Genomic DNA, 72,089 nt, shown 5'->3' with positions numbered 1-72,089 from the left:
GAATCCTATGGACAGAGGAGCCTGGCAGGCTATAGTCCATGGGGTGGCAAAGAGTCGGACACAACTGAAGCAGCTTAGCATGCAGGCACGGACACTCGCAATGTGAATCCAGAGCTGAGGCTCTTCCAACAGCATCATCAAAGCTGTACTGGTTGCCTTCTGATGATACACCAGCTCTGTACTTAAATCGCTTTTCATGTAATCTCATTGCATCTTCACGGCAGCCTTTAGAGGTGGAAACTACTGCTACCCCTGTTTTTGCAGATGAGGGAGCTGAGGTTCTAATGTGCTCACCATCACATAGCTCTCAAGCTGGACAGTGCCATTTGAATCCAAGTGTCTGTGATGAGGCTGCCAGGTCTGGTCTCCGAGTTGGTGGCAGAGGCTGCCCGGGAGAGACCCAGGACCATCTGCTCCAATCCTTTTGAGGATGAACTGATTTCAAATTTGTTCCCTGTGGGTCAGCTGTATCTCTTCATGGAGACTGCACAAAAAGATGAACCACAAAGGGAGGCTCGGGTCAGTTTTAGCCCAGTATTAGGAAGAACATTCCTATTGTTTCAGCAGTGGAGCGGGCTGCCTGGGAGAGTCTGAGCTCTCCACGGCTGAGAGGCCAGCGGACCAGGGGCAGTGGTACCTGGAGAGGTTAAAGCAAAGGCTGCCGTTCTCCAAGAGCCTCCCCCTCCTTGGGCCTCAGTTTCCCCATCTGCACAGAGGTTGGGGCAGGACTAGGTGATGGCTGAGGTGTCTTCCAGCTCTAACATTCTCAAAGCCTGGAATTCCCGGAGGCAGGACTCCAGGCCCCAGGGTCTGGCTGAGAGAACAGAGCCGTGGCTGTTTGGCCGACTCCATAGAACAGTGCAGCTCATTGAGCTAGCGGGTCCCTGAAAGAAACAGCCACAGGGCGCACGCAGGGAAGATAAATCCATCTGCGGGTCTGGTGAGAGTTGCTGAAAAAAATGCAGTGCTTGAGGGCCATCCAAGGAGAGCCAGTCTTCAGTTAGCAGGCTGTGACAGAGCTCTCACGCAACAGCAGTTGCACACGGGGGACTGCGCTCTGCCCCGGCCAGAGGAAAGAGGGTGGGCGTGGAGATGACGGTCCCCACCGACAGACACCACAAGGACCAAGAAGCCCTACCTGCACAGGGCTCCTTACAGTGGGGTCCACTTCCTCTGGAGGCGCCCTGGGTTGTGTTTGTAATTAGCAAAGGGAATCCTTTTGGAAATTTACCTTGAATTAAACGGCTGTTGTTCATGTAACCCAAAAGTGTTTATTTCAGCAATATAGAGAGACCACCCTCACAAGGTGGTGAGGCCAGAATTAGACTGAGAAGGCCCCTGGGGTCTCCTTCCCTGCATATCTTTGGGTTGGACTAGAGACTCAGAGGTGGGCAAGACACTATCGTGAAGCTTCTGAGGGGCTTTCTGGGATATTTCCTCCACCCTTTGCTCTAATGATGACTCCTCTTGATGAGGTGACTATTTTCAACATGCTTGGACATCTGCAGTCCTACTGACCTTCATTACAATTCACTGAAGTAGAGTCAGATAATACCATGCTGCCTAAGAGAGATCGCAGGGTGAGCTCCCTTCAGGAGCCTGAGCCTAAGCCCCTTGGCCCCAAAGCCTATGCCTCTTATTTCTGGCTTGCTGCCATCCCTCCACCCTCATTTTTGGGGCCACAGAGGGCTGATTTTTCCAGGCTGATATTCCTCCTGCTTAGCGACAATGCAGAGCCCTTGGAGCTGGATTAACATTTTGACAGGTGCCAGGTTTGAAAAAGATAGGTATTCAAAATAAAAGCAACTCAAATGGTAAACTAAGTATAAAGAAGTCCAACAGAGTTTTGCCTTCTATCCTGATGACTACCTGTGTGCTTTTTTTAAAAAATCAAATATCAGAAATTACGTGATTGATCTTTTGTTTAGTAACTCTGCCCGACTGGTGTCCCAAGTAGTTCCTAGCCCATTTTGGACTGCTCAGCCCTGAGGACATCCCACCATTACAGGTCCCTGGGCCCCTCGGTCACACACTGCTCTGCCCTGAGAAGAAATCTCTAGAACTATGAACTTGGGCGAGGAAGGAAGATGCCTGTGCAGAGCAGGAGGTGATGCTGAAGGGAGACCAGGGGTACTTGAAGGGGATGCTGCATGTGTGGGCCGGCAGGGGGTGGCAGTCAGGTAAGCAGGAGGAACAAAGCCTGTCTAGGAACAGCCTTGTGCCCTCCCTGGCAGAGGGGGCAGGGAAATGAGGCCTCAGAAACGGAGGTTCTGCCGAGCTGTCAGTCATGTTCTTCCCGGGCTCAGGAAATGCCACCATGACCACCATCCCTACCCTCAGGGAGAAGATGGAGCCCAAATCTGGACGGGCCGAGGTAACAGCATGAGAAGAATGGAGTTTTAAGAGTGTCCAGCAAGGGGGCCAGGAAATGGGGTGGAGATTCCCTGACCCCCAACTCCCTAGTGGAGTGGACCCCATCCTCCAGGACTTCCTAGAGGTAGACCTCCTTCCTAGCCCTAGGAATGAATGAACCTCCTTCATTCAGTCTCATGTTCCTTCTAGACTCCAGTCTGGGGATAAGAAAGCTGAGATTAAGTTCTGGGATATCTATCAAGAATCCAGGGACTTCCCTGATGGTCCAGTGGCTAAGATTCCAAGCTCCCAGGGCACAGGTTCAATCCTAGTTTGGGGAACTAGATTCCCCCATGCCACAACTAAGAATTCGCCTGCCACCACTAAAAATCCTGCATACTGCAACTAAGATTCAGTGCAGTCAAATAAATAAATAAAAATAAATATTTGAAAAGAACCCAGCTGGCATATTTTCCCATCTTTTTTCATTGCTGCAGAGGTTGAAGGGGGGCATTGGGAAGGATTACAGGCAGAAGAAGATGGGGAGCAGTATTAACAAGTGGGTGGAGGAGTTCTGAGCCCTTTAATAGGAAATTAATAGGAATTTGCAAAACTGTTTTCTAAGTCATACAGAAATAAACAGCTAATAAGTCTTTGAGTCTCTGTCTTAAAAGAAGTAAAAGGTGTTTGTTTGGGGGAGCAGCAGGCACACAGTCCCTGCACACTGGCTCTTCCTGACACAGTCCTTCCTGCCTGCCCCATATCCTGATGTCCTGAGCCCCCCATCCTCGTAGGGACCCCAAGGCATGATGGGTGCTGGCTGAGGCTGGAAGGGACTGGAGACCACGCTATGCTGGTGAAGCAGCCCAAGGTTCCTAAGGATGGAGACGGAGGACCATGTAGAATACAGAGCAGTGGACAAAGAGGCCTTTGCACCAGACCTTGGGGAGAGCTCTGAAGAGCCAGTGCCCTTGGCCCAGCTTCCTTGCTGCCCTCAGACCCCCAAGGACCAGCTCAGGTAGACTTCAGACTCCAGCGCTTCTCTCCAAAGAGTGTTTCTTGTATAGATTTGAACCCCAAACATAGCAGTGTTGTGCCCAGTTCCTCTGAAATGTCACTGGAGATGGGCTTATCCCCTCAATGTCCTTCTGTTTGAAAAATAAAGCCTTTGGGGACTTTCCTGGTGGTCCAATGGTTAAGGTTCCATCCCTGGTTGGGGAACTAGGGTCCCACATGCCGTGGAGGGTGGAGAAGGTTTTTTTTTTTTTTTCCTTTAAGATTGCTTAAAAAACAGAGTAAAGACCTTGGACTCAGGGAGTCCTGCTTTCAGTGTTAGTTTCCACCACTTAACTAGTTAAGTGATTCCGAGCAATGGACAATCTCCCCAAGCCTGTTTCCTTATCTGTAAATGAGAATAATGATATTATTCACTTTGACAATTGGTTGGTTTCCCAAGGCCTGGCACACAGAAAGCACTAAATAGACATCAGTATCATGGTTATTATTCCTAACACCTACCCCATCCTCCATTCTTTCTTGTTCCATGACCCATACCAAGCTTGACCCTCCAATCTGATGACCCCACCCCAGTACATGAGTTCATCAGATAAGAGCATCTCAGTCTGAGCCTGATCTTGAGTCTTCATGGAGGTAATGGGCATGGGGTTCCCAACCTGGATTTATGCAAAGAGCGGTCATATGGGAGGACTTCAGACACTGCCCTTAGATGATAAATGGACTTTCAATGGCCACATTTGTGACACTTACAAAGCACATAACTTATGCGTGTAGAGTCCTGAAATTTCAGGAAATTCACTGATCTTGGGTTTTGAGGGAGTTAAAGGGACTTATGAAAAGCTGGCTAAACTTACGAAATCTCTTTCCAGCAAAATATAAAATTCTACATGTTTTGCATATAACTTCAGTAAGTGTACCTGTGGACCTTAATTTTACTTCTATTCATCTCACAGTCCAAAGACTGAAGCCCAAAGGGGTTAAATGACTTGTCCGAGGACACACAGCTGGCAGACAGCATAGTTGTAACTTGAACCCAGACCTTCAGAGTCCTCTCTCTTCCTCCACTTGAAGGAATGCCTCCATCCAGTTCTTTGGCTGAGTTCTCTCCCTGATACACCAAGGCTTTGGAGGTCCACGGTGGGCTCCCTGGGGACCGGGAGGAGGTTGTTCCAGGGTTAAATCAGGTAGGGCCAGGCTTCGGTAAAAGGGATTGAGACAGGCAAAGCCAGAGCCCAGGCTAGGAGCCAAGAGGCGCCCACACATGGTGGTGAAGGGTTAACAGAGCCCAAGTGTGGCTTTTTGTGTGTGCTCGAGGGCAAGTTGGCGTGTGCGAAGGCGCACGTCTCCCCTCGCGTGTGTGGGAGCTACGGCCCGGGACAGCAGGCCAGCCTGGGAGAGAGGTGCCACCGTGTCCTGAGATGAATGGGCCTCTGTCTTCAAGGCTGTGTGAGCCTCTGTGTGTGCAGGTCCCATTAACTCGTCCTCAGCCACATGTGGAAGGAGGAGAGGCCTGGAGAAGCCCAAACCACTCAGAGTCCTGATTTTAGAATGAAGCAGAAGACAGTGAAGAAAGAAAATTATACTGATTCTAACTCACATATTACTAGAGCTAGAGCTGCCAGGCACACACACGCATGCACACACACACACTCACATGCTCTGGTGCCCTGTCATAACCTCCTCTTCTCAACCCCACTGTCACCCTCCTGTTGCCCAGCTGAGTCCTTTATCTGCTCATAACACTTTCAAACAGATTCTAGAGAGTTGACCCTATTTGCTTTTGTGGTGGTTTAAGTTTTGTATGGTGTGTGTCTGTCTTCTCCTTGTGAGTCTAGGCTTCACTTTCCCCTGTCTCACCTGCAGCTCCCATGATGCACGCCCAGACCTCCAACCCAGCCCACAGGCCTCACTTGCACCATTGTGCCTGTGATGGACAGGTTTGGCCCAAGCCCTGTCCTGAGCCCCATGTTCCCGCCCTCCCCCGCTTCCAGTCCTCCCTGGGCCCTTGTTGCCGTTGGCTGTGGTTTGTGTAATAGAGTGACTCCTGTCTGGGAGCAACCCAGAGCTCAGGACACAGGGAGACACTTGTCCAAACTTGGTATTTTTTCACCAAAAGAGCCAGACCACAGTGATGGGCTCAGTGGCCTGGCTGGGAGCCTTCCTCATCCCTCCAACCACTAACCTGGCCTCCATTCCCCTTGCTGGCCCTGGTTACCTTTGGTTCAGGACTTCTAGTTAGCCAGTGGGACAACTCCTCAGTAGGAATCTGGCTTCTTATGTGAGGGGAGAAGGGAGATCTGGGTTCCGTGTGGAAATAGCTGAGGCTGAAAGAGATGCCCTGGGGACCAAGGAATAGGACCACAGAGACCAATGACCAGCCATATTCATCCCTCACTCCCCAGTGCCTGGCCCAGAGTAGGTCCTAAAAGAATCAGTGAGTGAATGTTGGATGGATGAAGGGATAAATAAGCAGATGTATAGATGGGTGAATGGGTACAAAGATAAATAAACAAGTGAAGACTCTTAGATCCAAGTAGACATTCTGATAAAACTAACCCGAGATTTTGGTCCAAATGTGCGAAAGAAGAAATCTGGGTCTAGAAGGTGCAGCCAACTTATTCCTGAGTCTCAAGGAAATCTTTCTTCCCAGACCCTTTATAGCATGTCCTTGAGACGCTCCTGGAGGGCTGGGTTGGGTGAAACTGGCCTTTTCTCCAACTTCATGTTTTTCTTCAGGCCCCTTCTTACAGAGGCTTCTCTGCCCACCAGGAAAAGTGCTCTGCAGCTGGGTGAAGTGGCTCAGAGTCTGGGAGGAGGTCGATGGAGAGACGAGGCTCAGGCTGATAGGGATGCCATGAAACAGGGCCCCAGAGATAAAATGTTTCTAGGCTGGGGCTAGAGAAGTGTTATGTGCTGGGACCAGGAGTTGGACAATATTTTCCAGAACCCAACACAGAGGTCTGATGTAGGTCACTTGTAATTTCTGAATGAATGAATAAAACATTTCTACGTCCTCTTTACTCTGGATAATATCCCCTTTCCCAAAATGTATATAGAATTCTCAAGAGTGCTAGACCACTGAGGACATCTCTGCCCCCATTTGAACTCTTCTCACCACCCCCTCCATTACCCATGGTCCCACTCCCTCATCTTCCTCCTCCAGTCCCACCACTAGCTACTATGGTATTGATTCAGAAGCTGGGGGTGACAGGAGGGAGCAACACAAAGCCGCCATGTGTACCTGTCTGCATGTGTGCACGTATGAGTGGCTGTGATGAGCTCAAGCTTCAGCAAAGGGCTTCCTCAGTCCACTCAGGACGGGGCTTAGGGTTGTAGGGGACGGGCGCAGTTGGTCCTCTGGTACTTGACTGATGAGATGGCCAGCTCCACACCACCAAAAGCCGGCGCTATGGGGCTCAGAGACACCTTTCAAGGGTTCTGCCTCTGGCCAGATCCAGTAGATCTCTGGTGCTGAGATCTCCATGGAAGGAAGTACTCCGAGCTCCTCAGGGGCTCTTGTCGCTGGAACAGACTCCTGAAGTTTAATCACTATTCCCTGCTGCAATTTGCCTTGAGAGAGCCGAATGGAGCCTTCCCTTAAAAGTTTATCCATGGTCAAATCTGTCCTCTGAATTAGACCTAGAAAGTCTGAGTTTTGAGGCCTGAGAGGGCTTGCCTCTGGCCTGTGCTAAGCCCATTTTCTGAGCAGACACAGGACTGTTGGTTCAGGGCTGGCGAGAAAAGGCCTAGTGCGCCAAGGGAAAACAATTAGGAGTAATTACCATCAAGAGCAGCCCCCAGTGAGGGGTGAGGGTGGGAAAGGCTGTCTGTTTAAGAGGAAGCTGAAAGTGGCAGACAGATTTTGGGGAAAAAACCAGGGAGAGAGAGAGTGGGAGGAAGGGTTAAGTGTGTGTTGTCTTTCTTCTCTGGGAAGACAGGAGGACCCCTCCCCCTCGGCCTCTACAGGGGCTCTGTGTCCGGAGGCGGGAGGGGAGAGCAGGAGGGCACCGGGATCCACATTCCTGAGATTCTCAAACCAGTCGGGAGAGGAAACTCCATACTGAGGGGACAGAGCCTGAGACACACTCAAGAGCGAAAAGATAAAATGGAGTGCCCTGCGCTGTGCTCAGTCGTGTCCAACTCTTTGTGACATGTATTCTTGCCTCGACAATCCCCAAGGACAGAGGAGCCTGGCGAGCTACAGTCCATGGGGGTTCTCGAGGCAAGAATACTGGAGTGGGATACCATGCCCTCCTCCAGGGGATCTTCCCAACCCAGGGATCAAACCCAGGTCTCCTGAATTGCAGGTAGATTCTATACCATCTGAGCCACTAGGGAAGCCCAAGAATGCTGGAGCGGGTAGACTGTCCTCTCCAGTGGATCTTCCTGATGCAGGAATCGAACCAGGGTCTCCAGCATTGCAGGTGGATTCTTTACCAGCTGAGCTACCAGGGAAGAACAGAGCACTCAGAATGCCTCCAGACGTGCCCCCATACATACCCCCTCGATCCCTGAGCCCCGGTAGGTGTGCATGGGGTCTGCTTGGTATCTCCCTACTCACTACCCTCTAATAATATGGGTGATCTAGGCTTGGGGATGAGAGTCGGGGTCAGAAAGAAGGGCAGGTGGGGAAAGAGCTGTCAAGGAGGGTTGAGGAAATTCCTTAGTACTTCTTTCTAAAGAAGAAGAAATGAACCCCAGAGGAGAGGTGCCATTCCCCTTGATCCTCCTAAGGTGAGGAGACAAGTAACGGCCTCAACCTTGCTCCTGAAGGAAGCGAGGACAGATTGGCCTGGGCGGACCTCATCACTGGAGGTTCTCCTTGGCTTCACGCTGGTGGGGCCTGTGAACCCTCCTGAGATGGAGCAGTGACAGGTCACAGGCTTCTGGAACTCAGGCTCTTGGCTTGGAGTCCCTGTTTCTGTCAGTGACAATCTGTGAGACTTTGGGCAAGCTACTCTACACTCCTTGTCTTCTCATCTGAGAAATGAGGATAACAGAACCTGCATCATACATTTGTAAGGATTAAATGAGGTAATATATATATAAAGATTTGGTATATAAGGCTGGGGCCAGGCCTCAGTAAATGCTCACTCTTATTATTATTATTGGAAGAAGACAGCTCTAAGTACTAAGTGGATGATGAATTGGAAGCCAGAGGCCCTGGGGAGGGTGCACTGTTGACCACAAAAGAGGAAGTGAGTGAGGACTTGAATAGGGTGGAGGCTCTCAATACATAAGAGAAGCCCTGCTCAGAGATGCTCAATAACTGTAATTCATTCACTCTTCAACAGTTCTCTCCTGCAGCTGTTCTAGGCACCTGGGATGCAGCATAAACAGAATAGACATTTTGGTGAGAGGATGAAAAAGCAAATGAGTAAACAACAGAGCCAGATATGAAATGCTACAGAGAAAAGATGAAGGGAGCTAGGGAGTGTGGGAACTGGGGTGTGGGGATGATGGGGGAAGTAGGGGAGTGATTCAAGGAGAAGGATGTCTGGGGACAAGCCCTCCAGCTGTAGGAAGCTACAAGAAGAACCACCATGAGAGAGAAGCAAGGTGGGTTTGTTAGACTAACACCAAGGAGGCCATGCAGCCTGGGGGGAAGCTGTAGGAGAGGTGGTGAGCTGAACATGCAGGCCTCATGAGCTGCGGTAGGCATAGATAAATTGGCTGGTGATGGGCTGATGGAAAATGGGGCACAGGTGTACAAGGAAGCAAAACTTTTTTCTGGGGTTCAGAAGAGCATCTGGTAGAAATATCAACAGGATCCTACTACCTAGCACAGGGCATTCAATATCTTGTCATAAATTACAATGGAACAGAGTCTGAAAAATAAAAAATAAAAAGAGCATCTGGAACACAAGTTCATTAAGGAATGTGACTCCCGTCCCCACTTCCCTTTATGACTTTTTGCAGTGCCCAAGACCAATCCCAGCACCTGCTGGCAGAGGCTGACTGCCATCAGGTCAGGTCCCCACTGTGACGGAGCCTTCTCCCTGTGTAGACCCAGGTAATCATCAGCTATCTTTAGCCACACTGGGGAATCAGAAAACAAGAGTGGCTTGAAGGTTTTCCTTTCCACTGCAATCATTTTCATATAGCTGAAAAATTTTAACCATGTTGGAAAAATGTTAGAACTCAAGAATGCCCTGAAGATGACAAGGGACTCTTTTAACTCAACACAGATACAACTATTTCATGGTGGGAGGTGGCAGAGAGGGAGGGAACTTATGTATACCTATGGCTGATTTATGTTGATGTATGGCAGAAACCCATACTACATTGTAAAGCAATTATCCTTCAGTTAAAAATAAATACAACAAAACTAAAAAGAAAAAACTGTTTCACCAGGATAGTGGAAGACTTTTTAGATGTTGGTGGATTCTTGTTTTATTCTTTGGAGTGTGAGTTTAACAGGGAGAGTAGTGCAAGCAGTTCCTGGAGGCTGGGTTGTGAGGAGAAAGAGGCGTGGGAGGGGGCAATGAGACAAGGGACACTGTCAGCAGGGTGGGTTGGAAGTCCCAACTGGTGTGCTTGGCTCAGGAGGGCTCTCTTGCCAACTGCACAGACAGGTCTGGTTTTAAAAAGTGCCAGGGAGCCACAGATTTGCATGTTATTTGTGTTTCAGGCTTCAATTCCAGGTATGTGGAATGAAATGAATGAAAGAACAGTATTCAGACTCCTGGTTAAGGGGTGGACTCGGGAATCCAGACCACACTGAGGATCCAATCACTGGTCCAACTTGGATCAGGAGACACACAGACACAGACAGAGACAGAACAAACAGTCAAAGAGACAGAGAGACAGTCAGAGAGACAAACACCATCGAGTTCTTTTTACCAGGGAGTTTCCAGTCAAAGCAAGAAAACGAAATCTACAAGAACTTATTTTCAATAAATCAGCCCATAAAAACTAGGGACAGAGTCACACATGGATAGTCAGATTAAGGCAACATCATCTTTGACGTCTCCCCACATCTGCCCTCCATCATCTACACCCAGCTTCAAACTGGACCGTATGCCTGTGTCTGTCTTCTTGATAATGTCCATTGCTTGGTACCTGCCTGGATTTCTAAATTAAGTTCTCAGGTTCTCAAGGATGGGTGGCTTTTATTTCCTTGGTTAAACCATCTCTTTACTCCACCCTTCAGGGCCCCCCAAGCCTAGTGCTTTAAACACAGGCCTATTTAAACACCTAGCATAAGGGGCTCCCCGGAAGAAGTGGATGAGGCAAATGCCCTCCAGGAACTTAGCTCTGGCCAACAGACAAGACACAGGCAGCATGTGAAACAGTCCATTTAAGGGACAAGGCTAACAGGAGGGGACCCACAATCCATGATGGATGTACTGGAAATAAAAAGATGGAGAAAACTGTATATAATAGAAAGAGGTGTGGTTAGGGAAAAAATACTTGCTTAGCTTCCTGGCAGAGACTGAGATCCTGAAGGGCATGCTGAACTGCTGAGGAAGTGGGTTTTGTTAAGTGCGGAGCGAGGTATCAGGTTTGGGGCACAGAGGAGGCACAGCCTCACTGCAGGCTTCTGTAAATGGACCTTCTTTCTTGACTCCTGCAATGTTGTCTAAGTAAATGTTTAGTCAGTTGCCCCCACTCCTCCCTAGCAGGCCAGAGAGAAGCAACTGGAACTCCTGGCTTGAAAGAAGAGCATCAAATTATTCACCTGCCTTCAGCGGTTACACAGATTTCAGTCCATTTCTGATGTAAAGGACAGATTACAATACATATGCCACGTGGAGTTGTACTGTTTGCTGATTCTAAGGGCTGTGGCTGTCCAGGGAAGAGATTTTGACATAAAGTGATCAGGGAAGGTTTCGAGGAGGCGGGCTTTGGGTGTGTGCGCACTTTGAGTGTGTGAAAGCAGGGAGTATAAGCTAGTAAGCGGTGCTCTGGCCTCCCTGTGTACCTCTCCCCACATGCTTTCCTTTCCCAGCACTGAAGTTCTGAGGATGGAACCAGACTCTCCAGAAGTCAAGCGTTGATGGTTACCCCTCAGTTTAGAATGGAGAAAGGTCAGCAGCTACAAACTGTTCCATTAGGGAGGACTGACCTGGGCCTTACCTCTAAGATTAAGCCAGTGCTAATACTGGCCTTAAATTTGACTTTGAATCTCTACCTTGACTAATTTCTATTCCAAGCAGCATTATGGGCCTCAATATCATTTAAGAATCTTAGACCTTGACAAGACCCTGGACATCCAGTCCAACCACTCCCAGTTGGAATTACCCCACCCTCTGACAGGCCAGAGCAGCAGCCTGCATGAACATTTCCTCAAGGCTTATCCTCCAGCTCAAAGTCCCTTAGTTTCACATTTCTCTCTCACATTCATGTCTAAGCACTCCCTTCTCTTAGTGTTGACCAGCATGACCCAACTTACGTCATGTTACATCTCTTCCCGCCTCCACAGCTGGGAATAGGAATTATGGGCTCTTAAAAGACTACTGTTAGAATTCAGCAAGGCAAAATTGGCCTGGGCTGTTAGGAAAGATACTGGGCTGAGCCCTACTCATCCCTTCCCAATTGTTAGGATGAATTTGAAGCTATGGATAGATTTTTCCTGGGCAGGGAAATATGGCCACTTGGCCAGGAGCTCAGCAGTAGTATGTCAACAGGGCCCAGTAGTCTTACACATCCTTTTCTGATGCTCTTGGGTACGTGAGCTTCCCAGATGAAAGCATCATATTCCACTCTCTCCTCCCCTCTACCTTAGCCCATCCAGGTGGAACAAGGGAGAAGACAAAGCCCAAGTATCAGCTGTCTCTTCATCCAGGTCAAGATGTCCGAGAGCTGGAGGGATGGCATGGGAGAAGGACCAGAGGCTGAAACATTACAAACACTGGGGCTCTGAAGTGAACGCTCCGACTCTATCCACTGGAGCCTTTCATGGGCCACGTAAACCAGGTGGTGATGGACAGACTGTGGAATATAGTTGCTGGCAGTGCTTTTCCAGGTTTCCTGTTTCTATCCCAGAACTTTGGAGCTAATATCACTAGAGGTAGTGGGTAGAAGATGCTAGTGCAATTACAGGGGCTAAACAAGAAAGAAGTTGACACCACAGAGAAGGATGAAGCACCTCATATACAGAGGAGTTAATTTTCACAGCTGCCAGGCCAGATGACTAAAGTACTCTTGCATTCAGCCCTAAACAGGGCTCCAGGAAGCAACAGTGGGTCTCAGGGGGCCCAGTGACAAATGGGATGGAACTAGTCTTGAACCATGTATTCATTCTCAAATGGGCAGGAATGGTCTTTCTTCATAAAGGGTCCAGGAGTGATCGGTGAGACTATTTCTACTGAAGGTTACATATCTGGCATCTAGAGCTTATCATCCATCAATGTTCCTTTTTTAAGAGGAGGCAGGTAATTATGGGGCTTCCCTGGTGGCTCAGTGGTAAAGAACCCACCTGCCAATGCAGAAGACACAGGTTCAATTCCTGGGTGGGGAAGATCTCCTGGATGAAGAAATAGGGAACCCACCCAGTATTCTTGCCTGGGAAATCCGCTGGGCAGAGGAGCCTGTGCAGTCCACGGGGTTACAAAGAGTCGAACATGACTCAGCAAGGGAATAATGACAAACAACAAGGGAATTATGAGCACTGGGCACAGGAGAGAGGGGAAGACTGGAGAAAAGGAAAGCAGGAGGCTTTAGTTTAAAGCAGGTTAAACAAGATGCTGATAACATGCCCTTGGCCATGGAAGGCAGGAACATCACATTCCTCCACCCTCCCACCCCAGTCATCAAGGCCCACCCTCAAAATGAAGAAGAAAGTTTTCAGATGCTAGTTCTGCTCTTCTTGGGCAGCTCTCTGGAAAGAATGGCCCCCACTATTGGTTCCCACTCTGGACCCCAGTCTGTGTCTCAGCCTGGCCCACTCACGGGGTGGTCTGAGGATCACTAACTTCACCTTGTACAAAACTGTATTGGTCAGAAAGCGGGGCCAAATTCAGACAGGCTTAACAATTCCTTATATATTTTTCAAAGTGCTTCTGTTGCATGTTTCATTTTCTGCTATACATGGCAATAAATATTTGTTGCTTTGGTCTGTACAAAAAGTCTGTGAGAAGGTAAGACAGATGTTATCTAAATGGACAAACAATAAATACAGAGAACTATCTTGTTCTGAGTTCCCCAGACAATAGCAAACATGCCTGAAAAACTCAGGTCTTTTGATTCATGGTCCAAAATCTATACCATATTGCCACCTTTCAAGTTGTCACTTCAATACATTAAGTACCAAGAATCAATGTACAGGAGTCCCACAATGAGCCTGCATGCCATAGCTTTCTAAGAGAATGTGAAAAGTCCCAGCAACTCATATGTAGAAAGCTATTTATTACCTACAGAAAACACCAAAAAAAAAAAAAAAAAGGAAAAAAAGGGAGGAAAAAAAAAGGAAGAAAGAAAAAAAAAAACAAAACAAAAAAAGGTGGTCTTCCCCCCAAAGGCAGGCAGTATGAAAAAGGTAGGACATCTAGTTGCTGGAGTGGAAACAGTAACATTCAGTTAACAATGGAATATTTAAAAAAAATAGTTTTCTTTTCAAATTGTAACCTGTGGTAACACATAGAAAAATGTACTAAACAAGCTTGATATAAAACAGAGTAAAATTTTCAAATAAGCCCAGGGAGAAAGCACAATGTTGGAAAGGATGAGGTACAAGGGAAGAGAAGAAAAGATTTCATACAAAACTACCTATTACAATAGAGAAAAAAGTATAAAATGTTCCTATTTTGGAACTTAGGTACAAAATGACACTGGCATTGGATCGTTTCACTATCTAGCCTGAGGAGCGCTCAAAAGGTGGGGGAGATGCTACAAGGAACAAAAAGAATAGCAGTTTTTCAATCTCAAGTTGATCAGTCCAAATTCCACCCGTTTTCCAGTTGAAAATCTCGTCTTCCTCTGTAACCTCTACCCCAAGCCAAAATTCATCCAGGCCTCAAAATACTCTTAGGAAGTCCACAAACACCCTACACATAGGGGCTGGGATCTGTGTATGCTGGAGCTAAATTTGGAAAATGGTAATAAATCTACAGGCTAAAATGGTGAACACATTCAGCCTTAAAAAAAAAAAGCATATCCCTGTGAAATATATATATATATATTAAATTCTCTGTGGTTAGAAACATATTTAAACTAGCTAGCCACAGACCAAACTAGACCTGCATTCATCCAAAGCTGGAATTTTATGCTAAAGACTGAGGTCCTTCTTCTTGGTCAGAAGCAGGTAGCAGTAAAAGTGGCGCCTTTGTTACTCCACTAAACCACTCCCTGGGTGGGTCTTCCCCATATCACGTGCTGTGAGCACATGCAAACCACTGCTTTTAAGGAAAGGACTGCCTGGGACTTTGGGGTCCACCCAGGGCGCACATGTGGTGCCTCAGGAGGGGAAGAAGCTACAGATAAAACAGCCTTGTACAGAAGCAGACGGACTTCACAAGGGGCATGTAAAAAGGACAAGTCCTGGAGGACGGCCTTATGCAGGTGCCCCAAAGTCCAGTTTACAGTCACTATCCTGGTGACACATTTTGAAAATCATGTGTGTATGTATGTGTGCATGTATATGCTGGTGGTTTTCATCCCTACGTTTTTACCCACATCCATTCCTACCTCTTAGTAAGGCCTAACAACAAGAGTTTATACGAAACCAAGAGTCCTTCCAAGCTTCTCTCAGGCCCCTAATTAAGAGACTGAGTGAGGCTGGAGCCCTTTGAAAACAAGATGGCAGAACTGAAGAAGTGAAAAGCAGTCTCTCTCTTCAGATTAGGGATGTCCCTCACCCCTTTCACAGCACCGAAGTTTCTTTGCAAAAATAGTATCTGAGATACAAAAGGAAAGGCAGATGTGCTTGTGAGTGCATCTCTCCAGGGCCTGGTCCAGGGTCAAGGACTTTACAAGAAGAGAGGGGTGGGAGCAGCTGTCTCCAAGGTCTCTGGCTGTAGACAACAAAGAGCTGGTCCCCCGCAAGTCCATGTCTGCTAACTGAGACGGTCTTCACAAGAGCTTTCGGTGGAGGATTTCCCAGACCATCCGCTTCCGGAAGTAGGGCATGTGTTGCTGTAGGGACAGAGAGATACCTTTATTTTCATTTCCTGCATGCAGACCTAATACTCCTTTCCTTCTTGAGGTTTTCACCTAAAATAGTCTCAGCTGCATTTTTGGTCTTTCAAATTGCTCGTTCTTCATTATGTGTGATTTTTTTTTCCTAGTGCTTTTTCTGATTACTATTGCTATTGCTACTTTTCATTGTTGTAAACCTAGAAGTTTAATTAGGTATCACCAGGAATCCCCTGGTTTGGAGAAAGAAATGGCAACCCACTCCAGTGTTCTTGCCTGGAGAATCCCAGGGATGGAGGAGCCTGGTGGGCTGCCGTCTATGGGGTCACACAGAGTCGGACACGACTGAAGCGATGCAGCAGCAGCAGCAGCAGCAGGAATGCCCAGGCTATCATCCTCAAATGTCTCCAAGAATTCTGAGAATGGTGTCTAAATTCAACAAAGTCCTCTGTGTTGAACTTTTAAGAGGCTATGAGATCTGAGGCTTGAAAATCAAAACTCATTTTGCCCCAAAATTAAATGAACGGCAACAGTCAGCTCAACCCAAGGGCTGTGGTGGAAAATCTAGTAAAGTCATTACTTTAAACAGAAGCAAAGGGTTAAGTGGAGGACACCAAATAAACTATAATCTCTAGTCTCAATTCACTTAGGTCTCCAAAGGACCACATGGACAGAAATTAACAATCACAAACTGTAAGGAAGACTGATCAGCTGCATAAAGCGAGGGGAAGAGGGCAGCAAACTACACTAGATCAAGGTGTGGCCTGTTCCAAAACTTCACTGCTACCAAATACAGCGCAACTGAGGAAACTTGCTCTGGTCCCAGTTCTCTGCTTCTTACAGGATTTGGGGTAGGCAGCGTGCATGAGCAGAGACAGCAGCTCTCCTATTGGCCGGGATTCCTTGCCTACAATATGGGATGTACGGTGGCCCAGGATGTGGCCTATCATTGCCTTCCTTTCCCTACAGTGCGGCACAGGTAGCCGCCACCCTGGCTTATGAGCCACAGAATGAGGCAGAGCCCCTAGGTGGAGCAAATGGACAGAAAAACATCTATCAGGCAGCCTGGAGACAGGGTGGTCACAGAGCCCCCTCCCGAAGGCTTGGCTTACCTGTGTGAAGTTGATTGGTCTGTCTTTGGTAATGCAGTCAGCATATTTGCAGGCAAACATGCCACAGTCGCTTCCATTCATCTGCTGTGGAATTTCCTAAAAGGCAAAAAATAACAAAAAGGTGACCTCTTTCCAAGTTTCCTTCCTTCTTATTCAATTATAAATAAGAACCAAAGGATATAAATTTTCCAGGTTTCCCTGAATTCTGAAGAGATGGTCCTGGTCCCCCACTCAGAATAACACAGGCTCAGAGAGCAAAAAATTCAGCGTCTCAGTCCAGCCTGTGTACTTCATGTTTATCACATAGGAGACTATCTGAGATTTCTATGATTCCAAGAGTGTAAAAGCTGGTCCCTCCCACAAGGGTCAAGCAGTCTGCAAACATTTTCTCCCATAGATAAAGTTTAGCAAAATAGCTGGGCATTTAGAAAACCTAGTTCTTCATAAGAAATACATTACTGATTTTCCCACAGATAGCTTACTCTACTCTATCTTCCCTGGCTGAGGTCAGGCCAGACACTTAGAAGGACGCCAGGGCCCAAGCAGTATGCTCCTTTTCTAACCAATACTCTAATCTCAGGATTTCCATCTCACCAAGATGAAACGTACCTGGCTTTTCTTGCTGAAGAGCTGCCAGCCATTGGTATCAAACTCTTTTCTTTTCTTGTCAATGCTTTCTTGCTTCAGATATTGCCTAAGGTATTGGGAGAGAATGAGATGAGCTTGGGGAGCTGCCACTGCAAGAATGGGGCTGACAATCCTCAGGAAGAATTTTCTTCTGCCATGTCTAAGGAAAACAGTATATATTGCTGGACAAGGAATCTTTAGAACTCCCACAGTTCATGCCCACTCTGTCAGCTCCAGAGAAGCAAGACCTCTGACTTCAATACCCAGGGTCGTTCTTCCTACTGTCCCCACTGAGGAACGAGTTTTGATCTTTTCCTTGGTTTATATGGTCCTTTAGAATTCAATCTAGTGGAAGGAAAATGTTTCTCTAGCAATGCTGGGGTATATATTTATTTATAGTCTTGATTCTTCTGTATAAAAATTCAATCCAAATCAATTAATCCACCTCATGGAACCCACCCCCTCCTGACCACAGACATTTTGGAAAGACAAACAGGTGGAATGTAAACCAGATTTGCATTCTGGTTCCCAGTTGAGCCATTTAAGTAGGACCTGAGCAAATCAAAGTCATCTCTGTGGGTCTTGGTTCCTTTATCTGAAAAATCAGGAGGTTGGGGTAGATGACTTCTAAGTAGTTTCTGTATCTGTATGTCTATATCCACTCTTTATTTTCCTGCACTGGGACAGTAATTATGCCCATCAGGATGTATTTTGGGCATTATTATATTATTATTAAACTTTACTTAGATGGAAAATACCCATCTTAATCAATATAAAGATTTCCTTTATTAACCACTCCATTGAAGGTATCAGAGAATTGAGTTCAACAGCTAGAAAAACAACATATATCCAACACCAAGCTCTTCGTCTTTAACTCCCTACTTACAAGAGGATTCTGCAGGCTTCATTGTTTATCCCACCCATAGAGTCGTAATAGGTAATATTCTTCTTTCTAAAGTCCACAACCTGGGAATAAAAAAAATCTGTGTGTTTATGAACTGAAGAAAATCTCAGCTTTTCCCTTCCCTGGAACTTGGAACCTTCTGCCAGATTTCCTATGAAATCATGACAAGTTTGATGGATACTTAGCATTATACCATGCTTCATCTGCAGAGGAAAGAAGAACAGGGTGATTATTTACTCAGAACTATGCTGGGGGCTGACTAATTGCCCTGAAACCCTTTTCTAGTTTCAGGGTCTCCATTTGCAACGGAGGCAACAGTGAAGACACGACATGCTCTTCAGAGAATGTAAACTAAGTGAGATCATTTCCACACATTTTCAGAAAGATGGTAAAAGATTCTAGGTTTTGTTTCTTGGAGAATTTCCTTTAGACTTAATGCTTTTCAAATATAATTCAAAACAGGCTGTAACTTGTATACTTTTATTAATATATTAAGCTAATGTATCCATGTTCTCAGAGTCATGTTTGTGTTAGTTGCTCAGTCATGTCTGACTCTTTGCAGCCCCACAGACTGTAGCCTGCCAGGCTCCGCTGTCCATGGAATTCTCCAGGCAAGAATACTGGAGGGTGTAGCCATTCCCTTCTCTAGGGGATCTTCCTTACCCAGGGATTGAACCTGGGTCTCCCGCATTGCAGGCAGATTCCTTACTGTCTGAGCTACCAGGGAAGCAATAATAAATTATCAACTATGCAAGGCAAATCATGATTAGGCAGAAAATAATGGTCACAGAATCTGAGTTGGCAGCATCGTTAAGAAGTCACTTTTTCTCCCCATGTGTTCCTTGCCTTTAGGTTGCTTTGAGTATAATTCCATTTTTAAGTATTTCCAGAAAAAAAAATTTCATAGCTGTTTTCAAAGTCTAGTATCTCCCACTCTTGACAGGGAGTTTGCTAATCTATCCAATTTTTAGATAATTAAATGCTACTCTTTCAATCATCTATGTAGAACTAGTATTCATTGCTCTCTGTGTATTCTATTATATAGACTTCTTTTAAATTTTATCAGTAATAAAAGAGGCACTCACAGCAAGACACCAGTGCACTCCTAGGTGAATAGGCACCAAAAGAATGTCAACAGAAAAGACATCCACTTTCTTTGTCCAACGTTTCACTGCTTGATAACCAGCCGTTTTTAACTTAGTAAAAAAAAAGGTATTAAATGCATGTACACTCGGCAATCCCTTCTCTTTACTTCGCTCCATCAGCATATTCATGTAGAAATTGATGATCTGTGGAAAGAAAGTATATGTATTAAAATAGATACTCCAGCCTTTCAAAGCAGTTGTGTTGTAAGAAGGAAACACAGTTGCTATACTGCACAGCATAGGCTAGTTCCCTAACCAACTCAGTTATGACCTCAACACCCAACAGCCTAATATCCCTATATCAAATTCTGACTAGAAAAGAGGGGGGCTGAGGTGGTTATAAACAGTGAAAACATAAAAGGCTGATACATATATATATGGTTCAGGATACATTTGGGAAGATGTTGGCCAGACTTGTAGAAGGCTGAAGATCAGGTTAAAAAAAACTGGAAAATGAGGAGGAAGAAGTACTACAAGATTAGAGTCAGAGAAAAGGAAAGGAAGGAGTATGTGCAGGTACACATTACAAGCAGGAGTTCAGCAAGGTAAACATCAGCAGTTCCTCTAGTCTGCTGGGACTGTGCGAGCAACTTAAATAAACTCTGAGCTCAGAGTCTAGTGTTAATAAAAACTAAGATTAGTAGTTCAATCCTTCTATGTAGGTCTCCTGATTTTGCACAAAGATAGAAAACTCTGCCCCATAACTTAAGACTGTATTTTCAGCCTAACAAGTTACTTAGCAGAAGCAAACTGTTTTGGTCTCAAGTAGAACTGAGTGACAGAATAAACCATCCACTATATTGGAACAACATCTCTAAACTTGTAGTAGCTTGGCAACAACACCTTTATCCAGACCGACATGGATATACTATAACCTACATTATGTAAGACCTGAAAGTAAAACCACAAACATGAAGAGTCAAGTTTTCTCCTAGAATCTATAAGGTTAGCTGCCTTATATTTGTTGATTCCACTTATTTCTTCAATATCAAGTATGAGTGAAAGAGATTAAAACGCTTGACATGGGAGATATGTTAATGAAACGATGTGTTCTCTAATAGTGACTACGTTGTCCACAGTTCCTTTAGGTCTAGGACTCCTTGGTATTAAAGCCTCAAAGTTACTGTGCCGGAAGTTACTGCATACTTATTTTATGTGGCCAACTGAGGTCAGGCCAGTGTCTGTCAACTGCAAGGAATGAATGGGCTAACTGATCCAAAGCTTGGAAATATGACTAAGAAAACAGGCACATTTTTCAGAATGCTTTTTGGGGAATGGGAAAACACCCCCGTCCTTTGACAAATATTTATACACTAAGATGCCAGAGCAGTGAGCTACTGCCCAACAGTAGGCAACTACATACTGGGTAGGCAGTAAGGAACACAGCCAGGAACACACCGGAGCGTGGTCTAGACTAGAGAAAGGGCCTATAGATGAGGATGCCTAGGCAGCTGCAGGGAAACCACATTCACCAAGAAGCAGCACTCTGAGGGTGGTGGGAAGGAAAGTCAGGACTGAAGAAAGACACTGTTCTTCCTGCATCTCTGAAGATAGAGCAATAGGCTCAGGTTGTGGTTGATTCTTTCCCTAGTATGATGCCCAACAGGTAACTAGAGCTCAGTTATATAAAACAATGATAATGAATTAGGGCACAATTAGGATTGTAGGTTTCTCCAATTCAGGTTTTTAATCTCACTCTATCCTTGAGGTTAATGGTGCTAAAGGATGCTTGTAGGCTTGTGAAGGCAGCCAGGAATGCAGGAGGATCTACCTGCTCAGCAAGCACAGACTTCTTGGCTATAATCTGCATCTTCCGGTGAGAGAAAATTAGCCAACAGGGATTGATTCCTCTGGTATTCTATCCCATGACATTACCCATGCCATGAGGCTAAACCCTTCAATTCAAGAGGTGAAGCGAATAGGCAGACAACCTGTCAATCACTATAAGCCAAACCCTTCATGGGGGCAGATAAGTTAAATATTGCAACAGGCAATAAGGACTTAAGATGGAGGTGGAAGGAACCAGAGAGATAAGGACAGCCAAGCACATGAAAGCCACAGAGATATATCTCCCCCAGGTGCCCATCAGAAGGGCATATCTGGGATCATTACCCTGAAGTGAAAAGGGTGACATAAATGAGCATCATGCTACATACAACTATCCTATTTTTCAGGGGGAAAGAGTGTCAAAAACCAATTAAGCTTAGCTGCGCCTACACAGCCTGAGTTGCTTGGTTTCTTATGTTACTTTATTTTGTTATTTTGACAGAGTGGACCTCTAAAGTTAAAGACCAAGCCAGCTGAACAGGAACAGAGACCTAGTGATCAGGGCGCCACACTGAGAACCCCTCTTCTCTGCTTTACTTCTCCCTCCCACCAAGGTTTCTCCACTGTGAGGGAAATGGCCTCCTCCAAAGTCAGCTCATTACTTAGCTCTGGGGAGTGATCTGGGCTCTTTTTCATTTGCCCTGCATTCTAGGAGGAGGGGGCTTGGTGGCCTCACTGTTCCCTCCCATAAGCTGAGGATATGTAACCTGACATCTGAAGCAGAATTTAGATCCAAGTTTCTCTCCTCAATTTTTCGGCTATCACTCAGTCCAAATAAGGAAAATTGCCATAGTTCAGCCAAGACACAATCACACCAAAAAAAAAGCTAGAAGTTAGAAGAACAAAAAGAATCCTACATATCATCTCACAGAGGAGGGCTAAAGATGAAGGAAAAAGAAATGAGAGAAGGGATCACAGTGTCTAAGATGAAAGAGAAGCAATGATGGTCAGAGCAGTTGCTTGCATTTTGTGACGGCAAGGGTCCCTCCCCTCCTGTGGTAGAGTCTTTCTGTACAAGGGACTCTTCTTAGCTCCAGAAGATCTTGAATTCCCTTTGGAACTGGGGACGAAGAGTAACAAGCCTGTTTGTCTGTGCCTACTGTTTGCCTTGCACTTGCCACTCTTTTGGGGGCCCACACTTGCCTCTGCTTGCTGCAGTCCCTGGTGCCTGAAGAACTGCCTTTCCTGCTGCCTTCACAGCCTTCGCCGTGAGCGTCTACTTGTCTATGCAATCCTGTTTGGGGGTGGAATGATTGTTTATGGTGTCTTGTTCCTTTGTGATTTTATGTGAAGAGCTGCCAGGCTAAGTTGAAAAAAGTGTTTCTTTAAAAGAAAAGTCTACAGTGTTTTCAAACTTAGCACTCAATCCTTTGCCTGTACGTTACCACAGTGACACAAATGACTACTGCTATCTGTATCCTTCTCAAGCAGTAAACCAGCCAAACTATTGTTTTCTCATGCATTTAAAAGTAAAATACATCATCAGCAGTAAAGTCTAACTTTTAACCCTTCCCGATTTCACAAACTGAACCCTTATAACAGACTTTGGAAAAAAGTGTTCTAAAAGTCCTGAGCATGACAGTGTTCTGAAGCAGAGATCAAGATAACTTTTAGAAAAGAAAAAGCTGTTTTCCTACTTTATCCCTCCAGACTTTCCCCTCTACCTCCTCATTCTTATTTTTAAATTAGACTTATCTGCCGGGGGCCAGCGTGACTTGTCAACCACAAACCCCGAAAGACTAAGCAACAACCTCTGAATGTTATAAATCAGAAGGTCACTCACTCCTAAGACCTAACCTAATAATACTACAGAAACCAAGATAGCAGACTTAAGGGAAGCTCTGAGTTATGGCATCCCTCACTGTGCCCAGGACTTTTCTCAGACGCAAATTAAAATAACGAACAATTAGAATTACTGCAAAAGTTTTAGAGAAAGACAGGCAGCGTCTACTTTTATGGAGTCATGACAACTGTAATTACTATTCTCCCTGTGACCTGACATAAATCCCTAGTTTATCAAAAGGACTAGTTCTATTACGAAACTCTTTAAAGAGGTAATCTTTGATGTGGAATCGTCCAATGAGTCATGTTAGAAAGACTACACTGTAACTTCCATTCTGATCATTAGCATATGGGAGACACCATCATATTCACTTAACTAATTTATTTCATCTAGTCTAATTTTCTTCCCTTCTGACTCAAATCAGTTTTTATTTCCTAAGAAAAATCTATTTCCTGTGCTAGGTTTGTCTAGCTGAGTTTAATGTTTTATAGGCTGCTGCCTCTCTGAGCATCACTTAGATTTAACATCTCCTTGGAAGCAATTAATAATTGAGACAGAGGTGCTGAAATCTTCAACATTCATACTTACGTATGAATTTGTCTATTTTCCCTTCCAGTTTTTTCAGCTTTTAGTTCGCATATTTTGAAGTTCTGTTATTAGGTGCATACATACTTACGTTGTTACTCTTTTTGATGAATTTCCCCCTTTACCATTATGAAATGTCTATCACTGGTAATATTCCTTGTTCTGAAATCTACTAGTGTGATATTAATATAGTTACTGGATGGAGGAGCCTGGTGGGCCACAGTCCATGGGGTCGCTAAGAGTCAGACATGACTGAGCAACTTCACTTTCACTTTTCACTTTCATGCATTGGAGAAGGAAATGGCAACCCACTCCAGTGTTCTTGCCTGGAGAATCCCAGGGATGGGGCAGCCTTCAGGGCTGCCGTCTATGGGGTCACACAGAGTTGGACACGACTGAAGCGACTTAGCACCTTTCCTTTGTTTACTGTTTGTATGGTATGTTTTCTCCACCCTTTTACTTTTAACCTATATGTGCCTTCACATTTAAAATGTTTTCTGTAGACATATTTTTAAATCTAATCTATAATTTCTGCCTTTTAACTGGATGCTTATATTGTCCAGTATGGTAGCCATTAGCCAGATGTAACTCTTGAGCACTTGAAATTTGACTAATTCAAATTGTGTTGTAAGTGTAAATGCGTTTTAAGTGTAAAATACATATATTTTAGAGAAGGCAAAATATACCATTAATAATATTTTAATATGTATTACATGCCAAAATAAACATATTTTAGATTTACTGGGTTAAGTAAAATATATTATAAAAATTAGTTTTACTTGTTTCTTTTCCTTTTTTAAAATGTGACTATTAGAAAACTTTAACTTACATATATGGCTCACATTATATTTCTACTGGGTATGTTGAGTTTGGTCATTTATGTTTAATGTACTGAGACTGTTGTTGTTTAGTCACTAAGTCATGTCCAACTCTTTGTGACCCCATGGACTGTAGTCCACCAGGCTCCTCTATCCATGGGATTTCCTAGGCAAGAATACCAGAGTGGGTTGCTATGCCCTCCTCCAGGGGATATTCCAGACCCAGGGACTGAACTTGAGTCTCCTGCACTGACAGGCAGATTCTTTACCACTGAGCAACCAGAGTATTGACAAGGTTGGTTTTAAATCTACCATCATGTTCTTTATTTTTCTGTGTGCCTCATCTGTTCTTTGTATCCTTTCTCTGCCTTCCTTTGGATTGACTATCTTTTGATTGTACCTCATCTCCATTACCAGCTTCTTAAAATACCTCTTTGTTTTTTACTGGTTGCTCTAGCATTTATGTCTGTAACTTACTGTAGTCCATCTTCATAAAACATCATACAACTTCATACATTGTGCAGGAATCTTAGACAAGTACATACTTTCATTTCCCCCCTCTTTTGTGTTATGGTTATCATATATTTTACTTTAACATGTTATAAACCCTACATTGTTGTTGTTTTCTTTTTTATTTGACTAGTCCCTTGTCTTCCAGAGATAATGAAGGATGAGAGCATTTTCACTGCTCTTCATTCCTTGTGTAGATTGAAATTTTCAACTCGAATTTTTCCTCTGCCTAAAATATCCTTTTATATTTCTTAAAGAAGTCTGCTGGTGATGAATTCTTCAGCATTTGCTTGCCTAAAAAAGTATAGACTTATTTCTTCAAAGATATATTTGCTGGTATAGAATTTAGGTTGATGGTTTTCTTTTTCCTTCAGTATTTTAAAGATGTAGCTACACTGTCCTCTGGCCTACATGGCTTCTGACAGATCTTGGTTCCTCTGTATATAACATGTCTCTTCTTCTGGTTGCTTTTTTCATCATTTTTCTCTTTATCAGTGGCCTTTAGCAATTTGATTACTATACATTTCAGTATGGTATTTCTCTTTCTTGGGGTATGTTGAATTTCTTGAATCTGTCAGTATGCTTCCAAATCTGGAAAATCTTCCACCATTATTTCTTTAAACATTTTTTTCTGATACCACTTAACACCCCATCTTCCCTTCTGGGACTTCAATTACATGCTTAGACTTGATACTGTCCCTGAGCTCACTAAGCTCCAGTCATCTTTTTTCAGCCTTTTTTCTATTTCACTTGGATGATTCATACTGCTCTGTTTTCAAGGTTACTAATTTTTCCTTCCACAGTATCTAAACTGTTAATCTCATTTCATGTATTTTTAATATCATATACTGTATTTTTCATCTCTAGAAATTCAATTTGGATCTTTTTTTATATTCTCCATTTTTCTCCTCATAATGTCCACTTTCCTCTACTTACCTGAACATGTGGAATATTATTTATGGTATCTGTTTTAATATCTTTGTTGGCTAATTCTAACATATTTTTCTTTTCTGGGCATTTCTATAGTGATTGGCTTTTTCCCTTTGTTATATTTTTCTTCTATTTCATGCCTGGGAATTTTTAATTAGATGCTAGACTTTGTGAATTTCAATGTTGTTGGGTTCTGTTGTTACCAGAATTTGTTGTATTCCTTTAAATATTGTTGGGTTTTGTTCTGTGATACAGTTAAGTTACTTAGATCAGTTTCAAGCTTTTAAGACTTGTATTTAAGCTTGTTACCATGGGTCCAGAGCAGCCTTTACTCTAGGGCCTGCCTGTCTGGCCCCACTCTTGAGGCAGTGCCCTTTTGAGGACTTGCTATTCAATGCTCTGCAACTCTTCTACTCCAGCTGGTTGGGACATAAACTGTTCTTGGCACCTGCGTTAGTGCTCAGGCTTGTTATGATTTCTTCTTTCTGGTGGTTCTTTCCACAGCCACTGGTAGTTTCTTTCCATATATGTGCAGATCAGCACTCAGTCAAAGATTCCGGGGGGCCCTCTGCACATCTCTGGAGCTTTCTTTTTGTTCAGCAACTTCCCCACCAGTATTTATCTCACAAACCTTAGCCGCTTTGGCCTTCATGAACACTGTCTCCTCTACTCAGCAAGACTGCCAGGCACTGCCAGGTTTTTACCAGCTCTCTCCCTTTAGCACACCACCCAGGTAAGCTGTGGGAATCATAGGTTCATGCTTTTCACTTCCGTCTTCTTAGGAATCACTGTTATCCAGTGTCTGAAAATTGTTGTTCTATTTGAGAGAATAAATCTGATCTACTTTATTCTATCATGACCAGAAGATGTCAAATTTATTTGTATGCCTAAATAATTTTCACGTATTTCTAAATTTATCTGATGCTTTATAAAACAACTATTGGGCCCTCTAAGAGCAGAATTAGCAGGCCATAAAGAGAAACACAAAGCCTAAAGTAGTCCTCACTTCAGGATCATTAACCTGAAATCTTAGAGTTGGATTCCATAAGTTATTCAACTCTATCTTCAGGAAATAATACACAATTTCTGTTTGTTATTTCAATTGACATTTACTTAAAAATACTTCCTTTTGTTTCTTAACTGTGACTTTCAATCTACTTTTGCAACTAATTCCTCCTCTCTTTAACCCTGTCTTCCTTCCCTTAATTAGATATTTCTATCACTAATCACCAGACCTGGACTAGAAATCTCCATCTATATGTTCTCACCTTTCCAGCCTCATTTTGTAACTCTTTGCAAGGCAGCCAGTTCCCACATTCCAATTTTGAGAAGTTTCATTTTCTTACAGTGAGGTACAATGTTAATACTGTCATTAGTCCTCTGAATTTGCATAGAATTTAGCTATTCACTTATATATAAATCCATTCTCACAAATAAGTTGGAAAGCTTATTGCAAGAACAGGCACTGTGGCCTACTCTTTTAGCAAAACGACCTGAGAAAGAGTAGCCTAATGGCTATTTGTACATATCTCAAATATAGGACTTCTTGATTTTATTTTCCTTATAAGCTAAATCTGATCCCTTTCATTTCTAGGATCTTATATTCTTTGTCTGTAAAATGTCAATCACCTTTCTTGGGAGAAAACTTTAATGAAGTCTATAAAACTGACATGAGAAACAAAAATAAAAGAAAGACTATTAATGAAAATATCTATTTGAGGGAAGGAGACCCGGACTGAAGAGAGAGCAAATTATTTGCAAAATATTGAGGGTTCACAATTAAGAAACAATTAAGTATTTCAAAATGAGTATGAATACTTAGGATATCTACTAATTCCCCTTCAGAATGTTATCAGCTTTTTAAAGGCAGTAACTCTGAAAGTGTGAGAAGTATGGTACTTCGAAAATGATGCTTTTTAAAACACTTCTTAAAGTACTTATTAAAATAGTTCTCATTATCATCATGGACATGTGAACTGGCACCTGGTTTCAAAGTTAACATTATTCTCCACTCAGAAGATAAGGACTCCTTACAAAAGTTACGGGTAAATGTGGTAGAGATAAAGTAGACAAGGAATCTTTCCTTCCCCTTTTCTCTTCTAAATAATGTAATTTCCATTAACTCTGCTTGCTAAAAATCCTCTGGTGGACCCAGGGAATGGAAAATATGTCCTGATGAACGCTGCCTCTGTAAGGGGGCTCACTGAGGTAACTACCACAGTACATATAGCAAGAACTCAGCTCATGTCCTGCTCACTGCTGCCCTCTAGAAGTTTTTGGATAATTTACAACAAACAAGCTGCAATCCCAATAAAATAACTGGGTCTTCCCCATTTAAAAGCAGCAGCTAAAAACTGGCCAGAGACCTCACATTGATATCTTCAAAGAAAAATACTTAATTGGTGGATACTTTTGACTGTTCTTGATTTTCATTTTGCTCTTTGATTTGGTGAGCTCTTTTTTTTCCTGTTATTTTGACCAATGTTCTAATACCACTATTCTGGGCCACAAGAAGCAAGAGTTGTTTCCTGTAAAGCAAGATGGTATCTCAAACCATGCCTTCTTTACTATTCTTGGTCAAAAATATTATTTAAGGAATGATGAACTTCTGAAATTTTATCTTTTGAACTCACCAAAGGCAAAGAGAATGGGCCAGTTCAACAAATCCCACAGAAAATCAACCTACTGGACATGATATATGGCTCTAAAATTCTCTCTATCTAATCCTGAAACAGGACCCAACTTAAGATTCTAAGGCAGTATGCTATAACAGATAAGACCCAATGCTTGAGTCTGAATCCTGGCTTGCTATTACAAAGTCATGTAACTTTGCAAGTTTCTTAATCTTTTTATGTCTTATTTCTTCATCTATTAAATGGAGATGATAAAACTATAGCATCCATCTCCAAGAGTTGTGGTGACTATGACATAAGCAAAACACACAAATCACTTAGATTAGCGCCTAACATGAGGTAAATGTCCAACAGATGTTGGCCAAATATTAATATTTGGAAGGTCATACACATACAAGGCCAGGATACTGCTATCTAGGCTATTTTGTTTTTGTTCAGTTGCTAAGTCAGGTCTGACTCTTTTGTGACCCCATGGACTGTGGCCCGCCAGTACATGGGATTTCCCAGGCAAGAATACTGCAGTGGGTTGCCATTTCCTTCTCCAGGGGATCTTCCTGACCCAGGGATTGAACCCATATCTCCTACATTAGCAGAAGGATTCTTTACTGCTGAGCCACTTGGGAAGCCCCCTAGAATATCTAGTGCTTACTATATTGAGTATCTAAAAAGTTTCCATAGCGATGAAACTTGAGTACACCCAAGATTTTAGGCAGGAATGCTCCTAGTAAGGAGGCAGGTACTTAGGGAAAAACCCCAACCCAGTTCTCTTCTTTTGCTGTGAAAATATCCTTGTGAAATAAAACAGGCTCCTACAGGTTTAGGAATAGGAGAGATCAGTTGGAAAATTCTAACACAAATAAGCTACATAAAATAATTAGAACATTCGAGAGCCAAGAGCCATAACACTTTTTAACTCAATACCTCAAATATTTAATAAAACTTCTTCAATGTCAGTTTAAAAAATATCATGTACAAATGTAGGCTATTTTAGAAATCTTACCATTCATAACCTAAGTGACCTAAATACAGAGAGAAAGGGTAACAGAAATGGATTTCTATATGGAAATCCCAAAGTATTCCTTCATGTGCTGTAACATGGTCAGCTATTAAATATTTGCTTAACAAAAGATGTGAACTGCATGGCAGGTAGCTTAAAGAGAGTAAAAATACCAATGAATAAATGTCCTCTCTATCAGTATCCAAATCTTTGATACATAAAAAGGTAAATCAGCAGTTCCCAGACATTAAGGTACATTAAAAAAAAAAATCACCTGAGATGTTTGTTTAAAATATGTTATCTCTACCATACTGCATCATACTTAGTCAGGAAAATGGAGAAAGCTATGACAGCTGATTCTGAAGCAGGTCAGCAAGGACCACACTTTGAGAAACAGTGAAATATATAATGCCTTTAGTCTGCACTTGATGTTCACTTTCTATTTGAATATAAAAACAAGTGTTAGATTACCTCATCGTTGAGCCAGTTAAGGTGATTTAGAGTTTGAATATCTTTGCGTGTGATGGTCAAGCGGAATGCTTCACTCAGAACTTCATCCTGGTTCCCATTACGAAATACATTCTTTATTTCTTTCTCCATTTCCTAGGGAACCAAGAAGTGTCAGAGATTAGGCATACATGGCCTCGGACGTACCAATTTCTCATCAATGATTCCCATGCAATACTCAGACTTAAATCAACCATTTACTCCTAACATTTTGGTTATTATTCCTTCCAGTAATCTCCTGATTACTTCCTTTCATACTAGCTCTTCCTCCCTTCTCTTTCTCAGCACATTTCAGACCCTTATTTGATATCATTTCTTGAGTCTAAAATAACTTTCTGCTATCAAATTTCCTAAGCCCATGAAAAGACCTAATTATATATCTTCAGTCCAAACAATTTCCTGAGAAACAGAATCTTTCTCAAAGGTAATAAGGAAGTAAAAGTAGTGATGTCTTTTAGACACATTTCCCCAGAAAAATGTGTTTTTTTTAATGTAAAAATGTAGAATTCAGCACAACTTTAGTGTTAATAAATGTGTTATACTTACCAGCTATATGACAGGTTTTCAAACAGAAGAATGAACTAAGAAACAGATTATTTTTAAATGTATGCTGACTTTTTAAATTTTAAAAAATTTCCAAATTTTTATACTGTTTTTATTATTAAAAAAAAATAGTAAGGCTCAACTTACTATTTGATGTAAAAGTACTATACATATGCATTAAGTAAAAATGCACAGGAAAGGAAACAAATTTACTGAATGCTTTTTCACTGAAATCACTACAAGTCACCCATAATTCTTCCCTGAATTTTCAGTAATCTTTGAAAAACAAAGCCAATATTGTTATGCAATACAAATGAAAGCAGGAGTATGGAATGGAATTTAAATACCAGGTGATCTACTACTGTTTTTTTCCTGTCTGTTTTTTGGCTGCACCACTCAACATTTGTGATCTTAATTCCCTGACCATGGATCGAACACCCTGCAGGTGGAAGCACCGAGTCTTAACCACTGGACTGCCAGGGGAGTCCCTGGTCTATTACTTTTACGTTTGAAATTTGTCCGAAGAATTCTCTCTAAACACAACACTTGCCAGTGTAGGAATTTATACTATATAATTTACCTCTGTAATTTCAGGAAATTCATCTTCACTGTCAGTCAATTTATGACCTTTTTTCCCTGTTTCTTGGGCGATCGTGACCGGGATCTCCTTTTCAAGAGGCACACGAAGATGCAGTTCTACTGAATCATGTACTGAATGTTCCTGTTCCTGCAGTCTCTGAAAGACAGACCTTCAAAATAAGTGGAGTACAGAAATCTACTGCTTGTCTACGAACACTGAGGAGGACTAGCTGGACAGACTAAGAACACAGAGTATAGCAAGGCTATGCTACCATACTATCTTGCAATTCAACACCTTTGATTCCAAATTCAGGTAAGCTTCCAAAATTAGTTTCAACTTGGATGTGCTATTCATTTATATCTCAAAAACACTTTTTCACCTGGTTTTGAAGCTGTAATGCCAGTGCTTTCTGCTCTTCAATCTGGCGCAATCTTTCCCGTGCTCGAGAATCATAAACACTAGTTCTAGGAAACAAAAAATGCAGACCACTTACTTAGCATCAAGAACACTGCTGATGCCCAATGAGCATTAAATATAAAACTCTCAGAGAAAAACCCTAAAACCCTTATACTAACTTATCACTACACTTGCTTTAAGACAAAGTGAAACTACATGGTGTTACTGAAATTACTAGTTTTTTTAAATGATGAAAATTATGAGTTTGTTGCTAAACATGAACAAGTGACTTTTGTGGATATTTGTAAATGTGTAGTCTTTTTTTTTTTTTAAACCATGCTTCTAAAATTAAGGAGAGAGTGAAGCTTCATTCTGGAAATCCAAAAATGATATTGAATCCCAAAGATGAAAATAATACAAAAGATGCGGGTTCCATTGCTGGTTGGGGAACTACAATCCCACACACCCTGGGACAACTAGGTCCACATGTCACAGCTACTAAGCCCATCTGCTCTGGAGCCTCATGTCAAGGGTAGAGAGCCTTCATGCCACAATCAAAGATCCCATATGACATGACAAAGATCTTGCATGCCATCACTTAGACCCGACACAGCCAAATAAATAAATATTAAAAAAAAAAATCTACCAGACCAAGGGATTTAGATAACCAAAGTGAATCCTTGAAACTAGAAACTAAATCTTCAGTGATTCTGCAAACTCCAGAAATAATATCCAATAAATTAGTTTTATCAATATGAAAATAAAGGCATTTATTTTCCTTTCTGTTTAATAGCTAACTGAAACATTTTTCTAATTCAATTTAGTTTCAACAATTGTTACAGATTTAATAAACCTGAGCATAGAAATGTTCCGACTCCAAAAACTTAAAACTCAGGAACTTAGAAGTTATTTTATAAATAAATAGGAAATTTTTACTGATTAAAAATAGGTAGCAAGATTGGCTAATTGATTTCTTCTAACTGAAAAGAAAGTGATGAAGAGGCAAAATGACATTAAAAATAATTACTTACAATTCTTTGATCCACAGCTCTGCCTGGAAAAAAGTAGGACTATGGGCAGGAAAAGAAAAATGTGACAAATGAACAGGAGACTTAAAAGAGCATCAAATATTTTCATCAAGAAAACAAATCATTTAAATAGTTTATACAAATGCTTTATAAGTATGTGATAAATAAAAGGACCTAAATTACATAAAGCAATTCTAACTGGGAAGCAAAGGAAAACAAATATGAGTCATTTGCACACATATAGTTAAAAAGATGACCCAACATTCAGCAGAGAAATTTAGTTTAGCATGCTCCTTACTTGCAAGACAGACCAACATGATGTGAAAAATACATCATTTATCAAGGTAATATGTTAAAACTAGAATGTTCCTCTTTCCAAATGGCTCAGATTGACAGATTTATTAATGGTTTAATAAAATATTATGGGTTGTTGCACTTTTTGTAGGTCTGCTTGAGTCAAAATACATTCAACCACATCACAGTAGATACTGAAAATTCCCACTCAGAGTAGTCCATATTAAATGGCTAATGAACCAATGAACCAATGTGGATAATTAGCAATACGACTCCCTTCCAAAGATGAGAGACTGCTTTTATTCCATGCAGCTCTTGCTGACAACCCAAGGGAATAAGGCTAACAGAGTCACAGATATGCTATCTGTTCTAGAGCCTTTTTGCTCTTCTCAAACTTTCTTATGTCATTGCTCATCTCCCCTCTAACTGAAGGAGTTCTCACAGAAGCAAATGAAAGGCAAGTGAGCACTTTTCCAAAGAAAACTTTCAGATATACAGAACAAGTTAGAAGAGTGTCAAACTGAAAGTTAAGAGACTGGAATCTCTTAGAGATGCCTCTGATTAGCTTTGTGACTTTGAGCAAGTCACTTCCCTTTACATGGGCCTCAATTTCTGGGTTTGTGAATATGGAGATGAGAGTCCCTTTCAGTTATTAAACTTCTACAATCTGTCCTGTAAAGGCAAAAATAAGGGCTCAGAGGTAATCCTTTGCTCCTAAGCCTAACTTCTGAGAATCAGTATTCCCAGTAACCCTTAGTTTTGGGTTTTAGTGATAAAAATGCTGTTCTATTACCTTTTCACTGTCACTGAGGTCAATAAGAGGAGAACACAGAGAAGGCAGCCTATCTCCTTAATGCAGTCAACAACTGATGTAACAGCCAAGAAAGAAAGTCACAGAGATCAGTGGAAGCACTCTGAGAGACTACTTAATGTGTGATACTAAAAATAAATGAACGAGAGAACATATCTATTGCACAATACGACAACGTGACAAGCAATCACCCAGAATTTCATGGTACTGGATCATGCTACTCAAATCTGCTCCCCATGAAAGTGAAAAAAAAAAGAAAGTCGCTCAGTCGTGTCAGACTCTTTGTGACTCCATGGACTACACAGTCCATGGAATTCTCCAGGTCAGAATATTGGAGTGGTAGCCTTTCCCTTTTCCAGGAGATCTTCTCAACCCAGGGATTGAACCCAGGTCTCCTGCACTGCAGGCAGATTCTTTACCAGCTGAGCCACCAGAGAAGCCCAAGAATACTGGAGTGGGTTGACTGTCCCTTCTCCAGCAGATCTTGCCGACCCAGGAATCAAATCAGGGTCTCCTGCACTGCGGGCAGATTCTTTACCAACTGAGCCATCAGGGAAGCCCGATGCTCCCCATATTAGAATATAAACTTGATGAGGATAGGAATTTTTGGCTTTTGTATTTACTACTGTATCCTCTGTACCAAAAATAGTGCCTGACATCTAGCAGGCACTCAATATTTGTTGAATAAATAAATAATGTAAAGGACAAGCACTTCTCTTTAATGCATCAAGGTATCTATTGGCGTAGGAAAGCAACACACAGAAGGAAAAGCAAAATCCCTTTGCTTTTCAGAGATTACATATTACTTCTCATATAACTGATGCAATAAGCACCTACTTAGTGCTTTGTGTACAAAACTCTCTTAGAGGTTTTACGTATTGGCAAAGCCTTATGATAATCCACAAATTATTAAGCCTCAATATAATGTGTAATAGGGAAACATTACTTATACTGTACAGAAAAGGAAACTGAGTTCAAAAGAATTATTTGCCCTGGAAGAGTCAGGGTTAGAAACTACTTCAGTCCAATTCCACAGACTGTGTTGTATTATTGTAAAATGTCTTCTAATAAACCAAAGCATTAAGCCACAATGGAGATGATGAGTATCTGGACTACTCAAGAGAGTATTTCAGGCTTTCTAGGAAATTTGTTACTTAACAAAGATTTATTTACTAAGTACTTTTAATGCGCCACGTGCTATTATTGAAAGCAGGAGGCGGTGCAAAGATATTAGTAACACAAGGTACAGAGACAGAAGTACTGGAGGAAAAGACTAATGATATCTGGAGAAGCCAGAGAAATGTCCTGAGGAAGAAACCAACACCTGAGTCAGAGTTTAAAAAGCAAGCTAAGAGTGTAACAAGTTGACAAGGAGAGAAAGCAAACTCCAGGCAGAAGGAGAAGGGGTTGGAATGTATAACAACACAAAGGCATAAAATGCACAGCATATTCTGGGAAATAAGGGCAGATCTTCATCGCTGGAACTTAACCGAGAGGCAGTGGTGGGAGATTAAGGAGCCAATCAACCAAGCCTTGAGAGACCAGGCTCCAACTTTGATAGACAGCATCATCCAGTGAGCCTCACCCAAGACTACTTCTCATCCATCTCACTGTTCAGTCATCAGTAAAAGAAATTCTCCATAAAGGAAAGACAGACTCAGGAAAGAACTGAGAGCACACATTATATGAAATCAACTTTTTCCCAAGAAAGAATACCTATTTTTGTGCATACATATAGAACACTTTTATAAGTGTTTTATCTATAAGTTTACCTTCACAACAATTCAATAGTAAGATATTAATACTGGCATTTTATTGATAAGGAAACTGAGGTTTAGAAGAGTAACTTGTTCAAAGTTACATGAAGCCTGGAAAAGGCAAGATCGGAACCCAGGTCTCACTCAAAAAAACCCCCCAAAACTATAAAGAATCTAAACTGTAAAGTCTCCTTGAGAAACTATACTAACTAGAGAATACTTTTTTTTTGAGAATACTTTTAAAATATCCAAAAAGTTTAGAACATACTGGGAAATTGCAAAGATGTAGGGGAATTGAGATAAGAAAGAATACCTTATTATCCCTAATTGTTTCAATGGAAAATTGATATTATTATTCTAGCAACTGACTGCCAAGGCCCCATATGGCAGACATAGCAATCTAAGTATTAACAGTAACCTACTGGGTTACAATATTCCTTCAGCAATACATGAACCGTGAACTTCCAGATGTTCAAGCTGGTTTTAGAAAAGGCAGAGGAACCAGAGATCAAATTGCCAACATCCGCTGGATCATCGAAAAAGCAAGAGAGTTCCAGAAAAACATCTATTTCTGCTTTATTGACTATGCCAAAGCCTTTGACTGTGTGGCTCACAACAAACTGGAAAATTCTGAAAGAGATGGGAATACCCGACCACCTAACCTGCCTCTTGAGAAACCTATATGCAGGTCAGGAAGCAACAGTTAGAACTGGACATGGAACAACAGACTGGTTCCAAATAGGAAAAGGAGTACGTCAAGGTTGTATATTGTCACCCCGCTTATTTAACTTCTATGCAGAGTACATCATGAGAAACGCTGGGCTGGAAGAAGCACAAGCTGGAATCAAGATTGCCGGGAGAAATATCAATAACCTCAGATATGCAGATGACACCACCTTTATGGCAGAAAGGGAAGAAGAACTAAAGAGCCTCTTGATGAAAGTGAAAGAGGAGAGGGAAAACGTTGGCTTAAAGCTCAACGTTCAGAAAACGAAGATCATGGCATCCAGTCCCATTACTTCATGGGAAATAGATGGGGAAACAGTGGAAACAGTGTCAGACTTTATTTATTGGGGCTCCAAAATCACTGCAGATGGTGACTGCAGCCATGAAATTAAAAGACACTTACTCCTTGGAAGGAAAGTTATGACCAACCTAGATAGCATATTCAGAAGCAGAGACATTACTTTGCCAACAAAGGTCCATCTAGTCAAGGCTATGATTTCTCCAGTGGTCATGTATGGATGTGAAAGTTGGACTGTGAAGAAAGCTGAGTGCTGAAGAATTGATGCTTTTGAACTGTGGTGTTGGAGGAGACTCTTGAGAGTCCCTTGGACTGCAAGAAGATCCAACCAGTCCATCCTAAAGGAGATCAGTCCTGAGTGTTCTTTGTAAGGAATGATGCTAAAGCTGAAACTCCAGTACTTTGGCCACCTCATGCGAAGAGTTGACTCATTGGAAAAGACTCTGATGCTGGGAGGGATTGGGGGCAGGAGGAGAAGGGGACAACAGAGGATGAGATGGCTGGATGGCATCACCAACTTGATGGACATGAGTTTGGGTGAATTCTGGGAGTTGGTGATGGACAGGGAGGCCTGGCGTGCTTCGATTCATGGGGTCGCAAAGAGTCGGACACGACTGAACTGAACTGAACTGAACTGGATTACAGAGGAAGAAATACTTGGTACCTCTCAGAGGGGTTAAGTTTCATACAGAAGATCACATCTGACCTGAGACTTAAAAGATAAGAAAAAGACTACTGCTTGATAGACAAGTTGAAGGGGGAGAAGGGGAACATACCAGGCAGAAGAAACACTTCACATATTCATGTGAAAGTATGAAAATACCTATCATCTTGTAAGTCAGCATATAATAAACACATGAAAGAATCCAGTGTTTTGCACATGGCTCCTTCTTTCACCTCCATTGTGTCTCTCCGCAAATGTCAGCTTAGCAGAAACTCGTCATGACCATCTAGATAAATGGCACGCCCAATCCCCAGTCTATATGTTACCCTGCTTTGTTTTTCTTCATGGTACTTATCACCACCAGGCATATGTATATTTAATTATTTGTTATTATTTGTCCCCCATCCCTCTCCTTTGTTGTTGTTTAGTCACTAAGTCATGGCCAACTCTTTGTAAGTCCATGGACTGCAGCGCGCCAGGCTTCCCTGTCCTTCACTATCTCCCAGAGTTTTCTCTGTCCTTCACTATCTCCCAGAGTTAGGTCAAATTCATATCCATTGATTAGGTGATGCTATCCAACCATTTCATCCTCTGTCACCCCCTTCTCTTCTTGCACTCAACCTTTTCCAGCATCAAGGTCCTTTCGGTACAATTAGGATGTACACTTCTTGAGAGCAGGAACTTCATTTTGTTAACTGCTATTACCTCCAATGTCTGTACCAGTACCCGCACCCCTAGGCTATCAATAAATATTTTTTAAAGAAAAAATGTATGACAGGAAGCAAGGCATGTGGCGGAAGAGTGTTGAATACCATACTAGGAGTTTGGGCTTGACTGCACATCTTATCAGGCACTCTTGAGGGAGTTTAATGAATGATTAGATAAGCACTTTAGAAAGTTCACTCAGCAGAACTGAACGTGGACTAACGAACAAGGCAAAGAATGGGTTAGAGAACATGGTGGAAAATGGCATGAAGAATAAAACGGAGGTTGGAAGAAAAAAGATCAACTAAGAAGTTACTGAAATAATTCAAACGACACATAAGAGTGGTCTGAATTGAGGCTGTTTTATATTATTTAACTCTTAGTGAAGAAATTGTGATTAAAGAGAGGGAAAACAATGTTAAGAATGTCCTTTAACCAAAGTTTACCTGGGAGTTGGAATCTGGGAGTCTTTCACTTTGAGTAAAATCACAGAGTCTGATCCTAAACAAAAAACACAAGAGCCTATCATTAACAAAATTCCACATGGCTGTACCTTCTAGATGTCTATGGCTTAAGTTCCCATACTTTGCTATATTCTATTTCCATAAAAATAACACAGCATAAGGATAAAGGAAAGATGGGAGAAAGACAGGCAGGTCCATTTTCACTGAGCCACAAATAGGGCTTAGTGAAGAGCCTGTCTCACAAATAAAGCCAAAAAAAAGTATATATGCCCTTCAGCATCTTCTCCTGGACTGCGCTTGTTCCCTGTGCTTCTTCCTTCTATTCCTGAGAAATAAGAACATGCCAAGATTTCTCGAAAGTCTTTAGTTCATGAACCAGTATGAGACTGAACAAGATGCAAGAGGGAAGGGAAGAGGGGGAAGGCAGAAAGAAAGAAAGCAACAGCTATGTGAGAAGCAGCAGAGTCCAAACAGTACAAATTCTAGCATTTATTTTCTATTGATAAAGGCAGGAATCATATCCTTCTAAAGCACTATGATTAGAATCTTATTTAGAATATTTAATAAATGGTATAGGGAAGTAACTAAACCATTCAGTATTGTATATTTGTTCCAGTTGAGTTGTATCTAAGCATCTGACATAAAATAAATGCTTCTGAAATTAAAGGCTTTTAATAGTAATTCTCAGTAAATCACCTCACAAAATTTTAAGTTTCTGTGAATTTGTGTAGCCATATATATAATGACACCAACAATTTTTATCCCCAAGTGAGACTTTTAAGAAAGTAAGGAACAGATTAAAAAACTTGCTTTAAGTTACATGCCTAAATACATATCATAAATACACACAGAATACATACCTAAAGGAGGGGAAAACTAAGCAAACAAACAAAAAACTACCATAGCAAAACCTTTAATTAACTGGAATTCCAAGGGACTAAATATTTTGGTTAGCTGAAAGTTAGACAGAAAATTCTGTTTTCAAAACTTGCTGACAACCATTCCAAAATGCATAAACCTACTACACAGGTTTTATAAGTACTATTTATTTAAGAAATTTTACTTCGATTCTTAATTGATATTTCAAAACTCCTAGAACTTCAGGGTACTTAATTTTCATTGTAAAGTACTAGAAACAGAGAAAGTACTAAAGTAGGTGGGCTTAATATACTCTGACACAAGACTGTTCAGGAAGTTAACCTTTTAAATATTATATGAAATCATTTGCCTCTCAATCATTTGTAAGAAAAAAGTAAGCTATTTATATGTTTCATTTACTCATGGCATGGCTAACTGAATTAAATGTATTTAAGCTATCTTGTATCTTATATCTTAATTAAGTTACATGTGTATTACTACCTTGCCTATAATTCATACAATTCTCATAGATCCAATAAACCGTTCATTGGTTACTGAAACTATAGCGATACAATTCCATTTTTACCTTCAGATTCTGTATTTGAAGCTGGTAAGTTATTTGCCTGATGTGAAAGAGAGTGGTCATGTTCGGGTTGATGGACAGGATCAGAATCTTTGGATCCAAATGTACCAGCATCTGGGGTGTAAGAGGATAAGGAAAACACACTGTGGGACAATTGTTCCTGGGCAGTTAAAATGCTGGCAGATCCAGATGAAGAAGTATCAGAGCCAACGATCTGAGTTGCACAAGAGTTTCCATTTTTAAACAGTGGGTCTTTCAAAGTATTCTTACTGGAACTAAGACATCGAGACCTAGCAAGGAAAGAAAACAATTTCAACATCCAATAACAAAATGCAGAATAAAATTCATTTGAAATATGTTTCTGTGACTCACAGGTGTAAAGGAAAATGTGTGGTGGGTTTGGCTATAGAGAACTGCTTCCCTGTGACCATCTGTAGCAGCTGTCTGTAAATCTCTCGTTCTTCCTCTTGAACTGTCTATAAAAGAAGAAAAAAAAATCTTAAATACATTCAATGAGGCAATGCTTCTCTAGGTAATATCTAGACTCTCAGAGCTCTCTTAAAGCTCTGGCAGTGTCTTGACGATAATTAACAATTATGGTTCATTAATAATATTCTACAAAAGTATAAAGCACATATAAGAGAAGTGAGTGAAGCAAATACTTGACAGTATATTTTGGAAAATTATGGGGCATATATGTGAACAGCAGCACACAGAAACTGTAGGATATGAAACTAGAAGGCCATTTTTGCATCACTGATTGTCCCAGAAATAAAACATTAAAAAAAAATGAGGACCTCTAAACAGGCCTCCAACAAAGTCCTTGACTCCTGATACCCATTAGAAAAATCACAAGGAAGTAATTGCAACAGTCAAGATCAGAGCTGTTTCCTATTCTACCCAATTCTTAAGAGTGTAAGTATTTTCCAAAGATGGTTTTCATTGCCAACTTTCATTTACTCTTTTTTTTTCCATGAAGTTCCAATACTGAATTTAGGGAAAAGCATATATTCCACAGCATAGTTCACTTACCAACCTAAACACCTACTATGCTCCAGGCACTAGAGATGCTGCGCTGAATAAAATAGTCTGTGCCTTGGGGAGCTTACATTAAAGCTGAAGGACTGACAAAAAATTAGTCAAGTAGTATGAAGAAAATTGAAGAGAACAGAAAGCGATGGAGGAAGAACAGCAAGAACGGATAAGACTTCTCTAAAAAGGTGATATTTCTACAGAAGCCTAAATCAAAGGAATATATCAGTCATAGAAATTTATAAAGAGTATTCCAGATATTGGAAGAACAAATGCAAAGGGCCTCGGACAGGAATATGCTTGATGTGTTCAAGGAATAGTAAGGTCAGTGTGAATCAGGAGAACAACAGTGAGAAATGAGGCCATTCAGCAGAGAACCAGTTTACGTGAGAACTTGTAACTGTAATCATGTACCTACTCTGCACAGATCCCCTGAAGTAATGGGCTGAATTCATTAAATAACATGCCCCAGGATTTAAAAAAATCTTATATACAGTTTAATACAAACTTCAATTTTCACAAAATAATCTTAAACTTCGTGCCAGTGCTAGCAACATCCTACACTGCAATATTTCAATACGCACATAAGCATTTCATTCAATTACAAAAGTTTGTTAAAAGCACAATGAATAAAGCAAAGATTGAGGCAAAGGTAAAGAGACACTAAATTTTTTCTTCTTCAAGCTTTTTTTTCAGTTCAGTTCAGTCGCGTCCGATTCTTTGCGATCCCATGAACCGCAGCACACCAGGCCTCCCTGTCCATCACCAACTCCCGGAGTCCACCCAAACCCATGTCCATTGAGTTGGTGATGTCATCCAACCATCTCATCCTCTGTCATCCCCTTCTCCTCCTGCCCTCAATCCCTCCCAGCATCAGGGTCTTTTCCAATGAGTCAACTCTTCGCATGAGGTGGCCAAAGTATTGGAGTTTCAGCTTCAACATCAGTCCTTCCAATGAACACTCAGGACTGATCTCCTTTAGGATGGACTGGATGGATCTCCTTGCAGTCCAAGGGGCACATAGTAAATCTCAGTTACATTGTCAGTATAATGTTATCAATCTAACAAGATACACCTTGCACTGTGCAACTTGACAACCCCTTATGAGAAAGAGCTATCCTTAAATCTGAATAGTTGAGTGATCACAAAAGAAAGAAGTAGTTGAGCATTTGGTGGCAAAACAGAACCAAGAGAAGAAACAAATCTGCAATGTTCTCTATGAAGAAAATAAATACTATTATCTTACCCCTTAGACCTTAATATATTCAAGACAATGGTGGTCCTTTTTTTTAGTGTTTGTGAAGAGACTGTCTATATATTTTTATAATTAAAAATCATAATTAATGCCTCTTTATCCAACTCCTTGCAACCCCATGGACTGTAGCCTGCCGGGCTCCTCTGTCCATGGAATTCTCCAAGTCAGAATACTAGAGTGGGTAGCTGTTCCCTTCTCCAGGATCTTCCCAACCCAGGGATCAAACCCAGGTCTCTTGCATTGCAGGAGGACTCTTTACCATCTGAGCCACTAGGGAAGCCCTTATTAAAAGACAAATTTTCTATTATGAAAACTCTTCAAGTACATAATCCAAAGAAAGCAGCATCATTGCAGATTATTAGGGTGTAAGAGAGATCTTTGCCAACTAGCCCCACTGTGATCTATATACTGGAAAGCCGTACTGTCTGGCACTTTAATGCCTGAAAGTCTGAATACTCTTTAATATAAATCTTGATTTCACTTTCCCACCATACCAAATAACCGAATCCACAATACTATGGGGTTAACAGTATGCTGTCTTCGAGGGTGGTAAAATGGAGGAAGGGAAGGGAAATCGAGGGAGGGAAGGGAATCAGAAGTGGAGTACTACACCTGGGTCATGGATATTAACTCTAAATTTTAGTTCACTTCCACTATCCCAACAAATTACACCTTAAAAAGCTTTGATCGTATTATCTTATCACAGGAAGAAAAGTAAAGCAGATACACTGGTGTAAGAGGCTACTCTGCATATGAAGGGAAGGCAAAGAAATATCCCCATCACTTAAAGACCTCAAGAGAACACCAAGAATAGATGAGATAGAAAGGATCTTTGTGGTACCCTAAATACTACAAACAAAAGGGGAAACGAGGGGAGGAATAAATCAGCTTGAGATGAACATATATGCACTACGATTACAAGACACACAAGGAGCAAGGACCTGCTGTATAGCACAGGGAATGCTAGTCAATATTCTGTGATAACCTATATGAGAAAAAAATCTGAAAAAAGAATACATACTATGTATAACTGAATCACTCTGCTGTACACCTGAAACTAACACAATATTGTAAATCACAATTCAATACAATTTTTTAAAAAGAATTAAACCATAAAAAGTTAGAAACATTTCCCTCCTCCCTCCTATCACATAAAAAATGTTTTCTTGGAATAAATTTTTATACTTATAAATAAAACATGAAGAACCAACATGCCATTAAGTGACTCATCTAATGCAAATTATAAGAAATCTAGATTAATTCAACACAAAGTTGACTTTTAAAAATAATTTAACATACACAAAAGTCCCCAACAAATCATTTTCTTCAATAAATATATCTTCAAAGAAAAGCTTCTGTCTGAGCCTGAACAACCTCAGTCATCAGACAACAAAAAACGAACAGAAGTAAATGTCCAATACTCCAAATTATCTGAGGTCTCTTCAAGCCCCATACTTTCAGTTTAAACTGATTTATGATTTAACAGACGCTTGTTCCTTGGAAGAAAAGCTATGATAAACCTAAACAGTGCATTAAAAAGCAGAGACATCACTTTGCCAACAATGGTTCATATATTCAAAACTATGTTTTTTCCAGTAGTCATGTCTGGATGTGAGAGCTGGACCATAAAGAAGGCTGAATGCCAAAGAACTGACGCTTTGGAATGGTGGTGCTGGAGAAGACTCTTGAGAGTCCGTTGGACAGCAAGGAGATCCAACCAGTCAATCCTACAGGAAATCAACCCTGAATATTCATTGGAACGCCTAATGCTGAAGCATCAATACTTTGGCCACCTGATGTGAGGAGCTGACTCATTAGGAAAGACCCTGATGCTGGGAAAAACAGGGCAAGAGGAGAAGGAGGCAATAAAGGATGAGCTGGTTGGACGGCGTCACTGACTCAATGGATATGAGTCTGAGCAAACTCAAGAAGGTAGTGATGGACAGAGAAGCCTGGTGTGCTGCAGTTCATGGGGTTGCCAAGAGTCGAACACAACTTAGCGACTGAACAACAATATTACTTGTTAAACCATTTTCTATTGAGTGAGCAAATTAAGAAATTAAGAGGAAAGGAAGCTATAATTGGGTAAAATATTAGGGCGAAGGAAGTTGGCTAATATTATGTTATAAATCTAATAAATGACCAAAGAAAGTTTAATAAGTTTAAGGATAATTAGTAAAGTATGTTTTTCTTAAAAAAAGAAAAAAAAAGAATAAACCCACCAGTGTCATTTGTAAGGCAGCCCAACATCTTAAAATGTTGCTTAATACGTAGCATAGAAGCATGTCTGGAAGCAACATATAACTGAAAGGAAACTACCTGTGTTATTGCCATTTAACATTTCTATTTTTTTCTTAGTATTTTTTCTTTCCCAAACAGAAACTCACACCCTCTGTAACAGTACTAAGAGAACATTCTGTGATCACGGAAATGTTCCTAACCTGTACTATCCAATATTGTAGTCACTAGCCAAGTATGGCTAATGAGTGCCTGAAACGTGGCTAATGTGACTGAGAAACTACATTTTTATTTTATTTAAATTAACTTAAACAGCGTATATGGCTAGAAAAGTGAAGTCGCTCAGTTGTGCCGACTCTTTGTGACCCCATGGACAGTAGCCTGCACCAAGCTCCTCCATCCATGAGATTTTCAAGGCAAGAGTACTGGAGTGGGTTGCCATTTCCTTCTCCAGGGAATCTTCCCAACCCAGGGATTGAACCTAGGTCTCTTGCATTATAGACAGACACTTTACCGTCTGAGCCACCAGGAAAGTCCTCAAGAGCAACATTAAACAACAATATTATCTAATTAATAGTAACCATAAGCCATATAGAGGTTACTATTAATTAGATAATATTGTTCTTTAATGTTGCCCTTGAATCAGCCATCAGCCAAGTGGTAGTACAGCCACCATATGCATATTTCCAAATTCCTCTTCCTTGTATATATCTTCAAATCTCTGTTGTAAAACTGAACAGTAAGTGGTGACATGTCAATTCTATAGACGGCTTCATATTCCTGAAGATGTTAGACAACTCTAGATTTAAGATTATATACAATTCTCCTTTAAACATAAGCAACAGCACCTCCCTTGGAGATCCCAATATTTCCATGGAAAATAACTTTTCCTCCAGTTTGTAAGTTTTCAGCAAGGAGATCCAACCAGTCCATCCTAAAGGAAATCAGTCCTGAATATTCATTGGAAGGACTGATGCTGAAGCTGAAACTCCAATACTTGGGCCACCTGATGCGAATAACTGATTCATCTGAAAAGACTCTGATGCTGGGAAAGATTGAAGGCAGGAGGAAAAGGGGATGACAGAGGATGAGATGGTTGGATGGCATCACCGACTCAATGGACATGAGTTTGAGTAGGCTCTGGGAGTTGGTGATGGACAGGGAAGCCTGGCGTGCTGCAGTCCACGGGGTCAGAGAGTTGGACATGACTGAGTGACTGAATTGAACTGAACTGAACAGATAAGCTACCATCACTAATCTTACTTTAGTGGGAAAAAAGTAGTATTTTAATCTGTATTATCTATAACACCTAAGACTAAACATCTAAATAATCTGTTGAGAGTTTCATTTAATAAAGTTTGGTCCAATATTTTATCTTACTCATATAATACAGACTACTTCATATTTCTATACTACAAGTACCTTGCTTTTCACAGCAGATTAAAGGCCTAAAAACAACTGAGGTAAAATTTTCTGCAGCTTTTATTCCATAGGACAGGTTCAATCTTTGGCATCTTCTTGACACTACAGCAGGAAAGAGAAACCAGCCTCTCATTCTCCACTGAGCCAGCCTGTGGCCTGGAGGGTAGATTGGAAGGATGAAAGTATTTGGTCAGCCCAAGTCCTCAGGCTGGAAGTGAAGGTGAAAGAAGAAGGCGGGGCTGAGTTGTCCCAAATACTGGTTGGCTAGTGAGTGAACGGTGTGGGCTTACAATGTACATGGTTTGAAGGATACTTATGATCCCAGCAGCCAGGAGGCAAGGAGGGATCTGGGAGGCCTGTGTCCTGCTGCCATGCCCACACTCTTTCCCCACAAGTCTGTAATCTGCAGACTGCCTAGGCTCTAGCAGAAGCACAACTCCTGCCACTCCAGTAATTAAAAAAAAATTATATATGCAGTAACTGATGGTACTAAATTCAATGTTACAAATGGTACAGTGAAAAAGAAATAGCTGTTGCTCAGCTATCACCAAAGGCAACTGTTGCCAGTTTTGTCTATCCTTCTCTCTGATGATTCACTAGTTTTGTCACCCTCTGTGAACAGTGTAGATTCAATACAAATTTAAAACCAAAAAACATACAGCATTTTTAACTAACCATGTCACAAATAATGAAGTTTTGCCACCTAAGAGATCTTCACCACCAAATTATGTAATTGTTTAGCACATCACCTGGTGGCTCAGAGGTTAAAGCATCTGCCTGCAATGTGGGAGACCTGGGTTCGATTCTTGGGTTGGGAAGATCCCCTGGAGAAGGAACTGGCAACCCACTGCAGTATTCTTGCCTGGAGGATCTCATGGATGGAGGAGCCTGGTAGGCTACACTCCATGGGGTCGCAAAGAGTCGGACACAACTGAGTGACTTCACTTTAGCACGTAACACTATACTCTTGACTTCAGGCTCTGGAAGCTCTTAATGGGCAGGAACCACATCACCATGTTGTGTAGAGAAATCATACCACACTGGACTCATGCAGAAGAACTGGGTTGCAGGCTGACCATTTATTAGTTGTGTGACTTCTGACATTTACTTTCCAACCTTGTAAAATGTGGTTTTCCCTCATCTCTTCCTATTTCATAGATTAAAGGAATTCAAAACAATAATATATGTGGAAAGCACACTGGAAAATCCAATGCTATCTAAGTGTGAGGTCATTATTATTCATTTGTATCTCCACAGCAACCAGTCCAAAGCTGACTAGATGCATAATAAATATTTAATTGAACAGGTTTAAGTACATTTCCTTACTTTATAAATTATACATTTACAGAAATGATTTTTTTCTTTTAAGTTTACTGAATGAATATAATAACACAGTGTCAACACATCTTTCTTGTGGAGAAAATTTATGATCTCAAAGATTTTACTCATAATGAAAAGACATAAATTGTTTAAGTGCCTTCTTGATTTTTCTTTTATATTGAGGAAAAACTATCCTGGTAAGAAGGGCAGGCAGGTATGTTATCAAATCCAGCAAGGTTAACAGTTTTGCCACATGAAGCTAGAGTTTTAGGAAGGGTCCAAAAGAGAAAAGAGATAGTTTGATGTACGAGAAGCCGCTCAGACAATACTGAAGATTAAGTCTGCTATCCAACAGGAATAAAAGATGGTAAGAAAAATACTGCTAAATTATCTCCTTAATCTTTTTAGAACAGATGACAGCACTCAAAGAGTAATCAAGAAAAAAAAACCAGAAAGGGTTAAGTGAATGCAATGGTTAATAAACATCTAAGTCAGAGGGAACAAATAGCTGAATGTAGGGCAAGTTTAACTTTTAGCAGCTTTTCCTTACCTCTTCTGCTGTGCTAATATGTCGTCTCTGAGTTTTCTTGGGGCTCAAAAGATTTCGACGACATGAACCACTCCAAGATGGACTTGAAACAGGCTTAATGGGAAAAGATTTTTCATATGCAGACACGTGGCAGTGATGGTTTGACTTTCCTGTAAAATTGTTTGATAATCCACTATAAAAAAAAAAGAGTTTGTAAGAAAAGACATGAAAATCTAGGCAAGTGATTTCCACTTTCAAGAAACAAAGTGGAATAACAGAAACAAAAAATTAACAGGTAGAATGACAGATGAAAATGATCAGGAAATGATACATGAGTTGCTTTTTCAAGTTTTGCTCTTTATTAAGTCTTAAACAGCCAAACTATATAACTATCAAACACCTAAAATTTTATTTCTTAGTTTCACCATCTATGACAGAAAGCACATTGGATTAGATTTCTTCAGAAAATAGGGGTTCAAGGTACATTAATATGCACATATTTCCCTGCAGGCCCTCTTCTAGCCTTTTGGAGGAAAATATTTTAAGATTAAATATGCAAAGATGAATAAAGCTGAAGTTCAAATGAGTCTTTCAATTGAATTTTAAAGTTTCCTAAAAGGCCAACAGAGGGCTCCCATCTGTCACTAAAAACAACTAGAAGGCTTATTATGAGGCTGCATCACTGTGACTTCTTCTGGCCTCTCTGCTTACCTCTTTTGAAGAATTGTTTCTTGATACCATATCTGCTTCAAATAATGAAGAAAACTGACAATAAAAATATTTTTGTCGACTCAAAACCCAGTTTTATCTCTAAGGTTAGGTTAATAATTTATAGTTATTTCCTATGTGTTCTTCTTTATCTATTATCACCCAGCATAGCTACTTACACTCATATAATTTTCTTTCTGCTGAGGATGAAGAATAATGTACATAGCTAACTAAGCTGAATTTATTGAAATGAACTTTTTAAATCAATACATGTGGTCTGAATCCAAATGAAATCAGATTAGGTCTAAAGAAAATAAAAATGTACATATACTCTAACTCTTTCAAACTCTGATGATTTTTATACGTGATGGAGTGGGTAAAGGAGCAAGAACTTAGAATCTCAGGAACAGGCTTCTTTTCTTAGGTGGGTAGATGCAGCCAGAAAAAGATGGGAAGGCCAATACAATTTGCTTGGTAAGGATATAATGGATTCCCCACAGTGTCTTTTGTATTTATTTTTCCTAGAGTGTCTGTATGTGTTTCAACGCAAAGATTCTTCTACCTAAAGAAACAGCATGAGGGCATCCTGCAATGCCAGAAAGCAAGGGAGCTACCACCAACCAACTATGTTGAATCAGACCCAGATGGAAGAGTGAAGGAGCTCCCACTGGCCACCGCTGTGAGAATGTAAGCATTAGAAGAGTAACGATTGTCGTAGATTGAACTAATCTGAACTGATCTGAACCACATGAAGTGGCTAAAACTTACTTTGAAAATTGGTAATGAAAAAGAAAGATTTATTATCACATACTCTGCCTTGCCAGAGGGTAAACAAACAGCTCTAACTAATGACAAAAAAAAGCTCTCCCTTATAGCAGAGTGCCAATTAATTAGTACAAAAGAAATGATAAAATCAGAAAAATACTATTTCATTAACTCTAACAAAATTATTATCAGGTCAAAGGGGGCCAAATGGTACAAATTTTCAGTGACAAAATAAGTCATGGGGATGTAATATACAGCATGGTGACTACAGTTAATAATACCATATTTGAAAGTTATTGAGAGTAGATCTTTCTGTATGATGATGGGTGTTAACTTATTCTGGTGATCATTTCATAATATATACAAATATTACATAATTATGCTGTACACCTGACACTAATACAATGTTATATATCAATTATACCTCAATTAAAAAATTATCAGATAAGGGTTATCATTTAATAACTCTTAGGTTGATTTGAAACTGGTCATTCATAGAATGCCAAAGTAACATCATTTAGGTGACATTTTAGTCAAAAGGAGGAAGAAAACCTAATAATTCAGGATCAGAGTGTTATCACTCTAATCCAGAGGTCAACCCAGCATCACTAACATGGCTGTAGGTTTTCTAATGTGATATAACACAGTATCAGATTCTACTCAAGCAAAAAAATCTAGTTTATAAAATGCATGCTGAAGAGAGGACAAAATAATGATACTATGAGGAAGCATAGGTGTCAAATCCAAAAGGTAAAAATTATGCAGAAAAACATCATGTCATAAAAAAGGGGGTGCTATTCTGTAGTAGAAAAGCTGTTGTATACATATATATATACACACACACACACAGTATGTGTAATATGTATATTTTAGAAGATTTATGAGTTTTTGCCTAGCTAAAAGAATTTAAGACATTTTGATTCCATAATTGTTCGACTTAGAATGAACAGAATGCTAGATTTCTAACTTACAGTCACTGAAAACTTTGATATAATTCCATGTATTTTAGGATCTAGTATTACTGCTGAAAGTCTAGAAAATTTATTATCTTAGTGATAAAAAAAATGTATATTAAAAAAATTTTGAATGAGGCATGAAACTTCTAATCCAATTCTGATAATATAAAGAAATACTATGTTGTAAAAAAAAAAACAAAACAAGAAATTAACAAGTGATAGAGTATTAGCTACAGATTTTGTTCCAGTTTCACAGAATGTTATGCTAGTGTCCACTATTTGTTTTGTCTTATTCAAGACTCCATGTTGTATTCAACCGCATTGAGCAGCTTAAGCTACATGCAACAATTTCTGGTAAATTCTCTTTTCATTTTTATGCTAAAAATATTTTCTAATTTTCCTTGTTATGACTTCTTAGATACACTCATCATTTAAAAGTGGACACTTAATGTCCAAATACATGGGATTTTGTTTAAAGTATCTTTAATATTAATCCCTCATTTTGATACTAATTTCTCATTTAAATGCTTTCTTCTCTGCAATCGCCCTCTAACTTTACTGAGGCTTTCAATGGCTAAGTTGAAGAACTCTCTTGGTAAATGTCACATTGCACCTGAAAATATGTGGGTTATTTTCAAATATCTTTTGATATTGACTTCTAACATAATTCCATAGTGATAAGAGAACAGACTCTGTATGATTTCAGTGCTTTTAGACCATGAAACTTTTGCTTCTAACCTCATGTCCCTGGATGTACACACAGTGCCTCCTGGTTCACAGTCCACAGGACTCGAGTAGAGTTTGTATATTACCACCGTGTGAAAACTGTATAAATCTTAATCACGTTGAATTGATTCACAGCGCTTTTCAGGTCTGCTATATCCTTTGACTTTTCAGTATATTCATTCTATTAATTTTTGAGAATTTGATATTGAAACTCCAATAAAAATCTTAATTTATCTACTTAAAAAATAAATATAAAACATCATGGATCTATAAAGAAAAGCGAGTGCTATTCAAGACTGTAAGAAACTGAAGGGGGATAACTACTGATACAATTCTAGATTGTACAAACTAGCTACAAAAGGATAAGGTCTGGACAAACTAGCTGTAAAGCATACTTTTGGGTCAACTAGGAAAACTTAAATATAATTTATTCGGTATACAAGATAAAATTACTGAATGAAAAAAGAGAAGATGACTGAAAAAGATTACAGAGGAGTATGCACAGTGTGAACTCATTTTTGGAAAAAAGTGAGTGTAAACAGAGGAAAATATCTGGAAGGATATATATATTAATGTAAGATATTACAAAGGTGATCTCTGATTGGTGGGAATATGATGTTTTTATTGCTTATTTTGTGCTTATCTGTATTTTCTAACTTTGTACAAAGCATGTGCCTTGTTTCTATAATAACATTATTTTAAAAAATAGCAGTATGGCATTATTGGGTAAAAAAAAGCAACTTGCCAAATGATGCATACAGAATATCTTTAATGAAGTAAACATATTATACATTCTATAGTATTACATAGCATATATATCATTCTATATATAAGTAAGAGAGAGTGAAAGAGAAATGAACACAGGAAAAGATTTGGAAGCAAACATATGAAGAGGAAGGGAGTAAGACTGTGAGTAGGGGTTAAGGGATTTTTGGCTTTATTGGCAATGTTTTAATTTTTACAATGCAACTGTATTAATGAATTCTTTTTTTATATGAATGATTTATAATTTTTTTAAATATTAAGAAGTAGGAAAGACAAATCCTAGGTGTACTCACACATGTTTCCAGAGGTCATGTGCTAATAATCATAAAATAAAAACTATCAAGTTGGTTTCAATTAACACCAGAAAGCTTAGCTTTGACTAAACAAAAAACTAAATGACCCTACATGTCTAAAATCTATCACCAGAGTAATATTTAAGAAATCATAAATACCATATAAAAAATTTACTAACATAAAGTATTTGAGGGGAAAGTTTCTAAGCCAAACTTCATCTGGCTTTAATAATCAGAATAAATTTGGCGAGGGGGTAAGCAGGGCTTATAAGTTAGGCTAACTATGATGAAGTTCTTTATGCGTGTATTATCTAATAGAAATAGTGATCCAAAGTAAAAGCCTGCTTTGGTTGAAGTCAGGTCTCTGCTCATGTCAAAAGTCTGCAAAATGTGGTTTCTTAGCTATTAAAGTTGCAGAAATTGATCCATTTTCACTTTGGCTGTCATCAAAATTCAGCACCAAATAAATTAAAACTTTAAAGTACAAAATGAATTTGTCCACATCTTTGTACTAGTAGTAAAGAACCCGCTTGCCAATGCAGAAGATGTAGGAGATTCAGGATCAATCCCCGGGTTGGAAAGATCCTCTGAAGGATGGCATGGCAACCCAGTCTAGAATTCTTGCCTGGAGAACCCCATGGACAGAGAAGCCTGGCTGGCTATAGTTCATAGGGTCACAGAGTCAGACATGACTGAAGTGACTTAGCATGCACACGTATGCACTATGGTTTAAAGTTCAAAAATGGTGTTACTTCTTAAAAGTGCCAAAGTAACAACTGTCCTATGGCCATTTTCCCTTATAATGGAGAAAGGGCTTGTGAACTAAGCAGCCAGAATACTTACCTTGAGGTCTTTCGGGTTTCGAGGTAAAGACTTCGGCTGTTTCTTGATTTTTGTAAAGTTGAACCTGATACCGGAGTGGAATTTCTCCACTGGCCATTTGCACTCTGGCCAAAGGTTCTTAGGTCTCCTGAGCCAATAAAACTGTCTGAGGAAGTGTTGTCTAGAAGAATAAAGGTTTGAATAAATTAAACAAATACCTACAGTGGTTCTCCATATGACTGCAACCATGTCCAACATTGTATTCCAAAGTAATGTGGCATATCACCATGTCTCTCATGGAAGAAAGATACCAGTCTCAACTGCCAGCAAAGTCTGCAGTAAGGGAACTTCTACAAACTATAAGTGATTCAGCCATACTAACCTGAAAATTGATGAAGGAGCTGAATCCTGCCACAGCCATGTGCCTTATCTGCATCAATGTGACTCCGTGGTGTCCACCAAAAGTCAACATTTTACCCCAACTATATCTTGCAAGCACTCCCAGGCCTGGGCCTGAAAGAAGGTAGGCCAGACCAGTAAGAAAGCAGGTGGAGGGCCAAGGAGAATTGTAATTCAAATGAACAACAGTTATTGCTTAATAAGCAGCTGGTGTCACTCTGTTTTTAATTACCATGTTCACGACTCAGGGGCTCTGTCTAAGAGCAGAGATAACCTAATTGCTGCTTATTCTGGCCGGCTTATGGCAGGAATGACCCATGATATGCATTTGGTTCTGGTATGATAACTTCAGTCATTGAATGTTATGATCAAACATATCAATACTCTGATACTTGTTACTGCAGTCAGACTAAGTGAGGATTACTTATTTCAGTTTTATGACTTGTGGCTTACAAACTGGGATGATAAAAATCTTTCAGTTTCAGCTAGGAGTAGGATAATTTTTATATTCTCCTCTATCAGCAGGATGGGACAATTTAAAACAGCACCTTCAAAATAAGTTCAGATGTTAGCCAATGTGACTGAGGAGCACCAATGGAAAGGTAAAAACGTAATTCTCTACTTCCAGAATTTTTGTCTAATGCCCACATCATTTTGAAGATCCTCTTTCAAAGCATATTACTATAGAATTTTGCACAATATTAAGTATTTGCTGTTTAAATTACTTAATGTAGCTTTTGATACTCTTATCTAAAAAGTTAAGGCAACTGACCAAAATACTAGTTTTGTATTGTGGATTTTTTTGAAGTTGATCAGGATTATCAGAATTTAGGGTAAATAAGAGAAATAAAAGAAACAGTCAAGGGTGGTATAAAGTACCACCATTACTGTACCAGTGTATGACCTAACCTAATAATTAAATTTATTTTCATAATGAATTACAACTTTTTCCCTCTGCAGCCAACAACTATGCTTGACTTGACATCTATTACTATTACTGTAAAAATAGAGACATGAGGCTAATGAAAATGAGTTTCATTAAAGGATCAGAAAATCATTATCTTTAAGCAAAGTAATAATGATAGAAATCTGTTTCTCATACTTTTTGCTAAAATTTGATTAGGGAATGATCTAACTTTGGCTGTCTACTTGAGGAATAAGTCTACCAAAAAATGCAAATTTGAGACTAAGGATAAACCAGAGTAGCCACTTTGATGGTATCTGACAGATGTCACAGGTTTTTTGGCTTTAAAATTAAAGGAAAAAGCACAGGATCAAGGAATCTATTTCACCAGAATCACTCAGTGATATTACTGAACAATGCTCTACTGCTGATGTGATCAAGCAAAGCTACAGAGGGACCACCAAGGAGGCTGCACTCTCTTTTAGTATTGCCATCATTAAGAAGTCAGTTTGCAAATGCCACAAATAAGATTACGTATGTGTGTGTGTACACACACAGCACTATAGGGGAATACACCAAAATTTTAATTTGGTGATGGAATTACGGGTATTTTTCTACTTTTCTATACACATGTTCTATAGAGACAGGCAATATTTTTATGGACACTGAAACTTCATATTAAAAAAAAGTGTGTCAGGCAATCACTTATAATGAAAGTAACTATCAGTTGCTCCTATTAAGTTTCAGGTTTATTTAGTTCTTGTGAATACAGGATGCTTCAACTCATCTTACCTACTAAATGTCAGTTTGGCAACCTAATTTACATATTTTACAAAGATAAGACATTGATAATGATTTTAAGCATGAGCAAAATAATTTCTTTTCATCTTGAGCTACTTTTATTTAAGGTTTAGAATGTTTTAATTTTTTTTCCAAACGTGCTCTTAATAAAATCAAGAGGTCTTGAAGTCTGGTCAACAATAAGTTATTAAAGTGAAAATGATGCATTTCTGCTTTCTAAATTTTTCTTTTAAAATCAGCTTAAAAAAAAAATCAGCATTTTACATGGTCTGATCTTGGAAATATTGTAAAAGCTTGATATAGAGAAGCAGATCCAGTAAAGTGTAAATGGAAAGCTGTAGATTCTAGATTCTAGTTTGAGGTTTTCCTGTGTTTGTTTTCACCTTAGTGGAGGAGTAGATAAGGTAAGAGAGGAGACAAAAACCAATTCGGTCATAATGAGGAGACTAAGGCAAGTAAACTGAGGACCCATGTCTAGCCCAATCAAATCAAGGTGAATGACCACAGAAATTAACGTGTAAATTATCAGAAAAGAAAAGGAAATAGCAGAAACAATATTCTGCAGGACTTGGAATAAACAAGAATGGGTGTAGCAAGGCAACAAAGTTTAAAAAAAGTACACAGTAAAAGGATTTGAATTACAGTTTTCAGTATAAGAAAAAAAAGCATACAGATCTTTGGCATTCACAGATTTAAATTTCTAATTGTCAGAGAGCAACCTTAGCAGTCTGTGAAACACCATAAATTTGTTTGGTCACAGACTAGATTATATTCGGCAGAGGCATAAATCTGAATCCTCTGCTTCAGGTTTTAATTTAGAGAATGAATGTAATGGCTCAGCGTCTCCATTCAATGTGGTTTTATTACTCATTGTTGATAAGTCATCATCACATTTAAAGTAACTTACAAATTTTTTTCTTTTCCTAAAAAAAAAAAAAAAGGCCTTTCAAGTGAGAGACAAAAACTCTGACATAAGATTTTGATATAGGGATCAACTTGTGGTATGAGGACAAACATAGAAAACTAACCCTCAAGAATCACATTATTGAGTAGAAAGCCAGCACTTTGTTAAATACCACCACAGTCAAGAATATAGAGACCTGAGATGATCTCAGAAATACCCTTTGTGAGTATCAAGGGTCTACTGAAATTTAAAAGAAGAAAGCTAAAAATAAATGTTTTTAAGTTATGTATTTATAATACCTAAAAACAATGAAGGTGAAGGGACCTAAACCATAAAGAAAATGAAGGAAATGAAGATACATGCCCATTATCTTAAATCTCAGCCCCTTGGATTCAGTTGTATTTCTACATTTAAAAAAAATTTTGAAATTTTACAAAGATAATCTGGCATATATTATGTAGTGCTTCTAAGTATAACCTGAAGCAGCACCTTGTTATCAAACATATTGATATATCTATAGTGAAATTCATAAATATTCATATTTACAGAGATTTTTAAAAAAGCAAAACATAAAATAGTTAAATATCAATTCATGTAGTTTTTTGCCAAGAAAAGAATACAGCTCAATCTTGATGTCAAACAAATTACGATAAAAATTTTTGGTTTTCAGAGCCTTTTGAATTTTGGGATTGGACGTAAAGGACTGTGAATGCGCATATAAATTCCATGGGTTATTAGAAATCAACAGAAAAAGGTAAATATGAAGAGTAATAGGTAAGCAGACTACTTTTTTAAAAACTGGGTTAACAAAAGATGGTATGTTTTGAATCATACAATGTGTACATGGATATATACTGACAAAAAAACAGAAATGACCACAGAATTAAGTAAGAGTTGAGTTAGCCAGGAGATATTGAATATAATTTGAGTATAATTTTCTATATATGACTGTTTATTATTAAATGTAATTAATATTAAAGGTAATTACTTTAAACTGAAACCAAATATTCTGTCCAATGGTAAACCAGCAAACAAAATTACAAGCATATATAGCTTGAGTTCAAATGAAAATATTAATGATCTGATTTCATTATCCACTCAACTGTCCTATTCATAGTATTAATACTAATAACCTATGAAGCCAGATTTCAGGCTCTCTGCTCATCAGAAAGAACTTTTCAACAACAATGATGGCAGAGTTACTTTCTGAAAAAATTAACTGATTTTTCTATACAATTAAGCACATACTATGTGGAGACCATTTCCCACCCTGGGAGAGGAAATCCAGTGCCCAAGGTAAAGTACCACCCACTAAATGATATTTAAATATAATATAAATCTCAAAGAACATCATACTAACGTCTTTTTAGGGGAGGAGATCTCATCTTGCTGAATCCTGAGGAAGCCAAATAAGAATAATTATTATTTGCATTTCATATTTATTATCTCAATTTATCCTTATAAAAATTCCACTGAAACAAGTTCAATGGTATGGCTAATATTCCCATACTTGTGGTCAGGTGAGGAGATGAAAGCATGAGGAGTGAAAAATTTTGGAAGACCACTACAATCTTCCTGGGTCATGCTGCCAGGAGGCTAACCAATAAAAAAACTCTTAAGTTTCCCCAAGACAGAGCCAGATCATTACAAATCCAAACCTTAAGAAGGGGGCAGATGAAAAGTAAGGCAGGCCAGGGGCCAGGAATAGCCTAGAGAATGCCGATTTCTGTTATGGATCACAAGTTGAAAAGGCAAGCCCTTGAATATGCAAGCATGGCTGTGGCAGGTGCTAGACAGAAACACGTAGTGAACATTTCCTTCCCTAAAGGAGGGACAAGCTTGGGTAGAAATAAGTTTTCAGAATTTATGGTTTTAAGCCAAATACAAATAGGCTAGCTCTGTGCTTTAAATCAGTACAAAACAAGTATGCTTCACATTACATACACATATCTTAAAAAAAAAAATCCAAAACCAGACTTGTACTGCTTTTTACAATGGCATAATAAGCAAGTAGGAGAACTGATTCCAAAAAAATACTTTCTCTTAAAAAATGTTCGGTTGAAACTAGATTAGTGAAGTATTATAGCAACCACAAATAGCTTACTAAAATGATGTTTTAGTGGAAAAAAATACCATTTTGCTTTTGACAATGTTTTCACTTTTAGAGACAGTAAACACAAACGATTTGCTAAGAAGACTGAAAGGTAGGAATGCCTTGACTCCAAGTAATGTGTCATACCTGAATAATAGTTTGGATTATAAGCTGCACTTCTTGTAGAACAAGTGTAAGACCGGTCCAAATTTCCTCGCCTGGAAGGTAAAATCTAAACAAAACAAAAAATTTTTAAGCCATATTTTTAACAATAAAATGCAATAAAGATTGACACTAGGAAAAATATATAATTAGACAAGATTATGACACATTTCAGAACAATTAAATATATGTATATATATGATAAACTGCATGCTAGTAAGAAAGGAAGAAACATAGACAATCTGATGAAATGACTAAGGCTTCAAGGGGAAAAATGGGAAAATATCTGCTAAACAACTTAGTTCATAGAATGCTCATTACAAGGTAATATGTATCTAGTATATCCTATTCTCAAAGCCAGCTGTATCACACAACAAAGCAGCTGACAAAATCAACCTGGTTTTGATTCTTTTGATAACTTAACAGGGCAGTTCTTAATCAGGGGTGCTCCTGTGCCACAGGACAAATCTGTAAATGTGGAGATTATATATATATTCAGTTATCAAAATGATTACTGGGGTCAGATGCTACAGGTATTAAGTGCCCAGGGGTTTGGGATGCTAAACATTCTGAACACAGCAAAGAACAGTCTTATCCAAACTAGTAATGGCTTCCTACTGAGAAAGACTGCTTTATTAACAGTGATCCTCAAATCTTAATGTGTATATAGATCAGCTGGAGACTTTTTAAACTATAGATTTTGATTCAGTAGGTATGGAGTAAAACTTGAGATTCTGTATTTCTCATAAGCTCTCAGATGATGCTGATGCTCCTGATCCCTGAGAAACTAAGCTTTATAGAACAGAGAAATCTCAGAGCTGCTGTATATTTTCAATTTCCTCCCGTTTAACGCTCAGCTATTTTAAGACATCAGTTTAAAAGATCACTGATCCGTGTACTGGTAAATAAAATATTGAGGAATAAGAGTTTTCTAAAAGGTACCATTCTCTAAGAATTCATAAATAGCCTGGTTCTTATCTTAACTTTAACATATCGAACAAAATTCCAAATACTAGTATGCGAAAGTTGCTCAGTCATGTCCAACTTTTTGTGACCCCATGGATCATACAGTCCATGGAATTCTCCAGACCAGAATACTGGAGTGGGTAGCCTTTCCCCTCTCCAGGGGATCTTCCCAACCCAGGAATCAAAACCAGGTCTCCCATATTGCAGGCAGATTCTTTACCAGCTGAGCCACCAGGGAAGCCCAAGAATACTGGCCCTTCTCCAGAGGATCTTCTCAACCCAGGAATCGAACCAGGGTCTCCTGCATAGCAGGCAGATTTTTTTACCAGCTGAGCTACCAGAGAAGCACTAGTATAACCGATTCTAAAAGTTTACATATTTGCCTGTGTTTTCAAGTGTGGCAAATAAACTCTATCAGATGAAAACTTAAGCCTAAATACTTCATTAATTAAGGAAAGAAAATTATTACTAACCTGATGGTCAGAAAGTGAAAGCTGGTCCTCTGAAAAACCTGTTTGTGACAGGAGATGGGTTTTGAATATGGAGTTGTGGTTCATTAACGTTACTTCTCCAGCATCCATCCTCATCCTATCAGCAATATCATCTGGGGAGAGTCCAGATTAGTTCAAGTCACATAATGCTTCAATATTTATTTTTCCATGAACCAATCTTTTCACCTAATAAAAATGAATTCTCCCAAACACCTCTACAATCAAATAAAACCTCTCCTTCACAACTATCGGCAAGAAATCTCAAAATGTCCCTGTCAAAAAAAAAGGGGGCCCATGTGCAGAAATTGGTTAATTTGGAATTGAGATCATCTACTAAACAGTTTAAGACTTGTACAAGAATAAAAAGAGCTTAATTCAAAGTTTTAAAAATAATGAAATCTTTCCAAAACAAAATTTTGATTTTTTAACTGTAGAAAAATATTAAATATTAAAATATTAAAAAAATAGGGAAAAATTTTACCATTCAAAACAAATACTCTTAACCCAGTTTATTTCCTATTTAAACTCAAAAAGGTACTGTAAAATTTAATCCATGTGAAAATTTTCCCTGCAAAAAGCATAATTTATTCATACAGCTCTTAATAGACATCAGCTCAGTTACTGCAATACTGTGGCAGAACCCTACTTTTATAACCATTTTTTGAGGGGTTTATTACTATAAAAGAGCTAGAACAGAAACAAATGAGAGGAAGGGAATTCAGCGGTTCACACTGTTATCAGCAATGAGAGAAAAGGGAAACAAATGACCAGGAGAAAGAAGAGAGACTGAGCAAAAGGAAAAAACAGTACACAGAAGACTACTGTGGACTTCAAAGAAACATATGCGATGTTATAAGATCTAACTGTATAAGTTTTTTACCCTATTCCTAAACTGACTACTAGTCTTGAACTTATTTATATTGCTCCATTACAGACATAAACTACTATGAACAGAGGAAAATGTTCCAATAACAATTAATTCTCAATGCTACTAGCTAAATGAAATTAAAATTTTACCTTCATCAAATTATTTATCATATAATAAGCAGTATGAAGTGAAGTGAAAGTCACTCAGTTGTGTCCAACTCTTTGGGACCCCATGGACTATATAGTCCATGGAATTCTCTAGGACAGAATACTGGAGTGGGTAGCCTTTCCCTTTTCCAGGGGATCTTCCCAACCCAAGGATCAAACCCAGGTCTCCTGCAGTGCACGCAGACTCTTTATCAGTTGAGCCACAAAGAAAGCCCAAGAATACTGGAGTGGGTAGCCTATCCCTTCTCCAGTAGATCTTCCCAACCCAGGGATAGAACCAGGGTCTCTTGCACTGCAGGCGGATTCTTTACCAACTGAGTTATCAGGGAAGCCCATATTACACAGTATAACAATATTAAAGAACCAGTTTGCCTGAGCTTAAATCCTGGCTTCACCAAGTATAGTTGCGTGATCCTAGGCAAGTTTCTTCAATCTCTGTGTCTCAGATAATAACAGTACCTACTAGATGTTCCTGCCCTTTAGCGGCTAAGTCGTTTCTGACTCTGCGACCCCATGGACGGTAGCCCACCAGGCTCCTCTATCCATGCGATTTTCCAAGCAAGAATACTAGAATGCACTGCCTTTTCCATCTCCAGGGGATCTTCCTGATCCAGGGATCTAACCCTTGTCTCCTGCATTGGCAGATGGATTTCTTTACCACTGAGTCACCAGTGAACCCCACCTACTAGATACTATTAAGTATTTTAAGTACTTAAAAGGCCTTGCACATAGTAATACTTGGTACTGTGTATTTGGCTTTTTAATACAATGAATGAGAAAATGCTTTAAAATGTTGCTATAAAGAACAGCCCAATCAAAGGAAAATTGTTTGATATATTGTATTATATAATTAGGATGCGGTCTCCTGTAAAATTATTATTAACACAAAAATCCAAATATTGAAAATATTATTAAGCACCGATGCAAATATTCTTTCATTCCAGCTTAACTAATTAAGAGTAAAAGGATTGAACACTACTTCATAATCAGTCTTACCCATGTCAGGTGTTTTCACATCACTGACTTCAGCAAAGATACAAAGTCCTATAAAAGAAGACAGAAAACAGAAATATTACATTCTGAAACATCTCTTTCATAGAATTATAGAACATGAAGTCACTCAGAAGTGGTGCTTTTATTCTTAGTGAAGAAAAAATAATAATATGGTAAGGCAAGTTGATGGGAAGAGAATGGAAATTAAAACTAGCCTAAGGTAGTTCCAAACATTTCTGCAACCTGTGCTATACTAAAGAGCGATTATGGGCTACCCACAGACTACTAGAGCACGAAGCAGGTCAGGAGAGCCAACACTTTGGAGGTTAATTTGCACAGGATCATAAAGTTAGTGACAGCACTGAAATTACAACTTAAATGCTCTTCCCAATCCACTGCTCTATCACCTCACGCTAGACCATTTTATAAACAGGTAACAGATCTTATAGTAGCCCTATTAAGACTTCTCTTCCCCATGTCTTACAGGCCAAACAAAAAGTAGTAAGACATTCTGAGGACAATCAAAGAACTCATCACAGTTATACTAAATACGGCCCTCACCCTCATCATTAACCAAATGGTTACAAATCAAAGCCCCTTTGCCTTATGAAATTTTCTCCTCAATGTGTCTAATTTGCCCAGAAAAAGAAGTTAAAAGCCTAGCTGGTGGAACTAGGTTAATAAACACATCCCAGAATCAAGGCTTCTTGGAAGATTTACAAAGAGATGACTAGGGGTGGTACACTTATTTATTCATAATCTTATCACCTATTTTTTAAAAGACTGAGCATTTCACCAACCACATAGCACTATCAGAGCTTCAACTTGAGGAGACTGAATGATGGTAACAGGAACCCTTTATGGTCCCAACACCGAAGTGCACACATCAAGGAAGGCTGCTTGAGCTTTTCTCGGCATAGGTACAGACTAAGTAGAGTTATTATCTGATTACCTAGTCTTGCCAGGGGAGTTACCCAAAGAATTTAAGTCTTAGATTAAGGCTTCAAATATATTTCCAAATGCTCAACTTACTATAAGGTTTCTATCTGGTAATTCTCCAGATTATTCTTTTCCCTTTTTTAATAAAGCCAAATTCCCTGGTCCCCTATAAAGGGGAAAATATCCTATCAACCAATAAACTAGCAGTGACTTTCTCACATTTCACTCTTTTAAGCCATTCCATAACTGTCACCACTAGTCTTTTTTGGAAAAAAAAAAAAAACCCATAAAGTTGTATTTTCAATATTTATCGTATTTAACGTTTCAAAACACACCTGTTTGGCTTGGGTGGGAAGGGGTGAGGGGACATTTATTTCAGGGTTAGTTTTAAAACATTTTCTCATTTTCTACTGTCCAATCATCTCAGCACTTCCAATGATCTCTAGGACACTCTGCCTCTCTTTTCTTCCTGTCCCCCAGTTGCCCCAGTTCTGAGGGCCCACGGGCCAGGAGTTACCACTAGTCTTTTTTGTTATATTAAAAGTAATGCCAATTTAAAAGCCTGGTGCCCATTAGCACAATCCCATGTTAACCTCCTTTGCACTGCTGAGATAGAGGTGAAAGGGAAGCAAGCAAGAAATCAAAGAACGTTGGAAATTATGTCCAGAGAGGTTTAGTGACTTGCCTGAAATCACAAAGATGGGACAAAGGAAAGACAAAAATCTAGGCATCCTCACTTACAAGCAGATGCTCTTTCAACAAACATCACAATATTCACATCCTTCAACATATCCTTATTGAAGGATTCATACACTTTGGCAAGATAAAAGTAATCTCTAGCTAAATTTGGGGAATCCACACTTTTTTTACGCTGCTGCTGCTGCTACTATTTGGTCGCCAAGTCCTGACTCTTTCGACCCTACAGCTTGAAGCCCACCAGGCTCCTCTATCCATGGGATTTCCCAGGCACATTGAGCTTCTTGGGTGTGCTTATGCTATTTTCTTTTTGCCATTGTGCAAATATAATGGGAGAAAGGATATTTTACCCCAAGATTCAGCATGAAATGTTGGACCTGGAACTTCTGATGTCACCAAATTCTTTCAAGCATGAGAAATTTTTCCTTCTAAGAGTATTCTAGTACTTCATTTTCTACTTCACATCAGTCATTTAATTTACGAAAAAAACATAAGTAATTACAGGTATTCAGTTGAAGTCAGATAAACGGCTGAGCACAAGATAACAAAAAATCTGAAAGAAAAAAAAAAAAGGTGGCAAAGTCCTGACAATAACAGGACGTAATGAGCATAGTAAGACAAACATGCAAAGAGGTGATTATAAAAGTGAACATTTAGAGCTACCATGAAGCTATCTGAAAGTATATACTGAGGAGAGGCACTGTACAATTAGCTTTTTGCAGGACCAAGATGTAGTAAGAATAATTTCTGATAATGACAAGGGTGTGGAAGTGATCATGTGAATCATCCTATTACAAACTCTGGAAAATTATGTATATGAAACAGTCTGCACTGTATCATTATGCAATTTTTGGTTGTCTTTCATATTTCTACAAGGCATCACTCAAATTAGACTCTAACACCTTAAAATCCTTAAAAAAAAGATTCATTTTCTTTCACACACACATTTACTGTGCACCAATAACACAGAGTGGACTGGGGATACAATGATGAGTAAGAACTGGTCCCTGCTGCTGAGAATCTCACTGTCAGAAGGAGGAAACCAGATTCATCAACAGATACTTAAAACAAGGTAATAAAGCTGGTGCCACTGGTAGAAGGTGTAGGAGTCAGGTATAGAAAAGGAAAGACTTCCAAAGCAGTAGTCAAGAATTACATCACCTTATCTTGAGGTAGAAGAACCTGTTTTTAATTCATTTGCTGCCTCTAGATCTGTCATCAGATGGGTGATAGGAAGACCATCTTTGCAGTTGGGATAATTAATTGGAATTAAGTAAGAGTGAGTGAGGCTTCTCCACAACAAATGAGGCTTCCAACATGGGACTAAAGGAGAAAAGGGAATCTCTAAACTAGCAGGTTAAGGGATCATTCTTAAAGACATGCTTAAAGTTTCACTGTAACTATAATTCCAAATTCAGTGTAACCTCTCTCTCAACAGAAGCCCTTAACACAAATTATCTTTATAAAGATTTAGGAGATGATACGATCTAAAATCATCCAAAATCACCCACTTGGAAGAAGGACCCTAAGTTAATTAGTTGGGGGGCCTCTAAAAGGCATAAATTTCACAAGAATCACCACCACCCCAAATATAAAAAGCAAACAAACGTGAGGTGAAATGACTTTTAACAAGGCTGACGAGAAAGTGATAAAGCAGCGAGTTATTGCCAACAAGATAGTGGAAATACTGCAAAGGCACCGATAAACAGAAATCACCAAGCTCAAGAGAAACTGGGTATATATCCAGAGAGATCACGTTATAGGGGACGGCAAGAAAGAGACGGTTCGAGGGAATTTACCAGGAGGCGATAAGCCAGGTAAGCAAACGGCGGCAGTTAAGGGGATTTTCATAACCTGGGCAGGAGGGTCCAGACGTTTCTTTCTGGTGGTGGCACTAGCGGTATCACATCTCTGGGAGATACCACAGAGTAAAAGAGTTGGAGAAATGTTTACATGAGACGCAGAAGTAGTCGAGAAATATCTTTCAAGCCTCAAGGAAGGCGGGAGGTGAAGCACGTATAACAGAAAAGCTGAGCTTCCCGATGAAAACAGCTTTCCCCTGAGAGAAGACCTGCTCTGGCGGGAAAGCCCCGAAATCCCAACCGGCCTGTTCCTCACGAGTAGGGCTAGGCGCTGAGATGGGGCGGCCGTGACCGTAGGGAGACGGCCTCTCCTCGACCCCGGAGAAAGAGGCCTCAAGGAACGGCCTCGGGAAAGCTAACTAACGGCCACCCGCCAGATCGCGGCCTCGGACAGCAGGGGGGAGAGGTGGTCCCAGGGGGCGGGGCAGAGGAAAAAGCGCACTCCCCACAGCTGTCCCCGCTTCCGTCCAGCCCAGCCCAGGCTGCCGGGCCCAGGCCCGCTCTGCCTCCCGGTTAAGGCTCCCTCCATCCTCACCCCTCCCCCAGCTTCCCGCCGCCACTCACCGAACCGGAACCGGCTGCTATGCGAAGGGGTTTCCGGCCGGGCGCGGAACGCAAAACCCGGGAACCGCCGCGAACCGGAACCGCCTCCACAACACCGGAAGAGCTGTTCCGAGGCTGCGGAGGAGGAGGGGGTGGGGCGAGAGGTCAAAGAGCAGAATTGAGGACCCGCGGAACGCCTGCGCAGTGTGGCGAGGCCTCAGACGCCAAGGGACTCATCTAAGACTGTAGTCATAATTTCCTCCTTCAGTCTGGGCTTTTTCTCCTTCTCCTTATTAGAATACTGTTAGTGTGCCCATCGTCCTTCGCTTTTCTCTGTTCCCTCGGCCCCCTTACCCGCCGCCTTCTGGTTCCGCTCGGCGATTTCTGCTCACGTTTTGGTTTCCATGGCAGCTTCTCTCTGTGGCCCTTGAACTGCAGGAACCAGTGGCCACCTTGACAGATACAGACCTGAGCTAAATCTAGCCCGGGCAAGATTCATGTTTTAGCGAGAATCACAAAACGTTAGTGCTTGTAGAGGTTATTGGCCATCATTTAGTCTACGAGTTTCAGAGAAGTGGAATCATTTCCCAAAGTTATAAAGTACATGGCAGATCTGGGACTAGGAAACAAGTTTCTTAACTTGCAGTCCTGTACTCTTTGCAGCCTATCATGCATGATTGGCTATTGGGGAAAAGGTGGGCCGGGGGGGACAGCTTGGGATTGGCTTAGGCTAGACTCTGGAAAAGTGGAGAAACTTCCAGAACGATGGACGAGTTTGAAACACTCCTCCAGGAGGTGTGAGGAAAGTTATCCGGAGATCCATCCCAGGATTCTGCTCTCTGAAGAACTAGATGACCATGTTGTTGTTCATGGGACTGAATTGATTAACCTTTATTCTCTATTTTTAAAAGAAAATAATGAGAAGGCATACATTTGTTCATTTAGACTTGTCACCAAGTCCCTCAGCTTGGTGGGCCTCAGGACCCAGGCCCATCTAGAAGTCTTGGAGAAATGCTTCTGAGTAAGCACTCTAGACCCAGATGACAGCCACAGTCAGGTCAGACTTGGTTGAGCTGGAGGCCTCCAGCCTTTAGCTCCTCTCAGCTGCTGGAGAAAATGCTTGCCGAGTTCAGGATATCTTGTCCTGTCAAATGTATGAAAGTAGATAGTATGTATCACTTCATATGCTGACATTTTATACTTAGGACCTAAGGCCTATTAGTATTGAACATACCTGGTCCATGTCATTTTTGTCCATCTTAATTTTTCCACAGATGTGTTGATTTGCATTATATTCTGTCTCTATTTCTAGGAGGCAACCATGCGTAAAGTGGAATTGCATCTGAAATTTTTCATGTGTGTAACTCAGTCTCGCCAGTTAGTCAGGACTCCTCAGAGAACAGGTACCATTGTCTCCTGATCATATTCCAGTAACAGAATGGATTCTTTTGCCAGGAATCAGTATAGGATATGAGACTTACTAGTGGGAGAAGGCAATGGCACCCCACTCCAGTACTCTTGCCTGGAAAATCCCATGGATGGAGGAGCCTGATGGGCTACAGTCCATGGGGTCACTAAAAGTCAGACACGACTGAGCGACTTCACTTTCACTTTTCACTTTCATGCATTGGAGAAGGAAATGGCAACCCACTCCAGTGTTCTTGCCTTGAGAATCCCAGGGACGGGAGAGACTGGTGGGCTGCCGTCTCTGGGGTCGCACAGAGTCAGACACGACTGAAGCAACTTAGCAGCAGCAGCAGCAGTGCAGAGGCAGTCTAGCAGTCAAGTGATCTTGTTTATTCCATTCTCACTATGATAAATTGTTTATGACGGAGTCCTGTCTTTTCCCTTCACAAGTGTCAGGTGAGATTTTGGCCTATTATGCGAGGATAGCCCCCAGGCAGATAAGAAAGACTTGGGAGTTGAGAGAGAACAAGATTTATAGCACATGTGCTGGTAGTAGGTGTATTAAATATATGAACACTCCAAAACCTATAAGATAAATGTAATCCTGAAGGAAAATGGCTTTCTCTTCCACCCAGTCTTAAAGTTTCTAGGTTTGTGTTCTGCTTTCACCTCTTTTATGTCAAGAGTATAACCTTTTGGAGGTAAGATAGTTATTGATAAGAGCCATCACTTCTCTAATTTTTTCACTGGATTTATGCATTAAATGCCCTGGACAGCTAGCTGAGAGCCAAAGAGAAAGTGAAAGAGAATAAAGAGCACTCTCCTACCTGAATCCCACCTTGAGGATAACCTAGAAATGTTTTTTTCTTAGCTGAAGAAGCTTCAACTTCCAGCATGCTCATACAAAAGCCACCATCTGGGACAGATGCCTTGAAGAGTCTAGACACCGTGGATGATCCAGACACTGTGGAAGGCATACCCATTATTGAAAATGGTGAGGCATGTGGTTAAGCTTGGGGGAGGAATGTGGAAAGGGAACACTGGAAAGTGAAAAAATTGTGAATATCATTATAAATATGGGTAGACAGACTAAATTTGAAAAATTAGTTAAGACACAAGAGAGAAAATTGTGTAGGGTGGGTGGGGAGTGGAATCTGTGAAACTGTAGAAAGAGGGACAGTTCCCTCTATGAAGAATAGCTTGATTTAATCAATAGTAAGTCATTTGGCTCCTCCATAACTGTAAGCTGCTAATCTGGTTTATCCTATTATTAGGAACTTTGATATATAAAAATGTGAAAGACATTTAAGAAAAAGATTAAGGAGTTATTATATCACAAAGTTATTCCAAATATTGTAAAAAATATTCACCTTCAGACTCCATTTAATAACACATTTTCTTTTGAATATTTTAAGTAGTATACAACTCTTAAGCAGTTTATGTGAAACTTCAGAAATACATTTCTGAATGTGTTTCTGTGTTTCTTCTCAGCTTAAATATATCTGTAGTGGAGTCAGTTCACTGCAAACATTTATTGAGTTCCCACTATGTGCCCAATAATATACTAGAAATGATAGAGAGGTTGTAAATATATATTTTTACATAAATGACAATGACATGACCTTGTCATTGTCTCAGTAGTTTACAGTTTGGAAATGTTTTAGAGATTAATTAGTCCAATTCCTTATATTTTTCAAAAAGAATTTAGGTCTAAAAAGGTTTTCCTCAAGAAGTTAAAAAATTCTTTGGTGTAATCACTCCCAGCATCTATGAAATATATAGCAATATTTATTCAATAATTTTTGAGCACTTACTGTTTGAAGTAATTGTATTAATACTCGTCTCAATAGGAGATGAGAAAATGAACTAGATGCTTTCCCTCTCGCCCAGAAACTGATGATCAAGAAGGGAGATAATATGAGACAGTGTGTAACTCAAAGAGCTTGATAACTTTGGTTCAAAGTGTTGAATTTCAAAAGAGGATGCCTTGGAGATGTAGAAAAGGGAGGGGCCAGCTGACTGCTTTGGCAGAGCTTCACTGAGCTCCAGTATGTTGGCAGGGCACCATGGGGCAGGATCCAGTCCTAGGCTTTGAAATGGCATACACTCTAACCTAATTCAGTCTCCTCAGTGTTCTGAGAGCTAACCAGACTCACAGGCAAATGGTTTGTATACAATAGTCCCAATTTATTAGGCTCCTGGAACAATATGTATCCATATATGGCAACTATGTGTGGTCTGTGTCCCTTTAATCAGACTTGCATTGCCCATGCATAAAAAGCTGCTAGGTCAGGACATAAGCCCAACTGGTGGACTTGTCCTACAGTTTCCTGAATTTGTATAGATTATTTCTTATTTGCCTTCTTCTTCTCTGCTTTTCCTATTCTCATTTTGCTCTGTACCTAATACTCACCTCAGACCCCCTTTGCTCTGATGACCCATTTGGACCTGCCCTTGTGGTTTGAACTCAGCATTATCCCATGGACAATATTTTGCTGTTCAACTTCGGCCTTTGAGCATTGAGGCCTCAGGTAAGAGCTACATTCAACCCTTCCAGCTCTCCCATTAGAGACTGAGAATCAGATATCTTCCCAATTTGCCCCATTGGGACCTCCATTCTTCCTTTTCTGCCTTTCTCCCTGCTTGCCTCCCTCCTTCATCCCCTGCTTCTTTCGTTCCTTATTCCTTCCCTGCTTTCTTCTTTCCTTTCTACCTCCCTCATTCTGTCCCTCCTTCTTTTTGTTCCTTCCAAGAAAACTTGTTTAGGATATACTATGTCAGGCACTGTACTTGGCACTGGACATAAAGTAAACAAAGTTAGTACATTGCCTGCCCTCATGAAGTTTTTGGTTTTGTCAGTGTAAAGCAGTAATCACATAATCACATACATGCTTAGATAATTAGAATGATGCTAGTACAGTGAAGGAAAATAATACTCTATAATCAGAGTGCAAAACATGGGATCTAACCTGGCCCAAGAAGTCAGAGAGACCCTTTCTTAGGAAGACTCGAGAGATGAGTATACATTAGCCAGGGAAAGGGGGAAGAAGAGTTTTTAGAAAAAGGGACTGTAGGCTCTGAAATGAGGAGTTTGGCTCATTGCAGGAGTAGAGAGACCAGCACAACTTGAGGGAGGGGAGGAGTAGCTGTAGCACCAACTCTGAAAATAGTGGAAGAGCTAAATCATGCTCTCCTTCTAGGTCTTACCACTCCCAAGCTATTGGAAGTCACTGAAGAGTGACAGGGTCATATTCATGTTTTAAAACAATAATTGTTTTGCGGATGCATTGGAGGGGGCAAGAGTGGCTCCCTGCTTTGGTGGGATGGGTAATGTCCCTGTCTTGCTCAGTTCCTCACATCTAGGCAATGCAGCCTTGTAGGGCATGAGTGAGGAAGTCAGCCATCAAATAGCACTGGGGTGAGCCCAGAGCTACTGATGCCCCTAAATCCCCAGACCCTGGCTTGATGTCCCTCTGTGGCTGCTGCTGCCAGCCTGAAGAGTTCACAGGGACTCCAGGATGTTTTTCTCCTTACTTATGTGAAGCTATATATGGAGGTGCTGTGCTCTGGTCTTCAAGCAAAATGGAATACATTTTGCTTCCAGTCTCACACCAAGCATGCAGGCAGCTGCCGCTGTTATTTTCTTCAACTCCCTGCCCATCAGTGTAGACAAATCAGCCTATACTGTAATGAGGCAGGCTGAATGCGTATGTGTGTGCTTCTGGCCCATAGAGGACTAGTTCTCAACATAAGGAAGTCATTTGATCCTGCACTGGGGCACAGCAAGGGAGTGGTTTCCTAGGCCCCTGACCTTTGTAAAGAAAGGTGGTTAGTATTCCCAGACAGCTGAGGTTGTGGGATGACTACCTCCATGACAAGTACAGAGAGGCAGTAGGCAGCTTGGTGCGCCAGACTATAGTTCAGCAGATCCAACTGCTCACTAGACCTCAAGCTTAACTTTGAAATACTGGAGCTATTTCAAATCATAAAAGATTATGCTGTTAAAGTGCTGCACTCAATATGCCAGCAAATTTGGAAAACTCAGCAGTGGCCACAGGACTGGAAAAGGTCAGTTTTCGTTCCAGTCCCAAAGAAGGTCAATCCCAAAGAGTGTTCAACATACCGCTCAGTTGTACTCATCTCACACGCTAGGAAAGTAATGCTCAAAATTCTCCAAGCTAGGCTTCAATGGTACATGAAGGGTGAACTTCCAGATGTTCAAGCTGAATTTAGAAAAGGCAGAGGAACCAGAGATTAAATTGCCAACATCCGTTGAATCATAGAAAAAGCAAGAGAATTCCTGAAAAACATCTGCTTCTGTTTTATTGATTACACCAAAGCCTTTGACTGTGTAGATCACAACACACTGTGAAAAATTCTTAAAGAGATGGGAATACCAGACCACCTTATGCCTCCTGAGAAATCTGTATGCGGGTCAAGAAGCAACAGTTAGAACTGGACATGGAACAACAGACTGGTTCCAAATCAGGAAAGGAGTACATCAAGGCTGTATATTGTCACCCTGCTTGTTTAACTTCTATGCAGAGTACATCATGAGAAATGCTGGACTGTATGAAGCCCAAGCTGGAATCAAGATTGCCGGGAGAAATATCAATAATCTCAGATATGCAGATGGTACCACCCTTATGGCAGAAAGCGAAGAAGGACTGAAGAGCCTCTTGAAAGTGAAAGAGGAGAGTGAAAAAGTTGGCTTAAAGCTCAACATTCATAAAACTAAGATCATGGCATTTGGTCTCATCACTTCATGGGAAATAGATGGGGAAACAGTGGAAACAGTGACAGACTTTATTTCGTGGGGCTCCAAAATCACTGCAGATGGTGACTGCAGCTGTGAAATTAAAAGACGCTTGCTCCTTGGAAGAAAAGCTGTGACCAACCTAGACAGCATATTAAAAAGCAGAGATATTAGTATGCTGACCAAAGTCCATCTAGTCAAAGCTATGGCTTTTCCAGTAGTCATGTATGGATGTGAGAGTTGGACTATGAAGAAAGCTGAGCACCAAAGAATTGATCCTTTTAAATTGTGGTGTTGGAGAAGACTCCTGAGAATCCCTTGGACTGCGAGAAGATCCAACCAGTCAATCGTAAAGGAAATCAGTCCTGAATATTCATTGGAAGGACTGATGCTGAAGCTGAAACTCCAATACTTGGGCCATCTGATGCGAAGAACAGACTCAATGGAAAAGACCGTGATGTTGGGAAAGATTGAAGGCAGGGGGAGAAGGGGATGACAGGGGATAAGATGGTTGGATGGCATCACTGACTGGATGGACTGGGAGCTGGTGATGGACTGGGAGCTGGTGATAGACAGGGAGGCCTGGCCTGCTACAGTCCATGGGGTCACAAAGAGTTGGACACAACTGAACGACTGAATTGAAGTGGACTGTGCATAAGCCTCTTCTGTTCACTGATGGGCAAAAAGCCTTGGTAACCTGTGACTGCTGAGCCCACTTCTTACTGGGCTGCAAATGGGGGAGAATGCCAGGAAAGCAGTGTTGCCCCCACCTGCCTCTT

At 40.4% G+C, this 72,089-nt stretch overlaps 1 protein-coding gene across 1 annotated transcript; it reads right to left on the bottom strand.

Moving 5' to 3' along the window:
• Positions 1–13,777: 13,777 nt before the first annotated feature.
• SENP1 (SUMO specific peptidase 1) lies at positions 13,778–64,593 on the bottom strand. Its single transcript, XM_052640450.1, has 19 exons — positions 64,542–64,593; positions 61,111–61,158; positions 59,062–59,192; positions 57,608–57,692; positions 56,729–56,764; positions 52,382–52,541; positions 47,347–47,518; positions 39,902–40,005; positions 39,533–39,819; positions 38,071–38,125; positions 32,373–32,411; positions 31,325–31,409; positions 30,946–31,101; positions 29,787–29,918; positions 19,173–19,376; positions 18,070–18,149; positions 17,166–17,250; positions 16,557–16,652; positions 13,778–15,444 (listed from the first exon to the last, which is right to left on the bottom strand). The coding sequence occupies exons 1-19, from the start codon at positions 64,591–64,593 to the stop codon at positions 15,382–15,384; spliced, it is 2,070 nt and encodes a 689-aa protein (XP_052496410.1). The 3' UTR covers positions 13,778–15,381.
• Positions 64,594–72,089: the final 7,496 nt, after the last annotated feature.

Source organism: Budorcas taxicolor, chromosome 5, assembly GCF_023091745.1.
Source record: "Budorcas taxicolor isolate Tak-1 chromosome 5, Takin1.1, whole genome shotgun sequence".
Taxonomy (NCBI): Eukaryota; Metazoa; Chordata; class Mammalia; order Artiodactyla; family Bovidae; genus Budorcas; species Budorcas taxicolor.
The sequence above is the reverse complement of the archived record's forward strand: the minus strand, read 5'-3'. Positions and strand labels throughout refer to the sequence as shown.

What these genes read in the sequence shown, in the direction of transcription:
- SENP1 (XM_052640450.1), bottom strand. Translation starts at nt 64,593, where the DNA reads ATGAAAATCCCCTTAACTGCCGCCGTTTGCTTACCTGGCTTATCGCCT. An exon ending in TTTCACTTTCTGACCATCAG is followed by an intron (nt 57,693 to 59,061) that starts GTTAGTAATAAT and finishes TGTTTTGTTTAG; the next exon opens with ATTTTACCTTCCAGGCGAGG. An exon ending in AATTTCCTGAAATTACAGAG is followed by an intron (nt 29,919 to 30,945) that starts GTAAATTATATA and finishes TTGGTTCCCTAG; the next exon opens with GAAATGGAGAAAGAAATAAA.